The 72,089-nt window shown below is 42.7% G+C and overlaps 2 protein-coding genes and 1 pseudogene across 20 annotated transcripts in view; all 3 read right to left on the minus strand.

Moving 5' to 3' along the window:
• C8H4orf51 (chromosome 8 C4orf51 homolog) overlaps nucleotides 1-28,739 on the minus strand; it is a 71,896-nt gene extending 43,157 nt beyond the window's left edge. For 8 of the 17 annotated variants that reach the window (XM_089302428.1, XM_089302421.1, XM_089302422.1 and 5 more), the window contains exons 1-2: nucleotides 17,779-26,495; nucleotides 1,555-1,631 (exon numbers count right to left, since the gene is read on the minus strand). In XM_089302428.1, the coding sequence (XP_089158554.1) occupies nucleotides 1,555-1,631; nucleotides 17,779-18,011 (310 nt within the window). In that variant the 5' untranslated portion in view covers nucleotides 18,012-26,495. Of the gene's footprint in view, nucleotides 1-1,554; nucleotides 1,632-17,778; nucleotides 26,496-27,633; nucleotides 27,706-28,414 lie in introns of those variants that run through there. The other 9 variants (XM_089302420.1, XM_089302412.1, XM_089302414.1 and 6 more) reach the window with 3 other exon arrangements.
• A 2,109-nt stretch (nucleotides 28,740-30,848) lies between these two features.
• MMAA (metabolism of cobalamin associated A) lies at nucleotides 30,849-58,606 on the minus strand. Of its 2 annotated transcripts, none has more exons than XM_051820040.3 (7): nucleotides 58,465-58,606; nucleotides 48,463-48,965; nucleotides 45,044-45,166; nucleotides 40,787-40,957; nucleotides 36,069-36,154; nucleotides 34,000-34,149; nucleotides 30,849-32,653 (listed from the first exon to the last, which is right to left on the minus strand). In XM_051820040.3, the coding sequence occupies exons 2-7, from the start codon at nucleotides 48,905-48,907 to the stop codon at nucleotides 32,366-32,368; spliced, it is 1,263 nt and encodes a 420-aa protein (XP_051676000.3). In that variant the 5' UTR covers nucleotides 48,908-48,965; nucleotides 58,465-58,606; the 3' UTR covers nucleotides 30,849-32,365. The 2 variants fall into 2 exon arrangements, with proteins under 2 accessions (XP_051676000.3, XP_069903580.2); XM_070047479.2 differs by having other exon boundaries at nucleotides 58,327-58,466.
• LOC127483268 (adenosine 5'-monophosphoramidase HINT1 pseudogene) lies at nucleotides 43,263-44,999 on the minus strand (annotated as a pseudogene). Its single transcript, XR_016211904.1, has one exon. The product of XR_016211904.1 is annotated as an adenosine 5'-monophosphoramidase HINT1 pseudogene (transcript).
• Nucleotides 58,607-72,089: the final 13,483 nt, after the last annotated feature.

A 72,089-nucleotide genomic window follows, 5' to 3' on the forward strand; every position in this document is an offset into this window, starting at 1 on the left:
GGCACTTTTTTTTTTTTTTTTTTGACAGGCAGAGTTAGACAGGGGGGGAGAGAGAGAGAGAGACAGAGAAAGGTCTTCCTTTTTCCATTGGTTCACCCCCCAAGTGGCCGCTATGGCTGGTGCGTTGCAGCCAGCGCACTGGGCCAATCCGAAGCCAGGAGCCAGGTGCTTCCTCCTGGTCTCCCATGCGGGCGCAGGGCCCAAGCACTTGGGCCATGCTCCAGTGCCTTCCTGGGCCACAGCAGAGAGCTGGACTGGAAGAGGAGCAACCGGGACAGAATCTGGCGCCCCAACCAGGACTAGAACCTGGGGTGCCGGTGCCACAGGCGAAGGATTAGCCTAGTGATCCACAGCGCCGGCCCCCCGACCCCGGCACATTTCTAACTCTACCATTTGGGGGCAAGCCTGAAGATCTCTCTTATGTGAACTCTTAATAAAGTCAAACTTATGGGGTGGGTGTTGGGGCGCAGGTGAAGCTGCCATCTGCATCGCCAGCATCCCATGTGGGTGCTGGTTCGAGTCCCAGCTGCCCCACTTCTGATCCAGCTCCCTGGTAATGCACCTGGGAAAGCAGCAGAAGATGGTCTAAGTGCCTGGGCTCTTGCATCCATGTGGGAGTCCCAGACTCAGGCTCCTGGTTTCAGCCTGGCCAGCCTCAGCTGTTTTAGCCACTTGGGGAGTGAACCAGCAGATGGAAGATCCCCACCCCCTGCCATCTCTCCTCCACTTTCTGTAACTCTGCCTTTAAAATAAATAAATAAATCTTCTTTTAAGTCAAACTTATTGGGGCTGGCACTGTAGCGTAGTGGGTTAAAGCCCTGGCCTGTAGTGCTGGCATCCCATATGGGTGCTAGTTCGAGTCCCAGCAGCTCCACTTCCGATCTAGCTCTCTGCTATGGCCTGGGAAAGCAGTGGAAGATGGCCCAAGTCCTTGGGCCCCTATACCCATGTGGGAGACCAGGAAAAAGCTCCTGGCTCCTGGCTCCTGGCTTCAGATCAGCTCAGCTCTGGCCATTGCAGCAATTTGGGGAGTGAGTCAGTGAAGATCTCTCTCTCTCTGAACTCCATCTTTCAAATAAGTAAATCTTTAAAAAAAAAAAAAAAGATAGAGTCAAATTTATGCAGAGGGTAGAATGGTGGGGATCAGGGACACTGGAGTGAGGTAAATAGGAAATGTTGGTCAGGGTATGTAAGCTTCCAGTTATGAGATGAGTAAGTTCTAGAGACCTATTGTAGGACCTGGTAACTAGTGATAACTAGGGATAATGAAAATCTATTGTAGACCTGAAAGCAGACCTCAAGTGTTCTCACTTCTCACACACACACATACACACACACACCCCAGAAGGTAAGTATGAGATGACTGATGTGTTAACTAGCTTGATCATCCTAATCATTTTATATTGCATACTCATATCAAATATCATGTTGTACCCACTTAAATATATATAGGTTTTATTTGTCAGTCATACTGCAGTAATGCTGGGATGAAAAAGAACCTAAAAGCAACATACACAGAACCTGGGCAAAAGGGCAATGTCCAGAAAAGCTTACCTTTAACATTGGTAGCCTCCTGGGTGCCAGGGAGGCCGAGTGCAGGACTGCTGGTAGAACTTCTTGGTGATGACAAGCTAAAGAAAACAAGTAGAAGAAATTAGTTCATGGCTTTTAAATTCCATGCAACCTATGAAATTAAAGGAGGTTTTTTTTTTTTTTTTTTTTTTTTTGCTTATCTTCTCATTTTGCTTCTTAAATTTTGCTTCTTCTCTTTCCCTCTTTCCACACTCTCAACCATATCCCCACCATCCCACTAAAACAACTCAAGTTGGATTCTTTCATTGTCTTCAGTAATTTGTTTGTTCTCTAATTTGTCATAAAAGGGTAACATTTCAACTTCTGTGCATGAAAAGCTCAAACATTAAGTTTATAATTATTTCAACAAGCTTTATGAGTGTTTCTCCAGGGAGTTGTTTTCAAAATAAGTGTTATGAATGAAATAAGAAAGATTACAGTAATTATGCTGGTTTCCAAATAAAACTTAATAGCAGTGGAGGAACTTGGGGACTCACAGATGTGGTGTCTATCCTTTGAAACACATTTCTATCTCAGTTTCCCTTTTGTGTGACTCCAGATATAACACTCCGAGAAAGCACAAGTTTGTTGGGAAGCACAGATTATTTTGTGTGGAATGGACAAAGGCATCAACGCCTTGAGAATGACAGATGGTGGCAATTGTTTTAGAGCCTGGAACTATGTATGTGAGATAGGGGCAGAGTAAAATTAATGTCAGCCTAGAGAGTCCTAAAATGCCTTCATTAAACATGCAGCCAGACCGCAAACCAGCCCTAACCGTCTCTGAGACAGGCTCTGGGAGGCAATCATACATCGTTGTTCTCCTAATCTATAATAACAATAGAATCATCTGAGAGTATTAATTTTTAAAATGCAGACTTCTGTGCCCAACCCCAATGATTATGTTTTAGTAGGTTTGGGCATATGGTTCTGATTCAGGTAGTCAGCAAGCCAGGTTCCTGACTAACATGGGAAACTCTTTGTTTTCTTTATATTTTTAAAATCAGCCTTTCTGTGTACATTTTGATCATCAGACACTGTGGTTGGGACTTGTGTGTGAATGGAATTACACAATACATATTTTGGTCTGGCTAAAAATGCTTAACAATGTGTGTGCAGATGTTACACGTGTAACCACAGCTTGGTTCATATTGATTGCTATATAGTATCCCAATTGTATGAACACACCAGTGTCTATCCACTTTGCTGCAGACAAATAGAATCATCCCCCTCCAATTCCAGGAGTTCCACATTTATGGCTTCAATCAACTACAGGCCAAGGAATAGTTAGAAAAAAAGGGCATCTGTACTGAACATGTACAGATACTTTTTCTTATCATTATTCCCTAAAAATACAATTATTCATATAAAATTCACAGTGTTAATTATTACAAGTAATTTAGAAACTATTTAAAATACAAAAAGGATATGCACAGGTTATATACAAATGCTATACCATTTTGTATAAGAAGTGGTCCTGGAACCAACCCCCTTGGACACCAAGACATGACTGCAGGATTTCATTTTCATCTTATTTTCAGTTTGTGGTTCAAGTCCCTGCTGCTCCACTTCCTATCCAGCTCCCTATTAATGTGCCTGGGGAAGCAGCAGAGGTGGCCCAAGTACTTGGGAGATCTGGAAGAAGCTCCTGGCTCTTGGCTTTGGATTGGCTCAGCTCCAGCCATTGCAGCTATTTGGGGAGTAAACCAGCAGATGGAACACCAGTCTCTCTTTCTTTTGTCTCTGCTTCTGCCTCTTAAATAAATAAATCTTAAAAAAAAAAAAGAAGTAGAATTTCTAAGTCTAAGTGTATCTGTAACATCAACCTCTTTTCCCTAAGGAATTATGTCAGTGTACATTCCCACCAGCTGTATAAGAGAAATCTCATTGTTCTACATCCTCACAAACTCTTTGTATTGATGACGTTTTTAACCTTTCTGGAGTGTTTGCAGAGCAAGCTTATGGTGTTTTTAATTTGTATTTTATTTATAGATATAAGCCCTTTGTCAACCTCTGAGTTGAAATATCTCTTTTATTGTGGCTTGCCTTTTCATACTTTTAATGGTGTATCTTGTTGAACAGAACACTTAATTTTAAGGTAGTCCAATTCATATAACTATTTCTTTGTGGTTAGTGCTTTTTGGATTCTATTTAAGAAATCTTTGCAAACTTCAAGATTATCAGGATGTTTCCTCTATTGTCATCTAATAGTATTATTGTTTTGACTGTCACAACTAGGTCTTCAATTTATTTGAATCAATCTACCTTGAGTTAAAAGTATAGCTTTTTTCTTCTTCTGCTCTTTCATAAATCAAGTATCCATAACTACATGGGGCTGTTTCTGGGCTCTTTGTTCTATTGGGCTATTTGTCTATCTTTGCCATACCACAAACCTGCCTTAATTACTGAGGCTTCATAGTAAGCTTGTAATCTGTAGAACAAGCCTACCTTCTTGTTCATTTTTTTTAAATGATTTATTCATTTATTTGAGACACAGAGCTACTGAGAGAGAGAGAAGAGAGAAGAGAGAGAGAGATGGAGAGGGGGAGGGGGGGAGGGGAGAGAGAGAGAGAGAGAGAGAGAAAGAGAGGATTTCCATCTGCTAGTTCACTCCCCAAATGGCTGCAATGGCTAGAACTGGGCCAGGAGTCAGGAGCCTCCTCCTGGTCTCCCACATGAGTGGCCCAAGCACTTGGGCCATCTTCCATTGCCTTCTCAGGCTACCAGCAGAGAGTTGGATCAGAAGAGGAACAGCCAGGACATGAACTGGTGCCTATATGGGATGCCAGCGCTGCAAGTGGAGGCTTAGCCCACTATGCCACAGTGTAGAACAACCTTCTTGTTCTTTTATAAGAGCGTCTTGTCTATATCATATTATTTCCATATATATGTTAGAATAATACTATCAACTTCCACAAAACACCTATGATAATAGTATTGAAGGAATAAATTGATTTGGAGGAAACTGGCATTTTTACAATATTCAGACTCCCAATTCATGAACATAGTTTATCTACTAGATTGTTTTTTTCTCATATCACTGTTTTATGGTTTTCTATGTGAAAAATATTTGATAACATTACTAGATATTTGAGTTATTAAATTTATTTATGTTTAAAGATTTATTTGTTTGAAAAGCAGAGTGACAGAGAGGGAGAGGCAGAGAGATCTGTCTTCTGCTTGTTCATTCCCCAGATACATGGAACATCTGGGACAAGGCCAGGCCAAAGCCAGGAGCCTGGAACTCCATGTCTCCCATATGAGTGGCAGGGATGCAAGCAATTTCGCCATCATTCATGGCATACCAGCCACACTGTAGGAAGCTGGATCAGAAGCAGAGTAGCTGTGACTTGAACTGGCACTCCAATAATGGATGCAGGCATCCCAAGTGTTGGCCCAGTTCACCATGCCACAAGGCCCTCCCTGACTTGACCTATTTTAGCTACATTGTCTGTAGTACCTTTAAAATTTAATTTTTAAATTGCTTTTGGCAAGCACTAACTTTCTTTTTGTGTCCTGTTTCGACTTAAACATTTATGAAAGCTTTGTATCATGCTATACTTTCCTACATTTAAAAAAATGTTTCCTTTATTATTAAAAATGTCTTCCTTGATTCTACCTGTGTTACTTTTCTATTGCTGCTATAACCAGCTAATGCACCAAATTTGTCCTGAAGCTTTTAGAAAGCCCTGAAACAGTGTCATTTCATGTGAGAAGCAGAACCCAACTTGCTGTTGCTCTTTCACTTAGGGATTTGCCTCCATAAATAAAAATTCAGAAAGGAAAACCACTACTCTTCAATTTTGGACTATACTGTATGGCCCAGGTATAGTCATCATAGCTTTTCAGATTTTTTTTTCATGGTATGTATCCCTCCTAAATGACAATGAAGCCAATCAGAGGAGTCCAAGGTTAAGATGGGGAATATGCTCATAACATCCAGTATCTCTTAAGAGAGTAACTACTCAGAAGTCCCTGAAGTGACATCAAGTATAGTATCAGGTGGCCATGTGGCTACAACTTTCTACCCTCTTCCAAAGCAGTACTTCCCATTGTTTTCTGATTCTAACAATTATGTGGAGCACTTGTTAGACATACAGATTCACCAGTGCCTCCTAGTCATAATTTCCACTGTGATTGGCTTGAGAACCTTTGTTTTAATAAGAACTGACAATTTACAACATCGAGCAAATGCAGGAAACATTAACTCTCAAGGACAATGAAGGTGAGGAGAGTTTTTGAGTTATAATGCGCCAACCCCACTAATCTTACCAAGGTTATTCAGTTTTCTTTGAATATTCACGTCTTATATTGTTGCATGCCTTTGGTTAATTTCTAGACATTTGAAAAACTGATTTTGATAATTTTTAAGGGGTGAGTATGTGAGATATAACAGGGACAGATACACAGAGTTCCTGTCTGTGCATTCTAATATCCTTCCTCTTCACAAGTTCTTTTTATTGGAGTAAAATGTATATTACCCAAAACTATCATAAGCAGGCAATTTGGTCACATTAACTATATTCACAATATTACACAACCATCACTACTATACCCAGAACATTCCATCATCCAAAAGAGAAACTCTGTATCCACTGATACACCCACCTTTCCAACAGCACTCTCTGTGTCCCACAACACCAAAACTTGGCTACAGTCATCACAAACCCTAATGTGACTGACACCCAGCTCTTTGGGGGATTAAAGACATAGCTATTTGGAAGCTCACATCCACTCTCAAAGTCATACTACTATCTCTAAAAATTGCTACAGACTAGACAACTGTGGCACTCGTAGGCACTGTAGACACCAATTACCACTGATGAAATCACTGAAGCTACATTTCTGGGATCACCAAGAACAAAAGCCAGATCAACAATCCAAGTGACACTCCACACATTCCATCTAAACAAAAAAGTCTTTTTCAACAAAACCTATTACACAAAAAAAGGACCATTATGCTAGATGTACATGTAGGGAAACATGAAGAAGCAAAAGAACACAACAGTTCTCCAGAAATAGATCCTGATCAGAAGGAAATCTGTGAAATGCCTGACAGAAGAAGTCAAAATAATTACCCTAAGGAAATGAAATGAGAAGCAAGAGAATACAGATAGACAGTGTAAAGAAATGAGGAAAACAATAAATGACATGTATGAGAAATTCAATAAAGATAAATTATTAAAAAGAACTAAATAGAAATTTTAGAGCTGAAAACTTAAATCAATGAAATTTAAAAAATACAGCTCAGAGCCTCAACAGAAAATTGACCATGCGAAAGAAAAAATTTCTCATCTGCAAGACAAGACTTTGGAAATAACTCAGACAAAAATAAGGAGAAAAGAATTAAAAGCAATGAAGAAAGACAGTGGGACATATGGGATACCATTAAAACAAACAAATATTTGTGTATAGGGATACCTGAAGAACAGAAGGGGAAAGGCGTTGAGAGCCCACTGGATGAAATAATAGCTCAAAACTTTCCAAGCTTTGAAAAAGATACGGATATCCAGATAAACAAAGCTCAAATAATGCCAACCAGACTCATACAAAAAAGACCTTCTCCAAGGCACAGTCACACTGTCAAAAGTTAAGGACAGGAGGCTGGCGCCGTGGCTCAATAGGCTAATCCTCCACCTTGCGGCGCCAGCACACCAGGTTCTAGTCCTGGTTGGGGCGCCGGATTCTGTCCCGGTTGCCCTCTTCCAGGCCAGCTCTCTGCTGTGGCCATGGAGTGCAGTGGAGGATGGCCCAAGTGCTTGGGCCCTGCACCCCATGGGAGACCAGGATAAGCACCTGGCTCCTGGCTTTGGATCAGCGCGGTGCGCCGGCCGCAGCACGCCGGCCCTGGCGGCCATTGGAGGGTGAACCAACGGCAAAGGAAGACCTTTCTCTCTGTCTCTCTCTCTCACTGTCCACTCTGCCTGTCAAAAAAGAAAAAAAAAAGAAAGAAAAAAAAAGTTAAGGACAGGAGAAAATCCTAAAGAAATTATGAGAAAAATGTCAAGCTACATGAGAAGGAAAACCAATTGCAGACTTCTTATCAGAAATCGTACAGGCCAGAAAAGAGTAGGATAAAATAGTCAAGGTCTTGAAAGGAAAAAACTTCTAACCAAAATTGCTATATCCAGTGAAACTATCATTTAGGAATGAAGAAGACATTAAGTATTTCCCAGACAAGCAAAAACCGACAGTATTCATCACCACCAGGCCAGCCTTCCAAAAAATCCTGAAAGGAGTCCTAAATTAACATTAAGTGTCAAGAAAACACATGCACTATTAAATTCATCAATAGAGCAGACAAAACCATCAAAATAAAAGGATTTAGTTCTTATCTATCAATATTAACTTTGAAGGTTAATGGATTAAATTCTCCAGTCACAAGATATAGGTTGGCTGAACAGATAAAAAAACAAGATCCACTGTATGCTATCTACAAGAAATTCACTTCACAGGTAAAGATGGATATTTTAAATGGAAAGGGCTGGATAGGGAAGGGTTAGAAAAAACTATGCAATGCAAATGGAAACCAAAAATGAACAGAGCAGCTATATTCATATCAGATAAAACAGACTTTAAATCATAAACTATGAAAAGAGACAAAGGAGGATATTATATATTGAAAAAATGATCAATTCAGCAAGAAGATATAGCTATCATATATGTGTATGCACCCAACACAAGACCACCCAGCTAGATATAGTAAATATCATTAGAGCTAAAGGGAGAGATAGACTTCAGCACAATAATAGTGGGGGACTTGAACATTCCATTGTCATCAATGGAGACATCATCCAGACAGAAAACCCACAAAGACATATCTGAATTGAAGTGGACCTAACAAACATTTACAGACCATTTCACGCAACAGCTACAGAATACACGTCTTTTTAATCACTACATGGAACATTTTGAAGGATAGACCATATAATAGGCCACAAGTCAAGTCTAAGTAAATTTTTAAAGACTGAATTAATTCCTTCTATCTTCTCAGATCACAAAGGCATAAAACTAGAAATCAACAATAGAAAGAATAATAGAAAATTAATAAATGCATGAAAATTAAACAATATGCTACTTAATGATTAATAGATCACTGAGGAAATCAAAAAGAATTATTTTAAAAAATTGAAACAAATGAAAACACAATGTATCCAAACCTGTGATATACAGCAAAAGCAGTAGTAAGAGGGAAGTTTCTAGTGTTGCTTACATTAAAGAAATAGAAAGACATAAAATAAATGATCTAATTATGCAGCTCAAGGACTTAGAAAAAGAATAAACTAAACCCTAAGTTAGCAAGAGGCAGAATATGCTAAGAATCAAAACAGAATAAATTAAATTGAAACTAAAAAAATTTTAAAAATTAACAAAATGAAAAGCTGTTTTTTGAGATGATAAACAAAACAGACGAATCTTTAGACAAACAAAGGAGAAAAAAAAAAAACCTCAAATGAAATTAGAAAGAAAAAGGAGCATTAAAACTGATACCACAGAAATACAAAGGATCATAAGAACTACTATGCTAACAAATAGGGAAACCCTGAAGAAATGGATGAATTCCTGGCTACAAATAACCTGTCAAAATTGAATAAAGAAGACATAGAAAATCTAAACAGACCCACAATAAGTAACAAGATTGAAGCAGTAACTGAAAGTTTCCCATCAAAGAAAAATCCAGAACCTGATGGCTTTATTATTGAATTCTAAAAAATATTTAAAGATGAACTAACTCCAAAACTTTTCAAGCTATTCCAAAATATTGAATAGGACATAACTCTGCCAAACTCGCTTTATGGAGTCAGCAACACTATGATACCAAAACCAAAGACACAACACAAAAAGAAAACTACAGACCAATATTCTTGATGAACATAGATGCAAAAATTCTCTAAACATAGCAAGCTGAATCCAATACTTCATCAAAAAGATCATACATCACAATCAAGTGGAATTTATCTCAGAGATGCAGGAGTGGTTCACATTCAAAAATCAATAAACATCATAAATCACATCAGCAGAAACAAAATCCATATGAGAATTTCAATATATGCAGAGAAAGCATTGGATAAGAATCAACATCCCTTCACAAAATGGGAACAGGAATAACATGCCTCAAAATTATAAAGGCTATATATAAAAAAATCAACAGCTGGGGCCGGCGCTGTGGCACAGTGGGTTAATGCCCTGGCCTAAGGTGCCAGCATCCCATATGGGTGCTGGTTCTGGTCCTGGCTGCTCCTCTTCCAACCCAGCTCTCTGCTGTGGCCTGGGAAGGCAGTGGAGGATGGCCCAAGTGCTTGGGCCCTGCACCCGCATGGGAGACCAGGAGGAAGCACCTGGCTCCTGGCTTCGGATCAGCGCAGCACACTGGCTCTAGTGGCCATTTGTGGGGTGAACCAACAGAAGGAAGACCTTTCTCTCTCTCTCTCTCACTGACTAAATCTGCCTGTCAAAAAACAAACAAACAAACAAACAAACAAACAAAAAACAGCATGGTAATGGCATAAAAGCTGACACAGATCAGCGGAACAGAATGTAGAGTTTAGAAATTAACACATGTACATACAGCCAACTGGCTTTTGACAAGGGCATCAAGAAGAAAAGTTGGAGAAAAAATAGCCTTTTGAATAAATGGTGCTGGCAAAACTGTCTATGTATAGAAGAATGAAATTAGATCCTTACTGTCACCATATACAAAAGTCAACTCGAGATGGAGCAAATCCCTAAATGCAAGACCTGAAACTACGAAGCTGCTAGAAGAAAACACAGCAGTATAGTGATGACTTCTTGGTTAGGACCCCAGAAGCACAAGCAACAACAACAACAAAAAACTAGAGGAATAGGAATATGTCAAACTCAGAATTTTTGGCACAGCAAAGGAAACAGCCAATAGAATGAAGAGACATCTGACAGAATGGGAGAACACATTTGAAAGCCACTTATCTGACAAAGGATTTATAGCCAGAATATATCATCTACTGAAAAAACTCAACAATAACAAAAAAACCAATTCAGTTAAGAAATGGGCAAAGGACAGAATACAGTTGTCAAAAGAAGAAATACAAATGAACAACAGGTACAAGAAAAAATGCTCAATGTCACTAGTCATCAGAGAAATGCAAACCAAACCCACAATAAGATGTCACCTCACCCTAGTCAGAATGGCTATTGTCAAACACAGGGTAACAAATGCCAGCAAGGATGTGGAGAAGGGGAACTCTAATACACTGTTGGTGGTGATGTGAACTAATGCAGCCACTGTGGGAAACAGTATGGAGATTTCTTTAAAAACTAGAAATAGAACTGCCATAGAATCCAGCAATCCCACTACTGGGCATTTACCCCAAAGACATGAACTCATTGTAACAAAGACATCCCTGGTCCACCATGATTAAAGCAGCACTGTTCACAATAGCCAAAATATAGAATCTATCGAGGTATCCACCATAGATGAAAGGATAAAGAAAATGATACACAAACAATGAAATACTATTCAGCTATAACAACAACAATGAAATCTTATCATTCGTAGCAAAATGGATGGAACTGGAAGGCATCGTGCTGAGTGAGATAAGTCAGACACAGAAAAATACTGCATATTCTCCCTTATATTTTGGAGCTAAAATAAACAACGGCAAAGAAAAACTGAATCGGAACATAGAATGTTGATTACTGGAGGACGGAGGGCTAAGAGGAGTTGGATTGAAAAAAAAAAATAGGGGAAGCTGGGTGTGGTTCATCAGTTGTAAAAAATACACTGATATAAAATGTTAATAGGGAAATGAGGTGAGGGGCATAAGGGAATTTGTATTACTACCAGAAAATTTTTGTACATTTAAAATGGATAAGAAAAAGAATACTTTCTAAACATTTGGATAATGTATTGTTTAATTTTTATCATTGGTTTCTAGCTTGATAATATTTGTCAGATAACATATATGAAGCAACTACATAATTTTCTGGAATTCTTCATGGAGTTTTGTCCTCTTATATTAATGTATGAACTTTTTTCATGCCAGTATGAACTCCTGAATATTTTACATGTTGGATTATAGTACAATGCCATGAGTTTTGTTTTGCTGAAATTTCTGTTGTGGCAACTGGGAACTCATTAAAGTGGATCTATCTTTGTGTTGCTTTGCTTTGTTTTAGCAATTTTTAGGTTTTTAAAAAGATTTATTTATTTATTTGAAAGGCAGAGTTAGAGAGAGAGGCAGAGACAGAGATAGCAAAAGGTCTTCCATCTGCTGGTTCACTCTTCAAATGGCTACAACGGCCAGGCCTCAGCCAGGCCAAAGCCTAGAGCCAGGAACTTCTGGGTCTCCCATATGGGTGCAAGAGCCCAAGGAATTGGGCCATCCTCTGCTACTTTTCCAGATGCATTAACAGAGAGCTGAATCAGAAATAGAGCAGCCAGGACTCAGACTGGTGCCCATATGGAATCCTGGTGCCACAGATGGTGGCTTTATCCATTACACCACAGTGCTGGTCTGTTTTAGCAATTTTTTATTTCTTGGTACTGTAAAATATTCCAGGTTCTTCTGGTATATTTCCTGCCCCAGTCTTAGGATTGGCCATAACTCCAAGGAACCCATGGGAAACAACTTTCTCAGCCACTGTGCAGTGCCTAAGAACAATTCCCTAACCCCTTTAAGTCTTGCAAAATCAACTCATTTCCTAAGTTCCTCAGATCAGCACTTATTTCTGCACCCCTTCAGTGAGGTTTCATATTTGTAGTATATTTAGATTTCCTTGTCTTACAATTCTATCCTGGGATCTCCACGATTCCTAAATAATTATTTTAAAATTGCATATATTAAGGTGTCTTCTTTGTGCTGTAAAGTAGTGTGGGTTTTATTTTTTAAAGATTTATTTATTTATTTGAAAGGCAGAGTTACAGAGACAGATGGAGAGAAAGAGACCTTCCATCTGCTGGTTCACTCCCCAAGTGGCCAGAACGGCCACGGCTGGGCCAGGCTGAAACCAGGAGCCCAGAACGCCATCAAGTTCTCACACATGGGTGGCAGGGGCTCAAGTACTTGGAGCATCTTCTGCTGCCCTCCCAGGTGCAGTCAGAGGGAGCTGGATCAGAAGTGGAACAGCCAAGACTCAAACTGAATTTCATATGGGATGCTGGCATTTCAGGCAGTGGCTTAACTCACTTTGCCACAACATGGGCTCCTAATATGGCTTTTGACAACTACTTAATGTCCTATATTCACATATATAATGTCTAATTTTATTACAGTATAATACAAAATAATCTCTTGTCCTAAAGCAATCACTGTGCTTCTCCTGCTCAATTCTCCCTTATACCTTGGAAACCACTGATCTATTTCCTTGCTTAGTTTTGCTTTTCTGGAATGTCCTATAAGTGGAATCATGGAGTTTCTTTCACTTCGGAATAAAGACCTAACCCTTATCCGTGTCTTCTCATGGCTTGAGATCTCTTTCCTTTTTATCACTGAATTAATATTCCATTGTGTGGTTTACCACGGTTTATTTATTCATTTCCCTGTTGAGAAACACATCTTGGTTTCCTCCAATTTATGGCAATCATGAACAAAGCTGAGAAAAATATTCAAATGTAGGTTTTTATGTGGATATGAATTTTCCAGACAGTCAGGTAAATACCTAGGAGCATGATTTCTGGAGCATAAGGTCAGACTGTGTTGAGTTTTGCGGGACATTACCACCTTTTGTTTTCTTTTTTTTAAGTTGTTTTTTTTTTTTTTGACAGGTAGAGTTGTAGACAGTGAGAGAGACAGACAGAGAGAAAGGTCTTCCTTCCGTTCGTTCACTCCCCAAATGGCCGCCACAGCCAGCGCTGCCAGGAGCCAGGTGCTTCCTCCTAGTCTTCCACTCGGATGCAGGAGCCCAAGCACTTGGACCATCCTACACTGCACTCCCGGGCCACAGCAGAGAGCTGGACTGGAAGAGGAGCAACCTGGACTAGAACCCGGTGCCCATATGGGATAATGGCACCGCAGGCGGAAGATTAGTCAAGTGAGCCAGGGCGCTGGCGCTGGCGCTGGCCCCCAACCCTTCGTTTTCACAAAGCCCTTTTTCTTGCCTTCACAGGCAAGTGGTTTATGTTTTCCTGGTTATTGTTCCCTCGCCAGGCTATAAGCTCCCTGAAAACAGCAATCATACAGGTTTTGATTCCTGATGTGGCGCCTGCATTTTGGCTAAGACCTCATACGTAGTAAAACTTAACAAATATTTAGTGAATAAATGAATAAATAAAACATCAAGCTTTAAAAATTCATACTTGAATCATATGCTCACCTTAAGACTTCCAGAATGCAAGTCTTCCATTATCTTAACCTTGGCAGAAAACTTAGATTGATACTGATATTTCATAATTTTTTTTTTTAAAGATTTACTTATTTGAAATGTAGAGCTACACAGAGGCAGAGAGAGAGAGAGAGGGAGAGAGAGAGAGAGAGAGGGAGAGAGAGTGTCTTCTATCCACTGGCTCAATCCCAATGGCCACAATGGCTGGAGCTGGGACAATCCAAAGCCAGGCTCCTGGAGCTTCCTCCAGGTCCCCCACATAGGTGCAGGGGCCTACAGACCTGTGTCACCTTCTATGGCTTTCCCAGGCCATAGCAGAGAGCTGGATCGGAAGTGGAGTAGCCAGGACTCCAATCAGCACCCATATGGGATGCTGACACTGCAGGCAGGGGCTTCACCCACTACGCCACAGCACCAGCCCCTTATAACTGTTTAAACTTTGATCCATACAAGTCTCCAATCTCTTAAGGAGCGTTCTTTTTGCACATTGAGTTTTATATATTTGCTACTAAAACTGACTCATAACCAAGTGATCGAGACTTCTATCAATTTCTTCTATCTCAAACAATATGGGTTTCACTCAATGTGGTAAAAAAAAAAGGTGAATAAGAAGTATTATTTTCTATTCTTTAACAATTTCATGGCTTAGCACATTTTAAATACCACTCATTTAGTGTTTTATTCCAATAATGTGTCTCAGATTATTCTGATTTCTCAGCAATTTAAAAATGGTTCTCCATGGTCTTAGAAGTTCTAATCAAACAGCCTTTGCTCAGAACTTAAAAAGACATTTTTTCTGGGGCTAAAATTAACCCAGAAAAAAAGACTGAAAACAAGAGCAAACATAGAACAGAATCAGTATTTTCGAACTGAGCTCAGTTTGCCTTTTATCATCATTTATAACCCTTGCTTCTTAGTGAGGAACAGAGGAGCTGAGGGGGTTCCAGCACTCTCTGTAGGTGGCCCTGTATCCCTGACTCCATCCCCCTCCTTACTAAGTCAGCACGCCCAGTGTCAGGCCTCCCCCACTGTGCAGAAGGCACCATAATGAACGTACGTACACTGAGCTCCACGTGGAGATGCCATCAAAATGTTCCCAGAAAACACCACGTGCACTAAACCCCATCCAAACTCCACCCTGTTTGCATATTTGATCAGGGGCCACCCACCCAATAAAGGGGACAGCTAAACTGAGGTCCCTCTGTTCACCTCTGAATGTGACTCTACCGCTTTAAATAAATCCTGCTCCTATTCTTGCACTTTATCTATGTCTCTACTTTGAATTCTTTTTTAAAGAGAATTTAAAATATGCATGTTTATCTGTAATTGACACATACAATTACATTTCTGGGGTACAGTGTGACATTTCAGTGCATGTATACAATGTGTAATGATCAGATTAATTAGTATATCCATCACCTTAAACATTTATCGTTTGTTGAGAACATTCAGAATCCTATTAGCTATTTTGAGACACACAATTAACTGTCTTCAATCAGTGACCTCACAGTGCTGCAGAACACTAGAAATTACTCCACCCCTGCAATGCAAGCCTGTGCCCATCAACCATCTTCCCTCCATTCCCCCCTCCCTCCTCCCACTTCCAGCCTCTGGTAATCACTATTCTACTCCCTACTTCCATGAGACCAAGTTTCCAAGCTTTCACACCTAAGAGGGAACATGCAGTCATTTTCTTTCTGTGCCTGCCTTGTTTTACTTAATTCAACGTCTTCCAGGCCCATCTGTGTTGCTGCAAACAACAGGACTGTATTCTTTTTTATGGCTGAGTATTATTCCATCGTGCGTATGTAACCACACGCTCTTTACCTATTGATCTACCAAAGGAGCACGTATGTTGACTCCATGCTCTGGCTGTTGAGAAGAGTGCTGCAATAAATACAGGAGTACAGGTCTCTCTCTGACATGCTGCTTCCTCTTCCTTCAGATATTTGCCCATAGTGGGATTGCTAGATCGTATGGCAGTTCTGTTTCTAGTTTTTTGAGCAAACTCCGTCTGGTTTTCCAAAAGGACTACAGTAATTTACATTCCCATCAACAGTGTGTGAAAGTTCCCCTTCCCCTGAGTCCTCCCCATTTGTTTCTTTTTTTTTTCTTTTTTTTTTCTTTTTTTTTTTTTTTTTTTTGACAGGCAGAGTTACAGAGAGAGAGAGACAGAGAGAAAGGTCTTCCTTTTCCATTGGTTCAGCCCCCAAATGGCCGCTATGGCCGGCGCGCTGCACCAATCCGAAGCCAGGAGCCAGGTGCTTCCTCCTGGTCTCCTATGCAGGTGTAGGGCCCAAGCACTTGGGCCATCCTCCACTGCCCTCCTGGGCCACAGCAGAGAGCTGGACTGGAAGAGGAGCAACCTGGATAATCTGGAGCCCCAACCGGGACTAGAACCTGGGGTGCTGGCACTGCAGGTGGAGGATTAGCCTAGTGAGCTGCGGCGCTGGCCACCATTTGTTTTTTTCTACTTTGAATTCTTAAGCGGAGGCAGAACCTGAAATAAACACAGCTGGGGAACCTATACCCCATAGCAACAGGGCACCCTGGTTGAAATAATTCATGTAATTGAATTATTTAAAAAAACTGTGAATAGGAAACAAATTCTAAATTCTGTACATTTTACCAGAGGTAATATTTCCGCATTTTTTAGGGTTATTAAGTATCTTTCTTGTTCTACTCTGGTGAATAGGTCTGTTTGGATTCCAGCTTTCAAACACTGTCTTTATTCAAACAGGCCCCCAGTAGGGCTGGAAGACCCCCTATCTAGTCCAGAGTTGCCTTGAATATCACAGAATTAGCAAAGGGACTGCCAAAGCTAATTGAAGCGTCAACGTACTTGAAAGCTATTAAAAATGCAGAGGCTATAGTTTGCGAGAATAAACCAGACAAGGTGCCCGACTGGAGAGTACTTCTGAGATACATCAGCTTTAATTAAGCACTTTGCCGATCTGGAAAGAATGGCAAGGCAATACCGTATTTATTGGAGTAGTACATGCGTTAGTCCTCACATCTGAAGTTAGAGCCAGTAATCCAACTGATTTTCAAATAGGTTTCTAGAATTCAAATTAATTATTAATTTATATGGAGGACAGGTTTCAACACATCCACATATTTCTTCATATTCCCACTTACAATTCTGTCTCAGACCCAAGGAGCCACTTGCGCTGTCCTGATGGTGTGTGGGGTTAATGCTTCCTGGCCACTGTGTACACTTTCCTCCCCACATCGCACTCTACTAGTCCCCACTTCACCTGCTTCCCAAGCCAGCCCAGAGGAAACCTGTTCTGAGATCCCCCCAGAATGACAGTATTCCGCCTCTGCCAGACACTGGTACCATCTCCCTCCTTGATTTCTACAGTCACAGTGACTGCATCACCCTGAAATTATTATTATTTTTTTTTTACTGTGAACTCAGGAGAGGGTCTGGCTTCCAGTAAGCACTCAGTAAATATCTGTTGGGCCCTCAACACTTGCAAGCACCGCCAATCACAGGTGGGGAAGAGTTTCACTGATTTTCTCCCTGCTCAAAGGGAGCTTTTTGTCAGCTCCTGAAAGTGAGAAAACTGTACAAGAACCCAAATGCAATTCTCAAGAACCCCTCTTTGCTGGGAAGACCTTTGTACTGAAGAGAAAGTACAAGCTATCCGCCATTTAGTCAAACAGTCATGTCTACAGCCTTGCCGAGGAGGGGAGTTACATGTATGAGTAGCAGTCCCAAGTAGAGAAGAGAATCATAATTTCAGCTGCTGACATTAAAATCTTCTTCCCACGGACATTTATACATGAAAATAGTGCGAAGATCTATGGTTTCTCTCAAGGTCGACAATACCCTCGTCCTTCTAACTGCACTCTTTCCGTTTGTAGTGACATATCCAGGTGCAAAACACAAAGAAATCTTACTGTTTGCACTCAGGCCCATTCTGTAGTGCTCTGAAAGAAAACCGGCTGCACGTGGACTTTTCCAGATGTTTCTCCCGGTAGCTGCCTGTGTACGTTGTCACAGAGGAGTCTGACCATCGAGTCTCATCCTGCCAAGATGCCCCGGCCCCGTGTCGGATCATATTGAACTCCTGAGAGGAAAGAGGGCTAAAGGGCAGAAGAATTTGTGGAGTCAAGTAGAAGAAATGTGACATGGCTATGGATAGCCTGCTCTGACTGACAACTTTTCAAGGCCTCTGCATAATGAGGAATTAATTTCCTGCTAGCAGCAGGAAGTAATTGACTGGGCTCACCCAACTTCCTAACTCCCACAGTTCAGAGTGCAGAAGCTTAACTGTCTTAGATATGGTTGCCAAGCAACGGAACACTAAATTCCAAATGCTGCTGTCATCCCCCCAACGCCCACCCAACTTTTAGCTCACAAATATGTACCGTGTTTAACTATCTGACCTTTGCTCTGAGAATTATCCTGCTTTGTAATTTTGGTGAGCAGGTGGCAAAATCATTTATGTATCACTGTTATCACAAATGAAGCAGTGAATCCTAAAGACGGTGTTTGAAAAAGTGGGAATAAGAAGAGGAGAGTTGCCACCAATGTCCTAGGTTCCAAGAGTCTAGAAGAGAACGTGACCTACTTGTGATGTCAACAATAGCAGGTGACTCAATAGCTTCTCACATGTTATGGGGCAATGGTGCGCTCGGGCTGGCTGACACTCAGTCACCCTGCTGGCTGTTAAACATAAGCAGATCCAGGGCCCAACCTCATAGATTCTGATTTAATCGGTCTGGAGGAGGGCCCAGGCTTTGGTATTTTTTTAAAACCTTAATCTTGGAGGATTCTAAAGAGCAGCCAGGGTTCAGATCAATGTCATGGAAATGCTATGTGGAGCCTTTTTTTATGCCAGGAAGTCATGGCATTCAAACTTCTATTCACATGATTCCCCCATTCTTCACTAATAATTACTCCAAATCTGGTTAATGTGTTTGCCCAATCTTACTTCTCCAGATGGACAAACAATTCACAGACAAATCAAAATGAAATCATTCTTTCAATGCTCATTGCTTCTTTCGACACCTCTCAGAGCAGGAGTTCTCAACCTTCAGTGCCCTCTCAAGTAACCTGTGAATTCTTTGTAAACACAGATGTTCCCCCCGCAAACCCCGCCCCAGCCCTCAGAAGGCTGGATCACAACTCCGCACATGGATTCATTCTCAGTATGGAGAAAAAGACTCTCCCTAGGTGATTTAATCAGGCCTGATGGATCCACATTAAACATACAGATCCCTCAGCCCCAACTAGAGACTGTGGGTCCCAGGCAAAGCTTGGGAATCTGCATTTTTATGTGATTAGGTGGTTCTGATGCAACTGATCTTTGATTACAAGGGGGTACTGCTCCAGGGGTTAAAGTCTTATAAAGTGAGGTTGACACACGACATGCTGTGTTTGAGACTAATGCTATTTGCAATTACTTATCTGTGTTTCTACATTAGGGGTTTCTGTCCTGCAAATGGTGGGATCTGAAACACAAGCACCTTTGCCTCAGGAAAAGGATCAGGCTGATGTTTGCAGACTCAGTTGCTTTTCCTTGTGGAGCTGAAGGTTTCCTGGAAAAATCCAGATGAGTTTTTTTTTTTTTTTAATATGGAAAAAAAGAATGAAGGAGGCCCGTGCCGCGGCTCAGTAGGCTAATCCTCTGCCTTGCGGCGCCGGCACACTGGGTTCTAGTCCCAGTCAGGGTGCCGGATTCTGTCCCGGTTGCCCCCCTTCCAGGCCAGCTCTCTGCTGTGGCCAGGGAGTGCAGTGGAGGATGGCCCAAGTGCTTGGGCCCTGCACCCCATGGGAGACCAGGAGAAGTACCTGGCTCCTGCCATCGGATCAGCGCGGTGCGCTGGCCGAAGCGCGCTGGCCGCTGTGGCCATTGGAGGGTGAACCAACGGCAAAGGAAGACCTTTCTCTCTGTCTCTCTCTCTCACTGTCCACTCTGCCTGTCAAAAAAAAAAAACAAAAAAAAAAGAATGAAGGAGGAGAAAGAAAGGTAGCTTGCCTAACTCCTCAGTCCACCCCACGTCAGGCACTAGTTGCTGATACTCGCATGCTCTCACCTTTATCCATTCTCGCAAAAATGGTGGTTTTACTTAACGAAAACTCAGCTGTTGTATTACTTAGCTTTTCATTCCTACAACAAAATGCCAGGGAAAACTGACTCTACAAAGGGAAAATGTTTAGGTCAGTTTTGCAGGTTCCAGTCCAAAACTGAGTGGCTGCACTGGCTTGGCCTCTCTGATGAGGGCAGTGGTCATGGCAGAGTGAGTGGGAAAGAGGGCCATGTGGTGTGACAGGAAGCAGAGAGCGCCTTCCTCAGCGAGTCTCTCCTAAACTCACAAGGGCAAAAAGGGCAAGTGAAGGCTACTTTGTGAGGACACTCTGCTAGCGACCTAAGGCCCTCCCACTAGGCTCCACCTCCTATAGGTTCCACCACCTCCCTACAGTGCTGTCCTGGGAGGTGGTGGGACTTTGGGGAGACATTCAAACTAATATCCCAACTATAGCAGAGTTTGTATTGTTTTGAGAAAAGAAAATAAATAGAATTATGAAAGATTATTTTTAGATAATATTTTAAAATTTTCTTCGCAAACTACGTGACAGTGGATAAACAAATAACGTATAAAATAAGGTCTTTCAAAAGAAATCACGGGTTGCCTGGCATTGTGGTGCAGGGAGCTAAGCAGCCTCCTATGATGCTGGCATCCAACATCAGCGCTGCAGTCCTGGCTGCTCTGCTTCCCACCCAGCTTCCCGCGAATGCACATCCTGAGAGGTAGTCCAGCTCACTGAGCCCCTGCCCCCAGAGAGTTCATGGCTGTGGCTTCAGCCTGGTCCAGTCCCGGCTGTTGTGGTCATTTGGGGAGTGAACCAGTGGATGGAAGACCTATTTCTGTCTATCTCTTTCCTCTCTGTCACTCTGCCTTTCAAACAAAAGATCTTTTAAAAATGAATTATGGGTGCTAGTGCTGTGGCACAGTGGGTAAAGCCGCCACCTGCAGTGCCGGCATCCCACATGGGGGCCAGTTCCAGTCCTGGTGCTCTTCTTCTGATCCAGCTCTCTGCTATGGCCTGGGAAAACGGGAGAAGATGGCCCAAGTCCCTGGGCTCCTATACCCAGGTGGTAGACCTGGAAGAAGCTCCTGGCTCCTGGCTTCGGATCAGCGCAGCTCCAGCCTTTGTGGCCATTTGGGGAGTAAACCAGAGGATAAAAGACCTCTCTCTTTCCCTCTCCCCCTCTCTCTGCCTATGCCTCTCTATAACTCTACTTGTCAAATAAATAAATAAGTCCTTAAAAAATAAATAATCAAGTCTGCCTCTTATAGAAAAAAAAAGAATTATGCTATAAGCATACTATATTAATACTTTCCTATAATTTATAACATTTTTACTTTTTTCTCTCAGAATCAATAATTATATCATTTTAACAACTATAACCTTAAGAACCGACATAGTAAAACTTAATTTAAGTGACAGTATCTACCATTGGGTTCAAATGGAATTATGGCTTAGTTCAGCAGTCTAACTGAAGTTGAACAAATTTCTTAAAAATAAGTTATACTTCAAATTAGAGAATGGGAGTAACTAACTGAATTTATTAAGTGTTTTAGAATTCTAAAAACCCTCATACTCACTCTTTGTCATTACATTTTATCAGATACCTCACTTCTCATGAACACTGAAACTCAGTACTGACTTGTATGGTCTTGTTCCAGCTTGCACAGTCTGTCATAAAACATCATTTTGTAAATGAAATCATAGCAGGCTGTGTTGTTCCAATATTTTAAATATTTAAAAGAAAAAAAAAAAAAAACAAGCGCACCATGAGAGTGAACCTGAATTGTGAGAATTGTGAGAGGGACAGAGTGAAAATACCTTACTAAGTGACCTCATCCCCAATAAACCCAGCAGGGAGTATGATACGAAGGGCCTCTGGTGGACCAGGCCTTAACCAAGCTTCTCTCTCAAAGAAAACTGATTATTCTAAACAGGCGCTAATAAGTATTCATTAAAAGGGTTTCATAGTAGTTAGTTTAGAACATGTTGCGATAAACATGTTTCTTTGCTGCAGGGCTTCTCAGAGCCTTTATTATTTCAATATGTATTGTGCATCTTTCAAAGGGGCCTACATTGTATAGTATTTCCTAAATGTATTTGACCGTAAACCTTCTTTCATGGAGAACGTATCTGGGGATTAGTATTTTACAGAACAGTCCAGGAACTGGGCAGATTAGAGGATTCCTGAGATAGTGGCTAGCCTGAAGTCTGTTAAACTTAATAGACCCCAACTCAGTCTCCAGCTTAAAGCACTGACAGTCTACAAGGAGGGTGGATCAAGTACTGTTGTGCTTAAAAGTTGAGAGAGAACATTAAACAGTCAAGTTCACATATATGCTTTTCATACGTGCTAAACCCATGTAACTATGGCCCACATCCTGCGTTTCAGAAGCCTCTTCTGTCACTTTCCAGTCAAAACAGCACACATGCATCCACACGCATGTGCACACACACATTCATGTGTGCAGACATTTGCCCATGTGTCCCCATGCATACACATCAGTAAGTACTGTTTCAATGTTTGTCACCATAGGTATCATCACAGACAAGACCTGTCAGGCTATATTCCATGGAGGTGGATGAAACCCAAGGAGAAAACAGGTAATATAAAGACCAGAGAAGGCAGAATTCCCTTGAGAAAAAAAGACTCTGTAAGAAGCTGAAGCCTCCATCTCAGCCTGAATCCGTCTCCTCCGCCTAAGGCGCCAAATTTGGATATTTGAGCATGTGTGGCTAACATCTGAATGAGTACACACAATATGTTATAACTCCAAGTTGTTTGAATCTGTCACTACTATTATGATAATATTAATTATTAGTCCCAGATGGAATAATTTCTTCATGTTTATCAGCTGTGTGATTTAGAAATGTTTAGTAGCCTATCAAAAACTGCATGGTTTAGGTGGTCTGAAAGTCCCAAAAGCAAGGAACTGGTTGCAACAGGGTTAAATGGAACTAAAACAAGGGTAAAGCACAAAAGAACAGGAAAAGGAAATTGATAAAATCTTTGATTTCCTGACACTTATTTTTGGTTATGTTTACTATTTGAAAGTTGAAACTGACTGCAAACTGTGTATATATTAGTGATCCCAATATATACTGCATATCTATATTTAGGGGAAGAAAGATTGGAAGGTTATATACAAAATGTTAGAGCTAAGTTGGAAGATACATGTGATTTTTATATTCTAGATCCCTTTTATTCACTTATTTTTATAGTAAGAACATGTAAATTTTTTACAGTAAGAATTTATAAGCTGTCAAAATGTTATTTTACAAAAACTAACATAAACTGAAGACATCCACATATCATCAATCACTCAAAGCTCACAAAGAATATCTAAAGAGCTTAGGCAAGAAGAAACAAACAAAAAGCCCTCTAAGGCAGAGTATGGAACCAATTTGAACTAATACAATACTTATATGAATTTCTCTCTCTTTAGTTCTGAAATAAGAGGAAGGGAAAAAAAAACCCCTTTTGAGTATGTGTGGTAAATGGGGAAGGGGCAATACAGATATGAGACGAAGAGCTACGAATCTGCCAAGGAAACGTTCAAAGTATACACGAGGTCTTCAAAAAGTTCATGGACAAGGTATATTACCAAAACAAAACCATGCGTGGAATCTAAGATTTTTTGCACGAAAGTAAATTTTAATTCTATCTTCTGTGAACTTTATTAAGCACTCTCCTCTGTGTGGATCTCAAAGTAAGGAAACTTGAATCCACAGGTGTTCTTTTATAAGGAAACCCCTTCTCTATTCATAGATATCTACAATGAGATACTCCACAAATTGCATCCCATACCCTCAAACAAATAAACAAAAGGCTCATAACAACCAAGACTAAAACACAGTGCATGTTAACAGTCTGTCATACCTCCATAACCAGGCATAGCCAGGGTTTAGTTACAGCTGATTTCTTCACCCCAGGAGAGGCTGGAGCAGAGTTGGCCACCTTACCTATCCTATGAAAGTTAGTCCTTGCTGTACAATTCTGCCTGGACAATGATATCCATTTTACGTGACATGTTACTGGTATGATCAAAAGTCATTTAAAAGGAACCATACATTATTACCAACACAATATTAACATGCAAAACCTTCACAGCCCCAGAAATTATCTAAGTTCAGAGGAGAGACTCTAGGGAGCTGTCACCATGGCATACTTCTTAACTGGGGCCCTAGAACAACAGTTGTTAGAAAGAAACTCATCAGAGCCAACGCTGTGGCTCAGCAGGCTAAGTTGCTACCTGCAACTCTGTTCAAGTCCTGGCTCCTTCACATCTAATCCAGCTCCCTGTTAATGCATCTGGGAAAGCAGCAGAAGACGGTCCAGCTACCTGGGACCCTGCACCATGTGAGAGACCTGAATGGAGTGCTGGGCTCTTGGCTTCTGCTTGGCCCAAGCCCAGCCATTGCAGCCAATTGGGGAGTGAACCAGCAGATAGAAGACCTCTTTCTCTCTGCCTCTGCCTCTCTGTAACTCTGCCTTTCAAATAAGTAACATATTTTTATATAATAATATATATTTATATAATATTTATATATGTGTGTATATATACACATAAATATATAATATATATTATATATAATACATATATAATATATAATACACATATAATATTATATATGATATATATCATATATCATATATATACACACATATATATACACACACGCACATATATGTGTGTGTGTGTGTGTTTATATATATATATATATACACACACATATAAAGAACTTCCAGGGCATGCTGCCAGTGATTTAGGGGCCTCCCACCATGCCCACCTCCTATATACCATGATTGGATTAAGCTCCCACCCTTTCAATGCTATGAACTTACAACCTTGGGGTTTAAACATTTGCAAGCATTTGGGAGCTGCCTGGGACATGTTCAAACCCTGGCAATAGTGAAGCATCTTCTGTTCCTATTTTAAGACACACTATACACACCTAGCAAATTATTAAGGCTGAACTTAAAACTTCTTGTTTTGAGCTAAAAATTCAAATTGTCAGATACCATATGATAGGGTTTGATGCTGGGGAAGCCTAACACATGATCAAGAAGTTGACTCTAACTGGAGTGAATTCTTACCTTTCCCTACTTTTTAGTGGGTATTAGGCATTATCTCTGCAAGACAGAATAGCCTGGAGTGGCCTTATACTTCATAATGGCTTTTGTTTGCGGCTTATTGTTTTAGAATGCTTCTATAATTTCCTGAATCCCTCCTATAGGAACCTAAGCTCCAGGACCTGTAAAATTCAGGTCCTTTAGGATATTCAAAGCCCAATACTGATCAGTACCAAGGTATGGTATAAAATGTGGAGTATCAAAAGCAGCAAGGGGGCAGGTGTTTGGCTAGCAGTTAAGCCACTGCTTAGGATGCCTGACTCTCACATCTGACTGCCTTGCTTCAAGTTTGGCCTCCATTTCGAATTCCAGCTTCCTGCTAATGTGCACCCTGGGAGGAAGCAGGTGACAGCTCAAGTACTTGGGTCCCTGTCATCCACCTGAAAGACCCAGATTGACTTCCAGGCTCCTGGCTTTGGCCTGGCCTATCCCTGACTATTGCAGGCATTTGGGAAGTATACTAGAAGATGAAAGATAGCTCAGTCTTTCTCCCCTCAAATGAAAACAAATATTCACAAAAAGAAAAGAAAATCCTATCAAGTGCTACACCATGTTATGATAAGCCTCCGGCAACTCTTCAGAACAACCACTTTAGATGTTACAACTGGTTCACAGCTCCAGTGGCTTCTGCTCCAGGTGAACAGATTTTTGGCTCTCTGAACACACCTGTCTCTACATTCCGAGGCAGTTGCCTCTACATGGATCCAAGAAGTCACTGATTTTATTGGATTTTTCACTGATTCTTCTTGTTGAAAGGATGGGAGTGGTGATTTCATGTTCTCTACAGGTCATGGGTTAAAAGGGAAGTCTTTTTTTTAAAGAAATTATTTATTTATTTGAAAGGCAGAGTTAGAGAGAGAGAGAGGGAGGGAGGGAGAGAGAATGAATCATCCATCCACTTATTTACTCCCCAAATAGCCACAGTGACCAGAGCTGTGCCAGGCAGAAGCCAATAGCTTCTTCCAGGTCTTCCACATAGGTGTAGGGGTCCAGGCAATTGGGCCATCTTCTGCTGCATTAGCAGGGAGCTGGATGGGAAGTGGAGCAGCCAGGACCTGAACCAGTGCCCATATGGGCCGCCAGCAATGCAGGCCATGGCTTTAATCGCTGTTTCACAGCACCAGCCCCAAAAGGGAAGTCTTTATTGCCTCCATTCTTGAAGGCTGAACTTTGATTCCTGTCTTGATTTCCATGAGATTCTCCAAACTTAAAATAAATCTATTTACTCTTGAGGTGTCTTGAGCAGGTCAACTATACAATCCAAAGACCACATCTAAAATGTATTGCCTAGAGTGTCAATTGTTTTTTGTTGTTGTTGTTTTTAATTTAAAATTTTAATATTTAATTAATACTGATTTTAATCTTTTCTAAAAGTAACTTCTATTTTTTTTAACTTTTATTTAATGAATATAAATTTCCAAAGTACAGCTTATGGAGTACAATGGCTTCCCCCTCACCATAACTTCCCTCCCACCCGCAACCCTCCCCTTTCCCTCTCCCTCCCCCCTTCCATTCACATCAAGATTCATTTTCAATTCTCTTTATATACAGAAGATCAGTTTAGCATATATTAAGTAAAGATTTCAACAGTTTGCACCCACATAGAAACACAAAGTGAAAAATACTGTTTGAGTACTAGTTATAGCATTAAATCACATTGTACAGCACATTAAGGACCGAGACCCTACATGAGGAGTAAGTGCACAGTGACTCCTGTTGTTGACTTAACAAATTGACACTCTTGTTTATGGCATCAGTAATCACCCTAGGCTCTTGTCATGAGTTGCCAAGGCTATGGAAGCCTTTTGAGTTCACCAACTCTGATCATATTTAGACAGGGTCGTATTCAAAGTGGAAGTTCTCTCCTCCCTTCAGAGAAAGGTACCTCCTTCTTTGATGACCTGTTCTTTTCACTGGGATCTCACTCACGGAGATCTTTCATTTATTTTTATTTATTTATTTATTTATTTTTGCCAGAGTGTTTTGGCTTTCCATGCCTGTAATACTCTCATGGGCTTTTCAGCCAGATCTGCCTACCTTAAGGGCTGATTCTGAGGCTAGAGTGCTGTTTAGGACATCTGCCATTTTATGGGTCTGCTGTGTATCATTGTTAAATCAACAACAGGAGTCACTGTGCACCTGCTCCCTATGTAGGACCTCTGTCCTTAATGAGTTGTACTATGAGAATTAATGGAAAAACTAGTCTTCAAAAAGTACTTTATACTTTATATGTCTATGTGGGTGCAAAATGTTGAAATCTTTATTTAGTATAGAGTTGATCTTTTGTATATAAAGATAATTAAAAATCAATCTTAATGAAGAAGGGGATGGGAGAAGTAGGAAGTGGGATGGGAGTGGGGGTGGGAGAGTGGGTACAGGGGGAAGAACCACTGTACTCCAAAAACTGTACCTATGGAATTTATATTTATTAAATAAAAGTCTTCAAAAAAATCTTTAAAAAATAAAATAAAATTTATTGCCTGCCAAGAGTCACATCTTCAACTGCATAAACAGAGTCAGAGTAGTTAGGCTAAAAGAACTCTAGAATCTTCTATTAATCAGTTACACATAGAGAAAAGAATACCTTACAATACCATGCTGTTTATCCATTCCTCCTTAGGGTACTGATTCTCTCTTGTTTCCAGATGCATCTTCACTATAAGGAAGGGCAAATGTAATTTAGTAGAGGAAACAAAGAACAATAGTCTACTTGTAAAATTTGATCAGAGGACATTTCCAATAAAATAAGTGACATTGTCACATAAGTTCAAATATGACAATTGACTATATGAACTTCATTTGTATTTCAGTGGTATACTGCCAGTAACTAAACCCCTTCATGAAGATCACATCTTGTTTATTTATATTAGAGAGAGAGAGAGAAAGAGAGAGAGACAGACAGACACAGCCCTTATCTGCTAGGTCACTTCCCAAATCCTTGCAACAGCCAGGATTGGGTTGAGTTGAAGCTAGGAGCTTAGGAACTCAATTCGGGTCTCCTGTATGTGTGGCAAACAAACCTAACTGCTTGATATCACCGTTGTTTCCCAGGATTTACATAGGCAGGAAGCTGGAACTGGGAGCCAGAGATGGGACTCAAATCCAGGCCTTCTGATACAGAATGTGGGTAATTAACCAGAATCTTTACCACTGGGCCAAATGCCTACCTCAGTCACAACTTTTAATATATCAGTAACACTTACCTATATCACCTTACCCAAAAACAGATAAAGCACTGTTCTAGATATATAGTCTACCTGGCATCTTTCTTTATTCTGTGATTATCAGCCCATTATTTTGGGGACCTGGTCTTCCAGGTGTTTCCAATCACAGGACCCCACACCCCGGCCACAGAAATTTATAACCTCTGAGGCAGGCCAGTCCGAGTGGTTCCTCAAGACTTCCAGGTTTGAGTCTATGGTACAGGGGGTGTCGTCCCTCTGGACTTTAGAGCTGCTGGCTGTCACATTTCCAGCCACATGGAGAAAACTGGAGAATGAAATCAATACACAGAGAACAGGCAAGAGGACAAGGAGAATTCTATTATCACTCTTCTATGGAGCTTGCTACACCCTTACCTTTCTCCCTGGAGGATTACATGAGTCACTGCATTCTTTTTTGGCCAACAGATTTCTGTCATTTCTAGCTAAGAATCTTGGGTAAAACAGAGGTTGGTATTAGAGTTTTTTGGTTTGTTTTCAACATCTAAAGTATTATCTGTAAACACAGGCAGAAAAGTCCACTGGAAGAAATACCTTGAGGCACCATTTTCCAAAAGAGCAAAGTCTAGGACATCAGGTTAAAGAAGAAAGGCCTTAAGGTTAAACACTGAGGGAGATCTTACCATATGAATTATGTACAAAAGCCTCATCCACTCTATACCGCAAAGGTAACTACAAACTAAGTATCTCTCACTGAACTATATTATAGAAAGAATGACATAAAGATCATTGAGTGCTCTGAGCAATTTGGATTCTTTGAATCTAGCGTGTATGATACATGACACTTAAGGACCGTGAGTTCCATCTTTCATATCCTTGATGCTCCATTTCTTTTTCTATAAAATGGGGGTGGTAATACCTTTGTGAGAGGATACTGGCAGAATTGGAAATCACGTAGACCTGTAAAACTGGGAGATCAGGATTCAACACAAGGTGATTTTATCAAAAAAGAAAGGATTGCTCACTACCCAGGCATCACTGGCAGGAGTTGAAGGGCTTACATTTTGAAAAGTGGGGTTGTGTGGGGAAGGTTTTCTGCAGAGGTCCTGTAAGTCCGTCCTGAGGGAAGAGATAGCAGAGCTAAGGCCAGTGAGAGATGGTATGGTAGTTGGTCCCTGCTGCAACACAATGGACTAGCTCCTATGGGAAAAGCAGCAAGGATTTTGAGTGTCGGCAACAAAGCGCTATTGCAGCAACCAGTCCCACAGTTTGAGGACTTCTAAACAGGGGAGCGTTCTCCTGTAGAACAGCAACGGCACAAACTGTGCAGGCTCAACTGAGGCCTGGCAGCAGCTGAGCTCAGGAGTGTGGACTTGTTTGTGAATCCCTGAGACTTCCCAAAATACTTTGGGATAGGACAGAGATTTTTGTATGATGTGACAGAGTTCTCAGTCAGCAAAATGTGGGTGTAAATACTGTGACTTTATTCATAAGAGAAATCAAATTTCTTAAATCTTTTTACTTATTTGAAAGACAAAAAGGGTGAAGGGAATGGAGAGGCAGCTTCCATCCGTTGGTTCACCTGCAAATGCCTGAAGCAGCTAGGGCTGGGCCAGGATGAAAGCAGGAGCCTGGAACTCAATCCAGATTCCCACATGGGTAGCAGGGACCCAAGTATTAGAGCCATCACCACTGCCTCCTAAGAAGGTAGAATCAGAGACAGCTGGGGCACTGGCATTTGGTGTAGCAGATTAATCTGCTGCCTGTGAGGCTAGCATCCCATGAGCGCCAGTTTGAGTCCTGACTGCTCCCCTTCCCACCTAGCTAATGTACCTGGGAAGGGAGAAGATGGCCCAAGTGCTTCACCCCCTGCAACCAATGTGGGATACCCAGATGGGGGTTCCAGGCTCCTGGCTTCAGCCTGGCCCAGTGCCAGCCACTGAGGCCACATCAGGAGTGAACCAGCATATGGAAGCTCTCTCTGTGTCTCTGTAACTCTGCTTTCAAATAAACAAATCTTTTTTTTTTTTTTTTTTTTTTAAAGCAGCAATACAGCTGGAACACAAACCTGGGTATTCTGAAATGTGATACAGGTGTCTGACGTGGTATCATAAATGAATGTTGATTCTTGACTTGATTATTTAACCATATTTGGTGTATGAGCCCAACACATGGCTTTACTCTTATCCTGAGATACTGCACTATAGAATTCTAGCCACACCGTTCAGACAGACCAGGTAGATGTTACAGAGATTTGAGGATGAGGTTACATGATTTCCTCTGTTTTGGTTAAAAGTAACATTAATTTAGAGTAATTGAACTTGCTAAGAGTTAAACAGCTCACTGACTTAGAAATGCCCTCCCCTTATTCCATCAAGAAGCTAAAACAGTTAAGCACTATAAACTGTCCCAAGGCTACCTTTAAACATCAAATTTTCAGGTAAATATTAATCTGTATTGACTGACCTCACCTACATTTTATATTTTCTGAGAAAAACAAAAGTATTCAGTATGTTTTAACTGCTTTTGTGCTGCGCAGGTCTAATAGTTTTGCTATCAAACGTATAATGAATGACCAAAAAATCCAATGTATATAAACTTCATTGGACAGGAACTATTACTAAATATTCATTCCAAGTGGGATTTAAAAAGTTCATAAATTTATTAACCAACTAATCAAAATATTATAGTGAAGAAAACCAAATAGGTTAGCAAGTCTGATTTTTTTCCAACAAAAAAAATTTTAAAAAGATTTTTATTTGAAATACAAAGTTGGGAGGCATAGGAAAAAGCGGGAGAGAGGGAGATAGGGAGGGGGGAGGAAGAGAGGCAGGAGAGAGACAGAGGGTGGGGGAGAGAGAGAATGAATAAATGAATGAATGAATCTTCCATTTTCTGGTTCCCTCACCAAATGCCTATAACTGAAGCTGAGAGCCAGGAACTCTATCGGGTTCTCCAATGTGGGTGGCAGGGGCCCAAGTACTTGGGCCAATTTCTGCTGCCCTCCCAGGCACACCAGCAGGGAACTGGGTGAGAACGGAGCAGATGGGACTCAAACTGGTGCTCATATGGGATGCCAGTGTTGTTAAGCAGTGGCTTTAGCTACTATGCCACTACACGAGTCCCTTCAAGGAAAATTTCGACTTATTCATCAATTCTTTATTTTTGCCTTGTATACTATCACCTACATTTAATCTTTGTGCCCGTCACCACTCTGAAGTTCTACCTGAATTACAGTGTCACCGGGAGATTCCCACTTGGGTGCTAAGAATCCACCCTTCTATGGGGTTTCCTAACATCTGGCTTAGGAGCCCTGTGTTTAGGAAGCCCCACCTGGATGTCCGAGGCCTCAGGAGCACTGAAGCCCCACCAGCCGCACAGGTAGATTGGTCACAGAAGTTCCTTCCCTCTTGGACTCCTTGAAGTTTACCAGTTTTTAGCAAGAGCTAAAGAGATTTCTATTATGGCAACCTATCAGGTGAGTGCCGTGTTTGAATGGTTTTCATTGATTTTTCATTTTTCTTTTTCTTTTACTCATTAAAGGTTGGATACATGAGAGTGTACATTGTTCATTAGCTGCTGTTTTCAGTGCAGCTTGAGTAATAACCATAAAAGCTGAGCAAAAGCAGGTAATTGCATTACAGGGCAATTATGAAGAGTCAAGGCCATTTTAGAAATTCATAAAATAGTCTGGTACACTAAGTGTTAACCATGACTTTCAATTCTTTTGAAATCCACTTTGTATTGTGCTGGCCTCTAGTAAGACTTCCAAATGTGACCAGTCTTAGATTTTCTCTAGAAACGAGGATACAGCATTAGAATTAAAGCAAGCATTTTAAGGTACATGATCTCTTCTCTCTTCCTCAGCTTTCCATGCTCCTGACTGATGAGAGCCACCATCCCAGGGCCACCATAGCAGGGCTTAGGGAGAGGAAGACATGGAAATCAGTAACATGAAACAGGTAGCACAGAAACACTGCCCAACTGCCTAATCTTGTCATACATACCTAACCTCCTTTGCATTTTCAAGTATGACTGACAAAGCACCATAAAGGAATTGTGGAAAGTATAAACACAAAAATGATTTTTTTAAATATTAAAATGCTATCAACTTTTTATATATATATATAAAATTATTGTACAGGAAAAATTTTATTAGTCTCTGCTTTTAAAAGCCTTCAACAACAAATCTGCTGCTAGCCCTGGGGCCAGGGCCCCACGGAGGACCTTTTGTTCCAGAACAGGAATCTGCTCCCGGACTGTGGGGTGACTCCTGAAATGCTCTAACACGTTTTCCTGAATGAGGTTCCACATCCAGACTTTCTGTTGCTTTTGTCGTCTGGCAATCAGCTCCCCGCTGGCAAGTGTTAGGTCCCAGAATTCTTTCATCTTATCCCACATTTCAGTGATCCCCTCTCCACTTCTGGCAGAAATACGAACCACCTATGGAGAAGGGAAGAACCACGACTGTTTTACTTCAAATGACAAAACATTCTCATGGAAAGCTGATATTTACCACTAAGTTTTATAGTCTATAAAAATAGGCATGTGGCAAAACCAAGATTTTTATCTCTGTGTCAAAGTGAACATATCGACATATATACTGAGGTAATGTACCTAGAATTGTCTAGCACACAGAAGAAACAAGATTGATTCAAGGTCAAATTGTTTAGCTCAGAAACTGAACTATTTTTAATGAAATCATGATTTATTTATTTGAGAGACAGAGAGGACAAGCAGACCAGGATCTCTCATCTGCTGGTTCATTCCCCAAACGCTCATAATGGCTGGGACAGGATCAGGCTAAAGCCAGGAGCCCCAGAACTCAATCCAAGTCTCCCATGTCGGTGGCAAAGACCCAACTACTTCAGCCCTCACCTGCTGTTTCCTAGGGTGAACAGCAGCAGGAAGCTGGAATCGGGAACAGAAGGAGAAATCAAACACAGGTACTCCAAATGGGATGTGGGCATCTCAAGTGGCATCGCAATTGCTGTGCCAAATGCTCAGCCCCCAAAGATTGATTGAATTTAGGATTGTGCAGCTGGTCAGTGGCATCGTGGAGCACGAGAGGGCAATGTTGGGGAAAGGCCAGAGGCCGGAGTGCCAGAAAGTGAAGCTGACATGGGAACTTAGTCCTATTCCTTCTGTTAGACTTGCTTGAATGAGCGAGTGCTGTAAGCTAAACGTCTGGCCCCTACACGGGGAAGATAGCTCCAGACCCTACACAAACATGATGGAGGACAACAGGTGAGTGCCCATAAGATAAATCAGCATCATTCCCACGGCAATGCCCACAGCTCACTCTTTAATAATGCGATGTCCTCCCACAGATCAAGCTGCCTGCAGCCACATTATCTATCACTTACACAAGAGTTCTCCTTTTCAAGTTTTTTCCTAACTGAAAAAAGCACTCGGCAAGCATATTGGAAGTATCGTACCACAAGCCTTTACTCCTTTACTCCAGTTCCACTGCAGATAATGAGATCATTAATTGCTCCATAATTTTAAGGATGGTTCTTTTCAGAATGGATTTGCAATCACTTCCAAAAGGTTCATATCAAGCATTAAGCAATCTAATCTGTCATCTCACATTTTAGTTTTGACATCCAGTGGTTGCAGGGTTATATTTAAAATCATGACTACATACGGTGGCTTGTCATCATTTTTAAAAATGCAACCTCCACACACAAACAGAGATTGATTATGTGTCTAGCTTGGGACTTACATCCTCTCTCCTAACGCACACGGTCCGTCCAGGGTGAAAAATGGAGCATGGGATGCACACTCACCTTTGGTCTCCAGACTGCCGAGCGCCTGCGGAGTAACTTCAGTGCGCTCACATACTCTGCCTGTATCCTTCGAGCTGGCGCAATCAAGTCTCCATCAGACTTAGTTATTGCTACCATGTCTGCCATCTCAATTATACCTCTTTTGATACCCTGCAGACAACAAGAGAGACATGGATTTATCAGAAACATCTAATTGAGAACTGAGTCACAACCAACATAAAAATGGGACAGCCAGTTAAGGCTCAGATCTTGAAAGCCATAACCTTCATTAGTTAACTTTTGTTCTGCATCTTTCTAAGTCCTGGGTGCCAGCAATCACAATTATTTGACAGAAATGACAGGAAAGCACTGGCTGTTGAGATTCTGGAAGGCATCCATAATCTGTCTCCCAAAGTTAAGAGACAAACGTGTTGATATCCATTCAGAATTGGAGTAAATATATCACCAAGACACAGCATGACTGAGTGGCAGGAGGCCGTTCACATCATCTCAGGATGGATCCTGCTTCTCACGGGCTAACACTGCAGGATACAAAACCATCCATCATTTGGGTGCTTAAGAAGAAAATACACATATCAGTAACATCTGCATTTCTAGAAATGAAGTCCTCAAAATTTCTCTTAAATTTGGAGCATTTTTTTCAACATGAATTGAGAAAAAATAACATGATGGCTAAAAAATGCGCCACGCCTTGATTTAAATTACATTGCATTAAAATGTTAAAAATAAAAGATGAAATCCAAATGCTAAAGCTTATTTGGGAAATGTATTTTTCATCTAGGATTAAATTTCTTTTCTAATATTCTTAGATGTTACTTTAATTACTAAATTCTTACAGTTAATGTTTCCATATCACAGCATCCACAGCAGACTATGGTCTGCTGGCACTATTTTCTAGAATTATAAAATTGAAAGTGTTACATAAAAAGAATTTGGTCCTGTTCTTGGAAGGTAATTGCTAATTCCTAGGAACTTCCTGAATGATAAGCATGTATTTATTACTCATTGGTGGTTGCCTGGGATCATACCCAAATTCATGTAAGGAGATCACTCCGGATAGGCCCCAAATCCACCACACCAGAAAGATCCCCATATGTGATGCAGGTTGGGGACCTGCGGTACCTACATCAGTGCAACCTTTGGGGGAGATGTGTGTGGGAGCTAGAGATCCAGCATGATTACTTGGCCAATGATTGCAGCTGGAATTTTAAGTAAAGAGTGGCTCAAGACAGACTATGCCCTCAACCTATAAAATCTGCACCAACTCCCAGGGGCACTGCCACAACTGTATTATAGGATGAGAGGTAAAAATCCTTCCCCACAACATGAAAGCTATGAGGGTGGATCCCAGTTAAAAACAAAGAGGCACATTATAAAGAACTTTTGAGTCAGGTGTACTACAAACACCGAGCAGCAGTGGCTTCCCGGCTAAAGCTATCACATACTCCAGTCATTTCCACTCTACAAGTGGAAAAATGTAAGTTGTATCATTAGCTCAAGGTCACATATTCTATTACTCTTAAACTGGGGGAAAAAAGACATGTAGAGAATCTGCCTTTGACTAAGGCATTTTAGCTAATGTGAATGATGCTTCTTCATCAATACCATTATCAACCCAATTTTCAAAAACACATCAGAAGTTTGTACTTTTAGAAATATATACTGGCAGGCACCGTGGCTCACTAGGCTAATCCTCCACCTTGCAGTGCCGGCACACCGGGTTCTAGTCGCGGTTGGGGCGCTGGATTCTGTCCCGGTTGCCCCTCTTCCAGGCCAGCTCTCTGCTGTGGCCACGGAGTGCAGTGGAGGATGGCCCAAGTGCTTGGGCCCTGCACCCCATGGGAGACCAGGATAAGTACCTGGCTCCTGCCATCGGATCAGCACAGTGTGCCGGCCGCAGCACGCCAGCCACGGTGGCCATTGGAGGGTGAACCAACGGCAAAGGAAGACCTTTCTCTCTCTCTCACTGTCCACTCTGCCTGTCAAAAAAAAAAAAAAAAAAAAAAAAAAAAAAAAAGAAAAAGAAATATATACTTTGTATTTGGGGGAGAGAGGATGAATATAATTACCTGCAATTCATCTCCTCCAGCTGGTGGCAGTAGTAAAACAAACATGTCCACCATGTCAGCAACAGCAAACTCTGACTGACCCACACCTGAAAATTTAAATCACAACTCAAGTATCCTCAGGTATTCAGTTATTAGACTTCCTTAATGACCATCATTTCTATCCCACTTCATTCACTCATATTCATGGCCACAGACTCAACTTGGCATCCCTTTAGACACTCCATATCTTAGCCAATTTTCTGCTGCCTCAACAAAGTACTTGAGAGAGCAGGTAATTATAAAGAACAGAAATGCTTTTGGCTCAAAGTTTCAGAGGTCAGGAGGAGGACGGTACCAGCATCTGCTTCGGATCCAGTGTTGGCCTGCTTGCTGCATCACAACCATCAGAACACGGCAGAAGGCATCGCAGGACAACAAAGCGAGTGCGCTAGCTCAGGTCTCCTTCTTCTTCCCCTCACAGGGGCCCCGTCCTCACGACTTCACCTAACCCCAACTACCTCCCAAGGCTGAACGTCCAAATACCATTAACATGTGACTCTGGGGGTCAAGTTTCTAACATGTACCACCCCTCTGGGGCGGGGATGTATCACAGGTCACTATCTTTTCCTCCCAGAAAACTGGTTTTCCTTCCAGCTCTCTCCCTCCACATTCCCATTAGAAATGTTCTCTAACTGAGGGATCTCCACTCTCTCCTAGCTCTCTCTTGGCTTCCTTTCAGTGAGTACCATGGACACGTGACTTATCTTAACCCATGTCTGACAATACTTTCATCTCTTATGCTTTCTCATCCTTATGCCGACCCTGCAAACCCCCCAATCTGGACCAATCCAACTCTGTGTGTTATCTCCTCTCTGAGCATGCAGGACACATCACTCTACTGTGTGGATGGGAGCCACTACAGGTCATGGTGGTCCAGCTTCTGCTACATCTTCCTCACTGCCTAGTACAGACAAGGCCCTCAATCAGCTTTATGTCCTGCTCCCCACAGCAGCTATCACATTCACTCTTGGGGTTGGTGCTGTGGTGCAGCAGGTAAAGCTGTTGCCTGCAGTGCCAGAATCTCATATGGGTGCTGGTTCAAGTCCCAGGTGCTCCACTTCCGATCTAGCTCTTTGCTGTGGCTTGGGAAAGCAGTAGAAGATGGCTCAAGTCCTTGGGTCCCTGCATCCACACAGGAGACGCTGAGGGAGCTCTTGGCTCCTGGCTTCAGACCGGCACAGCTCCAGCCATTGTGGCCATTTGGGGAGTGAGCCAGCAAATGGAAGACACCCCTCCCCGCTGCCACCTCTCTGTAACTCTACCTTTCCAATAAATAAATAAATAAATAAATCTTAAAAAAAAAATTCACTCTTCCATATTCCCCCCCGACATGATGGCGACCAGCAACTACTCATGAAGAGGTAAAGGCAGGAGTTTCCTGAGCTTCTCCCTCGCTCCTTCCATGGACCCAGCCTCAGTGCTCCCTGCAGTCTCAGGGCAGGAAGCATGGGCAAGGATGACGCTCTCATCCTTTTCCACTTCCTTTGGCCTTCGCTCCTCTGTATCTTTAACCCTCCTCTGTCCACAGGCCCTCGACCCTCAGCACACCATATACACTGTGCTCAAGTCTTTCTCATCTTACAACGAAGGAAAAAAAAAATGACCAAAACTCACAACCTCCTCTTACTATTACCAAATTTCTCACTTTCTCTTTATCGTCAAGTGTGTGGAAAAAGTCATCCATGTTCACTGCCTCCCACTTCCCTGCTCCACATTAATCTCAAGCCACTTACAACTGGCTTCCACATCCCCTGCTCCAGGCAAACTCTCTCCTTCAGTGGTGGTATAGACTTCTAGTTGACAATTCAAAATCTATTCTTCCCATTTCCTTACCCCAGTGCTATCAGTGTATCAGGAGAAAGAGCACATTCACAAGGCCCCCCTGTAGCTAGAGATGAGCACTGAGTGAAAGCAGTCATCACAGAGAGCGTCCAGAACATTCCCATGAACAGGCTGATGTCTGCCTGCTCCTCCTGGCTTCCTTACTCTCTTCTACCTGCCTTCTACTTGCAACACAGATGTGTCAGAGAAACATCAGCTATCTTTTTTTTTTATATTTATTTATTTGAAAGAGAAAGTTAAAGAGGAGGAGGAGGAGGAGGAGGGGAGAGAAAGAGAGAGAAATCATCCGTCTACTGGCTCACCCCCAAAATGGCCACAATGCCCAGGGCTGGGCCAGGCTGAAACAAGGAGCCAGGAGCTTCATCCAGGTCTCCCACGTGGGTGGCAGGGGCCCAAGGACTTGGGCCTCCTTTCACTGCTTTTCCCAGGCCATTAGCAGGGAGTTGGATCAGAAGTGCAGCAGCTGGAACGTGAACTGCTACCATATGGGATGCAGGTGTTGCAGGAGGCAGCTTAACTCACTACACCATAGTGCGGGCCCCATCAGCCATATTTTAACAATGCACAACCTTGATGGGCGGAAACTAAGCACTAAGAATGGAGAGCAGCCTGGGAAAAAAGGGCACTGTAGAACCACCACACTGGGGCCGGCGCTGTGACATAGCAGGTACAGCCACCACCTGCAGTGCCAGCATCCCATATGGGTGCCAGTTTGAGTCCTGGTTGCTCCACTTCCGATCCAGCTCTCTGCTATGGCCTGGGAAAGCAGTAGAAGATGGCCCAAGTGCCTGGGCCCCTGCACCCACATAGGAGACCTGGAAGAAGCTCCTGGTTTCAGATCAGCACAGCTTCAGCCATTGTAGCCAACTGGGGAGTGAACCAGCGGATGGAAGAGCTCTCCCCCTCTCTGCGCCTCTCCTTCTCTCTCTGTGTAACTCTGTCTTTCAAATAAATGAAATAAATGTTTAAAAAAAAAAAAAAGAACCAACTGCCTGCATCTGGGCTTCTTTTATTTATAATAACCTCTTTTTTGTTCGAGTCTCTGGTGTAAGTAGCTAAATACATCCTTCAGGTAATACACTTGGTTTTCATGGCACTTCCATCCTCTGAGGCTCCTACTTCCACTCAGGCAGCTGTCCCGCCATCCACTCTCAGTGCTGGGGTTCCTAAAGCCCAGTGTTGGCTACTGTACTACACTATAGTGTTGGCTAACTATACTATAGTCAGACTGAACTATACCCACAAAGTCCTGTGCTGAAGCCCAACCCTCACTGTGACTTCATTTACAGACAGGGCCTTTCACAAAGTGATTAAGGGTAACTGCGGTCATAGGAGTGAAGCCTGAATCCAAGAGGACTGCATCTTTAGAGGAGAATGAGGAAGAGCATGCGGGGGGGGGGGGGGGTACAAGCCCAGAGGAGGCCACGGGAAGACAGGGTGAGGAGATGACCACCAGCAATTCAAGGGGAGAGGTCTTACAAGAATTCCTGCCTGTGCCATGACCTTAGACCTCCAGATCTTTGGGGAGACAAAGTTCTACTGTTTAAGCCACCCAGCCTTGATGCTAGGGTAGAGCAGCGCTAGCAAATGAATGCAGCTGTCTCCTATTTTTGCCCTGTGTTTTCCTAAAAGTATGAAACTACGAACGGTGGGGGTAACTGCCAAATCTCCACTTCTTACTCAGTCCTCTCCTGGAACACAGTCACTCGGACACCTAATAAGCACCTTACGCCTTGTAGATTCAGAACTGAACTCTTTATTTCCCCCCGTGCATAACCACCTTTTCCATGGAATTCTCTATCACCTCCTCCTCCTCTTCCTTTCTTACCTCTTCTATCTAAGCATGGATCAACTCTCACCAATTTACCCTCAGTGTTTTCTTAATCCATTTCCACTTCCTGTGCAGTCCAGGTCCCACCATCTCCTGGGGTTGGTAGCAGTCTCAGCTGCCTCCCTGACTCTAGCTCTGCTTTGCTGCGGGGGCCTTTCCTAACAGTCTACCTGGCTTCCTCACTCTCCTGCTCCTCCTGCAGCGGCTTCAGCTCCTTTCAGGAAAAACTCCAAACTCCTTATCCTGGTGTACCATACGGGTCCTTGACAACCTGATGCTGCCTGTTGCTTTGGGTCGTCTCTCTTCATTTCCTGCCTTCACACTGTGCTCTAAGCACGCTAAGAAAACTGCACCTCCCTCACTGGATCACACCTTCTTGCTGCTGTGTGTCTTTGCAAATGCCCTTCACCCTGTTTTTGCTTCTTCCTTCAAAACTGAGTTCAGCTATCCCCTTTTCTAGGAAGTCTTCACTGATTGCCCCAAATTTGAGTGAGATTGTGTCACAAACACTTAGCACACAGGAATATAATAAATTACTGCTCTACAAGGAGGTCAATTTCTTATGGTTTTCATTTTAGTATCTTCACAGCTATGTGCCAAGGATATAAGAATGAAAAAACAAAGCCCTGTATTCAAAAAATTCAACTATATTAACCCTTTTAGCAAATACTGTAGACCTAAGAAACATACTTCAGATATGTTAACAGGTGTGTTAAAGTACTGCTTACCTGAGTAAAACTAATGGTTACAGCTCTCCTCTGGCACATACAACACAATACTCTATTTAACACTAGAGTGGATACATGGCTTATTTTCAGCCTTGAATTCGTAAGTTCTTTGAGGATAGGATAATAGCCTACAAATACTATTATATCCCACGGAGTCTGGGGTAGTATCTTGCATTAATTAACACCTGATGAACGAGCAAACTGAAATTAGTTGTCACTCATCTTTGTATATAGCATTCATATAATATTAATTTTATGAAACAGAGGATCACACTCACCTACAGTTTCAACAAGAATGATGTCATAGCCTCCTCCTTCACACAACAGAATAGCTTCATTTGTAGTCCTTGTCACACCTCCTAAAGTGCCTCTAGTAGGAGACGGCCTGATGTATGCATTCATATCTCTTGATAACTCAGTCATTCGCGTTTTATCACCTAAGAGTGATCCTGTAACACAAGGGCACAGTTTATAATCATGGAACAGTTGTAAGGGCCAATTACCCATCAGCCAGTCCCTAGGGGAAATGCTTTTTTCCCTCACATCTCATTTTTCTCACAATCTTAAACTGTCTTTCCTATTGCTGAGCTTTCCTCCAATTCACTGTACATAATGATGCTGTTAATATATGAACACCAGGAGCCCCTTAAAATCTTTTATAGAGGCTTCATGCTGACCAATGGCTTCACACTTAGCTCCACTAGCCTAGCACTGCACGCCCTCAGAACCCAGCCCTGACTTACTGTCCGATTCTGCCTCTCAGCATTGCAGCCATCTCGGCCCCAGCCAGCATGGCCTCACGGCCGCCACACTGCAACCATCTCGGCCCCGGCCAGCATGGCCTCGTGGCCGCCACACTGCAGCCATCTCGGCCCCGGCCAGCATGGCCTCGTGGCCGCCACACTGCAGCCATCTCGGCCCCGGCCAGCATGGCCTCGCGGCCGCCACGTCAACACTACCATGTTTATTCCTCCTTCCTGTGCTTGTGCTTTCATGCCCGAGGCCCTCTCCTGCCTTCCCACTGCTGCTTTATCCACACCAGCCCCAGGGTCTGCACCCTGGTTACACCATTCTTTGCTACCCAGTTTTGGAAAGTCACCTGACCTTCCTGAACCCCTATCCTCAGCTACATAACAAGCATAAGAAGCCACTGGGAGAAATCAGATGTAATTATAAATAGTGCTTCCAAAACAGAAACATGGAACTTAACCGACTGCCTTACAAACACCAGTCAAAGTCCTTGCTCCTTCGTCCATCTTCCTCCCAAGCTTACCTGTGTGAGCTTCCCCAGTACTACCTCTCTGCAGTCTGCGCCAGCATCTGGAGGGCACAGAGGCCTTCAGTGCCCCTCCCCTTTCCATGATCTCCATGAGCAGTGCCTCCCCCACCCAAGCTTTCGTTGGTACAAATGGCAGAATGGAACTTTTACTACACTATTTCAGTAAACATCAATACTTGCAAATTCTGGATGAACAAAAGACCTAGCTACTTGTGGGGAGCAACTCGGACTAGACTAAGTTACTGGAATTAAGACTTATTCTATGCATCTGCTCTCCCACAATATGGCGCTGGGAGAGGAGTAAACAACTTCTACACAGCTGCCTCTCGCCAATTTGACTGATGAGCTGCAGGAGCTGATCTTGCTCCTGATTGGAGGAGAGCAGCGTGCTCGGTGTGTGGGTAGCCGAGTTGGGATCAGTGGAAGAGGACTATAAAGGAGGAGAGAGACAACATGCACCAGGAACATTCGGATAACACCTGAGCAGCCCCCGAGAGAGCTGGCCGGCGGTGGCAGGGGGAACCGCCCAGCCAACCCGGGAGGGACCAGCAGCAAACCCGGGAAGGGCCGAGCAGACAAAAGAACAGCGCAGGGTCCTGTGTCGTTCCTCCACAAATGGGGGAGCGACAGCTAATGTTACCTTTTTTTCCTTTTCTTTACCCATATAGCACTATCTGAAGGTACTGTACTGTTCTAACCTGAATATTTATCATCATTCTGCCTAAGGGCCAGTTTTTCCACATCAAATTAATGCTAAAGATTGAGAAGTTCCTTAAAGATATGCTCCTTTCTCTAATGACCTCAGCTTCTCATTCTCATTAGTTCTAATTCTAGAGCATACACCCACCACATATCTTAACCACCTAACTTCACATAACGCCTCTTTCTCATGTCATTTTCTGCATGAAGTCATCTCAGTGTTAGTCAACAACCTGCCAAAGCTAGACTTTAAATGATTATCCTATGGATCCTCTCACCATGAACTAAACATTATGAAATTACTCTCCCATGTAATTGTGCCAGCAAAGCCAAAAAGGTGAGTTGCAGACCCTGCAGGAGGTCTCAAACCACGCATGGGTTCTGTGAAGTCAAAGCACACAGACTGACTACAGACCCAAAAGGGAATCTTCTCCAACTTTAACAGCATGCTGTTTTTCAGATATAGGTAGCACTGCAGTAAGGTACACATTTATATATGCACAGTGTCTTGTTTATCCTCATGTACTTTTTCTTCCAAATATTTTTCACCTGAGAAAAAGATCCTCATTACTTGTTTAAGTTAGGAACCACGTAGCTTATGCAACTTTAATCACAGACTATTTTATGACATCATTTCTGCTATCATTATCTCAAGCTATTTTTCCTTTTTCTATTGCAAGTATTCTGTAATATTATGAAGACAGAGGAGAAAAGGCCTTCTCAACTATATGAAACTGTAGGCCACTCATCAAAAATTCCCTCATTAAAGTACTTACTTTTTTTTTTCTTTTATTATGTACGTTTTTATTTTTCTCCAGTATTTCCTCAATCTGCATACATAGGCAAAAGTATGCTGTTTGACATTGGACTGCAAACTTTATCACTGCCTGGAAAAGGAACAATTGGCCCTAACACATGCTTAACCAGGGGGCCAGTTCATCTGCCGACCCCCAAGAACGTGGAGATGAACATGATACATGGACTGTCCACCATCGGAGCCCTTGTTTACCACCATTCGGTAACCCTTCTTTAGGCCCAGGTCAGCAGCACATTTCTTGCCAACAATCATTAAATGTCCAAGAAGACTTTCATCAGCATCCTCTGCTGCAGAAATCTGGGATATATGTTTCTTAGGTATCACCAGAAAATGTGTTGGTGCTTGAGGGGAAATGTAATAGAAAGCAAGACACTGGTCATCCTCGAAAATGATTTTGGCTGGGATTTCCTTGCGGATGATCTTCCCGAAGATCGTGTCGCCACCAGGCCGGGCGACCTGAGCCTTGGCGATCTCATCTGCCATCTGGGGCTGCCTCCCGCGCACCGGCCACGGGAGAAGCGCAGAGTAAAGTACTTACTTTTAACAAAGTTCGTAGACTGTAATAGACAATGCACTGACATAGATTTAATCATAAACCTTGTGAGTATAAATTTTATTTATGGTCAGCCTTTTGGTTACAGTGAATCAAAAACCCTGAATGCTCTGAGTAGGTTTCTCTGTGGGTGGTTACGAGAATTGTTCTCCACTTCTCCTTGAAATAGGATTACAACCTCATTTTTTACTTTTTTGGTAGTAAATCAACAGAATATCACAATACTCAAATCCAACACTTCCACAAAGAACACTGTATCAACCTTTTCACAACACAATACCCTAATGGCTTGTGTTGACTGGTCTGGTTCCTGCATAAGACATAAAGCTCCACAAGGTCAAGAGGACTGGGTCTTACCCACTGTGACACAGCACAGTACTTTCTGTGCAGAGGGCCTCGCTTACAGTAGGCCCTCAAATACCCAGTCACTGAGTAACTGTAATAGGAGAAGTTTAAATCATAAAGAATAGAAAGAAAAATCATTCCTGAGTATCGATAGGGTATGCTTTATGTCTTCTTAAATAATCCTTTGGGGAATGAAGTTAATATTCATTTTATCTCTGATGAGCTGCAAATTAAACTCTGAATGATTGCATGACCTCAAATCAGTAAGGAACTGCTGAGCATTGTGCAATGGATGGTATACTATGCTAAGTGCTCTGGGGGCACGGCAGCACATGGCATAGTTTAAGAGCTTCCTGTTTAACTGACCATAGAATATAAACAGGTAACAAGTCGTAGACAGCAGTAACCTTTTTTTTTTTTTTAAGCTAAAGGGAAGAGATGTTACTAAAACAATATGAGGAAAATAATGAATGAATAAGGACTCATTTTCTGAATCACGTAGCTGGTGATGCAGCCAGGAGAAACAAGAGGGAAGGGGGCGTGATCTTAGGCATGGCCACCAAAGGGCTGAAATCTGCTTTTTGGCAACTTCAGCTTCTGGCACTTGGGATGCTAGGTTTCTTAAGCAGCCACTGAGACACTCACAAGCTGACCTTCTCTGTAGAGTCCAGTGCTCCCAAACTAACTGCATCAGTCTCCACCTCCTGCTGTCCAACTCCCTTCCTTCAGGGACAGCAAACTCAATGAGCAGTTAGAAGCCACCAAACTATGCAAATTCCCTCTAAATGCTAACAGGGAGCCCCAACAAGCTCGGCAATTTAAGAAGAATGAGTTATACTCACCTCCACTGGTGCAAGACGAAGGATCCACAGCTAGCACAGATAATTTGTGCCCTCTCTCAGTAAGCATTTTTCCAAAGTATTCTATAAATGTTGATTTCCCAGCACCAGGAGGCCCAGACAATCCTACAGCGGAAAGAGAGCTTCTAATTTAATGAAACAAATGAAATCAGCATTATGATCACTTTTGAGTAAAATATTAGACTACCTTCTCTTTCCCCTCATTTATCAAAACCATCAGTTATATATATATGTATATATATATATTTGACAGGCAGAGTTAGACAGTGAGAGAGAGAGAGAGAGAGAGAGAGAGAAAGGTCTTCCTTTTTCCGTTGGTTCACCCCCCAAGTGGCCGCCACGGCCAGTGCGCTGCGGCCGGTGCGCTGCACCGATTCGAAGCCAGGAGCCAGGTGCTTCTTCCTGGTCTCCCATGGGGTGCAGGGCCCAAGCACTTGGGCCATCCTCCACTGCACTCCCAGGCCACAGCAGAGAGCTGGACTGGAAGAGGGACAACCGGGACAGAATCCAGCACCCCAACTGGGACTAGAACCTGGGGTGCCAGTGCCGCAGGTGGAGGATTAGCCAAGTGAGCTGCGGCACTGGCCTCACTAATATATTTTAATGTGTCCTAAAGCAGCAAATGGAAACCCATTTCTTCATCTAATTGCTGAGGAATGCAGATATAGGAAGAAAATAATTCGATTTTCATATGTTTACAAAATTCACTTTCAAAATTACAAAACATGCTTTGCCTTTCTACTGTAATGTGGATCTTTCTGAACAAACTCCATTGCTGGTGTTGTTAATGTGCTGAATTTCTGACATCTGCCAGCCTCTCATGATGATCAGTAATTATTCCACCTGCCCCAGTTCTGTCCACTTTATCTTCCTATTGGAAAAACGATTTAATTGCTCTGGAAATCCCCAATGATTGAGAAAGTAATTTTCTATTTATAAAGGATCATTTTTTCCTTCATCGCATTCATAACTCAAAGAATATCAGACCATCATCCAAACTGAATCCTGAAAACAATAATTTTGTGTTTAAAAATAGGCAGTAAAGTCCCCTACTTGGACAGTCAGTAGTACATGGACGCTAAGAGCGCAAACCCTGAAGCCAGTTAGCAGGTTCTCATGTGACCTCTGCCTCTCACAGGCTGGGTGACCTGGAGAAAGCTGTTTAACCTCTTTCTGTGCCTCAGCACCTTCTGCAACAGAACAGATGAGGCAATAGCACCTATATCTTCAAGGTGTTTTAAGAATGAGATGAATTAATAGCTGCAGTGTGTTTAGGACGGTGTGTGTTACACACTAGGGGGTCTTCAAAAAAGTTCATGGAAAACTCATACCATGAAAAATATTTTACATAGATTTCAAAGTTATTTTGTACTGAAATAAACTTACCTCTTAATTACAGTTTTCCACAAACCTTTGTAAATACCTTCCTGTAAGTGTAGGTTTAACAAAGTCTACAAAACATAGGCATCTAATTGCAAGTACCTTCAAAAGTCTGTATAGTATATGGTATGTCTGGCTTCTGACCATGATTCTCATTGCAGGTCTCTATCTTAAACACCTTTTTAGTGCTGACTAAACATTTGTAGCTCTTAATAGAGTGATAAAAATAGCTGCAGTAAAGACACTGCTCTGTCTGGCATCATACAATCGGGACAGAACAACAAGAATGGCACTGCAAAGTGATGTGTGAATTGCTAGTTTAACTCCAGACATTTCTAGAACATTTTCTCTTCACGGAAATTTTAACCCTGGTCAGTGGACCCTTCGTGGTAATCAGAACTCTTCTTTGGGTGTTTTCTGTTCCCTCTGTCTACAATGCACCACTGTAGTCCTCCCAAAGTGAGAGCCCCTCAGTAAGGACAGAATAAAAAGGGAGAAAAAAATATGGCTTGGTACAACTTCTACTTGTGACTTATTTTTGAAATCATCTTTAAAGCCTTTATATCTATTACCCTAAAAATTAAAAGTCCCTATATTACAATAAACTATCTAACATAACATCAGTCAATTTATAAATACATTTACTCACTCCCCCACAAAATGTCCACACTTGGACCACCAGTTCACATTGTCTTTAGCAGACGGGCTGTTTCAAATAACTCATGGGACACACTCATTCCATACAAGTGGCTCTGCTTAATCCCTGCTGGTCCAACATGTTTAAATCATTTCAAAATACACAATTTCAAAAGTATAACAGGCTGGTTTAAAATCACAGAACCAAGTCAAATTGTCTAAGATACTGAATGAATATCTAAGTACAAATAGCAAGTGAACAGGATCTCTCCTTTAAAATGTATTTTGGTTTTGAGAATGCCAGGTTAAGAGCTCCTCCCAGAAACTTGGTGTCTGAAAGAGGTGAGAACAAAGAATGAAACACAGGGGCTGGCGCTGTGGCATAGCGGGTTAAAGCCCTGGTCTGCAGTGGCCACATCCCATATGGGTACTCGCTCCAGTCTCTGCTGCTCCACTTCCAATCCAGCTCCATTAATGCACCTGGGAAGCAGTGGAGAATGGTCCGGGTCCTTGGACCCCTGCACCCGTGTGGGAGACCTAGAAGAAGCTCCTGGCTCCTGGCTTCAGATCAGCTCAGTTCCAGCTGCTGTGGCCATTTGAGGAGTGAACCAGTGGATGAAAAACCTTTCTCTCTGTCTTTACCTCTCTCTGTAACTCTGTCTTCCAAATAAATAAATCTTTAAAGAAAGAATGAAACACAGGGCCGGCGCTGTGGCACAGCGGGTTAACGCCTTAGCCTGAAGCGCCAGCATACCACATGGGCGCTAGTTCAAGACCTGGCCACTCCACTTCTGATCCAGCTCTCTGCTATGGCCTGGGAGAGCAGAGGAAGATAGCCCAAGTCCTTGGGCCCCTGGAGACCCAGAAGAAGCTCCTGGCTTTGGATCAGTGCTGCTCCAGCTGTTGTAGCCAATTGGAGAGTGAACCATCAGATGGAAGACCTCTCTCTCTCTCTGTAACTCTGACTTTCAAATAAATAAATCTTTAAAAAAAAAAAAAAAGAATGAAACACAAAGGAAGTAGAATTTGGAAACATGATAAGCATTAATTACAGTTGATATAACCAGAAAACAAGGAATTCACTTTACAGTATTAGACAGAAGGACTACTGAAGGAAAGGATTAAACTGGTCCATAGTTCTTCCTATACATATTTCTATTCTGGGAGCCATAGCAAGATCCTTGCAAAAATAGAAGCCTTGTATTTTCTCTTAAAATACAGAGCCTTGGTTCCAATAAATAGTCATAATTTTTCAGCATGACAAAAGTAGTATTTGCAAAAAACAAAGCATTTAAAATCCTTCCCAGATTCTGAAAAAAAGAGATGACAAATTAATTTTAAAAGACAGAATTTACAAAAATATTTACTGAACAAGAAAGACTGACCCACTCGAAATGCTAGTGGTTTTCCTTTATTTAACTGTTCTTGTTCTCTGTGATAGATTAACACTTTCTGAAGAAGCACCTGAGCCAGCTCCTTTTTCCTGCTGTGAGTTGATTCTATGAGAGTTATGGACTCTGCTAAGCAGGCCCTCTGCCCTTGGATTAAACCGGTATAAAGTTTATCCACCAATCTTTGTTCTTTATCAGAAAGTCCTTCTGTGGGGTCCTTCAAAGTTGTTTGTACAGATAATTTTCTCTGGAAGCCCTTTGACAGCAGCATCCACTTTGCACAATGGAGTCTAAGAGAATTAAGGGGTTGAGCACATGGGATTCCTGATCCGAGGTGAGTACTTGCGTGAAAGATGAAGCGGCAACGCTGAAAAGGTGTTCGGGAAAGGCCTCTTAGGAAATGCTGGTAAGGACGGGGTGGCAGCACGCAGATATTCATCTTGGTTGTCACTGAAAAAGACTGGGTGCTTTTTCACTCAGTGTGACTCGCACCCTCCCTTGAAGAAAGAAAAACATGTTTTTGTCAGTTAAAAATACAACTAAGGAAAGCAAAATGCAGTATTTTCCACATATTCTAAAAGACATATAATCAGAGTTCTTGGCAGCACAAATGAGTAAAAGGTTTCTTACAAAACATAAAGAGAAAATATTCTCTTTGACCACACTTAATATTCAGTGTAACCCAAATCATGGAACTATTACTCAGCTGTAAAGTGGAATTTACATTAGAAATTTCTTATAAACAAAAACTAAATATACAAAACCCCATGTCAGTAGACATTTTACATCATGCTTTCATCTTCTTCATTTCCTCAGATCAATACACCTGAGTCTGAAGCTCACAGAAAAGACTGTTTGTAGGGGCTGAGGTTGGAGCACAGTGGGTTAAGCCACTGTCCATATGGCAGTGTCAACTGTTTTACGCCAAAGTAAACTTGTAATTCCATTTTCCTTGAGCTCTTTGAAGCATCTTCTATGTATACAATAGGCTCACCTTGAATGGCCCAGCCTAAGCACACAAACAAGAAGCCTCATAGGGAACTTGAGGGTCGCGCTGAACCAGATCAGTGTATCTCACCACCTGTGTGCTCACTAAAAATGCATATCCCCAGTCCCACTGACCAGAGTTCTGAGGCACCTCAGGCTTAGATGTAGATCCTACACTTGGATTTGCTGATATTCTCCACTTCAAACTCATCCCATAAGGAAAGCTGCCATTGTATGCTGGCTCCAGATAGGGCAGAGGTTGTGACCCACAGCTACTCTGAGTCGTCCCTAGTGAACTATTAGGACTTTGCTCAAGTTCCTTAGCCACTTTGTGCAACTTCCTCTACTGTGCTGAATATGTAGGAGAGCAGAGTGGAAACAAAATGACAAAACTTCTCTCCATTTAACCATCTCACTTCCCTTTCCCCAGTCTGGGTGACTGGGTGTTCTCTTGTGTGCAGAATTCTGTCACATCCTTCTTACAGATGCCCTACCCTCAATAAAACCTTTCTACTTTGCTTCCTACTTCTAGAAAACAAACCAACCAACCATGCCTGGAACAGTACCTAGCACTCAGTAAGAGCTCAATTAACATTAGCTTTTGCTATCATAGCAACTGGGAAAAAATTGGCAATAATTAGGTCAAGACCCAACTTCCAGTGGCAAGCTAAGGTTTACAGACAAACACTCTGCCTACTGTGGGTTTATGATTATTTATAAATGTTTGGTTTTCAAGTACCTCACATCAAAATGAAACAAGTGATTTAATGCTCCAACATGCTCTCCAAACAATACTTCAAAGCCAATGAACATGAAATTAACTTTATCTTAGTAACATATTAAGGGAAAAGAAGAAATGGTTTACTTTTTTAAAAAACTGGTAGAACTGTAACTGTATATCAGTGTTCCAAAGACAGTAACTCTTTTTCCATTTTGAGGGAAGCTTGGAACTTCCATTTGTTCAAAATTAGCCTTATTCTAAAAGGGCAATTTATTAAAAAGTGTAAATTTTTTCCTAAAAGACAACTTTAAAAACACCCTCAAGTATCCTTCACAAACACACACAAAAACATATTTAAAGAAAAAAAAATCTAAGAAGGGATCTACTTAGGAAGTCCTCTTTCAATACCATTGGTAGGCATGACTTTTATCAACCCCACAACCACTGTAACTGGAACAGAAGCTAAGCAAGAACTGTATTTTTATTCAACTACTATTCTAGCACATACTACTCTCTCCAGGTCCCAGACAGGTGACAAGAGTAACAGTGATATAATACTGGTATTGATAGTGGTAACAAAGGCATTTGGTTATGTCCCAGGCACTGTAGCATACTTTATGAGGAGTCCCCAGGGCTACTGTAACAGACTGCCATCACTACTGTATGGAATTAGCCACTTAATTACACTGAAAAGACTCTTTCCTACAGGGTCATTTTCATAGTTCCAGGGATTAGGATGCAGACATGTATTTTGGCAGGCCTATGACTGAACCCAATATAGCTGCTTCAGTGGAGGTCATTATCTTATCTTACATTATATAATCCCATAACTTCAAGAACTCACAGAATATGCCATGAACAAAGAAAGAACAAAGTGTGCTAAGAACAGACAGAATTACAGAGACTAACTCTACTGGGTGAAGGGGGATTAAAATCATGGAGGAGTCAATGCAAGGGCTGAGAATGAAAGAATAAAACAGTTGAAGAATGAGGCAACTTTTCATGAGGACTTGAAAGGCAAAATCAGAATTGGGAGTTGATCTCTTCCCTGCCGACTGAGAAATTCAGTGAGGCAGAAGCCTAGACAGAATGGAACCAGTGAAAGGACATGAGGTTGGACCAGCATGTAAACAGAACAAGGAACTGGATGTTCTTTGTTGGCTGTGGACAAACCAGAGACCTTTATGGAAGTGACGCAACCAACTCTGCTTTTTCTGTGATGACTCTAGTAGTAGTGACAAGTCAAGAGTGAGGAGACTCTGGTAACAAAGAGCCAGTTCAGGAAACCCTAGCAAGGACCCAAAGGAGATGATGAGGACCTGTGCACTGGCAAGGGGTTAAGGGATGGAAAAGAGAAGACAGATTCAAAACCCTTTTCTCCATATCAGGCTCCTCAAAGCTTGACAGGGATCTGGCATACTACAATTACTTCAAAAAAAAATTTTGTTTTATTAGGAAGCTGCTGATGTAAACTTATTTCATTCTTCACCTGTCTGACACTTCAGCATTTGTAAACTGTTTTTTTTTTAAAGTTTTTTTTCTTTTTTTAATATTTATTTATTTGAAATTCAGTAGAAGATGGCCCAAGTCCTTGGGCCCCTGCACCTGCGTGGGAGACCCAGAGGAAGCTCTTGGCTCCTGGCTTCGGATCCACACAGCTCTGGCCGTTGTGGCCATTTGGGGAGTGAACCAGAGGATAGAAGATCTCTCTCTTCCTCTCTATGCCTGTCTTCCAAATAAGTAATCTTAAAAAAAAAATCTTTATAGATGGGATGACATGGCTTCCTAAACTCGTTCGGACATTTAAATCCCAATGTCATGTTTTAACAGTTAATAGACAAAACACGAATGGTTGATAGATTAAGGTGACGTCTTGGTTGAAACAATGACCTAAAGGTCTTAAGTCACTGAGGGCTTACCCGCTGCAGGTAGTTCCTGACAGAGGGTTGGTTATGAGGGGCAATACAGCCTTGCTTCCTGACTCACCATGTTGTGACTGTTCCTCCACATGTGCTCCACCACGGTCAGCCTCCAGCAGGTGCCAGTTCAGTGGGGCCCCTGGATCCTGACTGTGAACCTCCAAACTGTAAACCAAAGTAAACCTTTTCCTTCCTGAGACACTGCTCTCGGCTATTTGTTACAGTAATGGAAACCTAATACACCATCTATTTGCTCTAATTAAAAGTGCGGTATCTGAGTATCTACCATCCACCTTCTAGCCTGACAAATGCCTACTCAGTTCCAATAACACCTACGTGGAGATGCACGTGCCCTTGGCTTTTCCAGCCGGTTAATATCCTATTCAGAGCTTCGCCGTCTTCTGTTGACATTTCAGGTATCTGTCTTGTGTTCTAACTTATCTATTAGCTGCCCTCTCTTCAATATTCAGCCTCAGCTGAGATGACGATCCTCCCACAGAAAGGGTAATCTTATTCGTTATTTCTGCAGAATCCAGCAGTGTCTGGTACATGGTAACCTCTCAACAATTGTATGTTCATGAGTGGTTAGTCCATCTACGTATGCTGATCTAATACACCATAACAAAAATCTGAATAACATCCTTCACCTGAGTGATCTCAGAATCTTCACTAAAAACATTCTGCTGTTGGGATTCAGCAGGTTAAGCCGCTGCCTGCAATGCTAGCATCCTATGAGTGCTCACTTCCAACCCGGCTGCCTGATAATGCCCCTGGGAAGGCAGTGGAATATGGCACAAGTAACCAACTCTGCTTTTTCTGTGATGACTCTAGTAGTAGTGACAAGCCAAGAGTGAGGAGACTCTGGTAACAAAGAGCCAGTTCAGGAAACCCTAGCAAGGACCCAAAGGAGATGATGAGGACCTGTGCACTGGCAAGGGGTTAAGGGATGGAAAAGAGAAGACAGATTCAAAACCCTTTTCCCCATATCAAGCTCCTCAAAGCTTGACAGGGATCTGGCACACTACAATTGCTTCAAAAATTTTTTTATGGGTCCCTGTATCCACGTGGGAGACCTGGAAGAAACTCCTGGCTCCGGCCTGGCCTGGCCCAGCCCCAGCCCCAGCCATTGCAGTCACTGGGGTGTGAACCAGCAGATGGAAAACCTCTCTCAATCTCTTTCAAATAAATAAAATCTTAAAAAAAAAATAATAATGAAAGTGGTATAGACGACCTCAACATTCAAAATAGTGGTTTCTTAGAACTTAATTGCCATCTTCGTCAGAAAATCCGTGTCAACTATTTGGCAAACTTATGGTTTACACTGCAGGCTTTATCTCAATTTAGGATTTGTGAGATTCTTGGCCTTCTGATGCTAACACAAATCTAAACCTTAAAAGGTCTTTACAAAAATAAAAAGATAAAGGATGGTACCATTTTATCCCCTTCCCTCCATGCTGAGGCTAAAACACTCTTCAGATGTATGTAATTCTAGGTTTCCACACCTTCAAACCTCTCCCTGAAGGCTGACTTCCTGGGTGCCGCCCACCCCCACCCCCCCCAGCAGGTGAATGGTACTGCAGCAGCTGCTCTCTTTTGCTGAGTGTTCATTGTAGTTGAGGTAAATAAAGTGCATGTGCTTCCTCAGCCAGTGCTCACAACAGTTCCATGGTGCAGGCTACCCTTCCTGACAGACCAGGGGGCTCAGCGAGGTCAGGTTTATTGACCACTGCCTCACAACACATGGGAGAACTTGTGGGAAAACTATGGATTTCATAAATCTATACCTATACTCTAGAGAAAACAGAATCCTTTACAATTGAACATTGGCACGATACGGCTTGTTCATCCATTTTTAATTTTTTTTTTTTGCTTAGGTCTAAATGAAAAATCAGTTTCTAGTTCCTCTGCAAACTTTATCAGTAGGATATCCCAATATCGTTTTAGGTGATAGAACAGACCAAATACTAAAACATTTTCAAATGTGCTTCACTCCACAAAAGAATTCAGTCTGATATATAAGTTCCTAACATACTTAAATCTCATTAATTTGTCCAACTGAGCAAACCTTATTTGAGAGACAGAGAGAGAGAGAGAGCGCTCCCACCCACTGTTTCACTTCCCAAATGTTGGGAGCCAAGAATGCAACCTGGGTCTCCCATATGGGTTATAGGAACCTAATTACTTGAGCCATCATTGCTATCTTCCAGGGTTTGCAATGCAGGAAGCTGGAGCCAGGAGCTGCAGCTAGAAAAGAAAACCAAGCAGTCTGATATGGGACACAGGTGTCTTAATCAGTGAGCTAAATACTCCTTTTAAAGAAGCTCATACCCTTCCTAAAAAACAATACAACTCAGCCTTATGAGCAACTTTCTATCTTAGACTCATGTCACAGGCAGAACAGAGTAAGTATATTAGGAGGGCAAAGTCATGTAGGAAAGGAGAGAGATGTCCCACCTGCTCATGTAACTAAGCATCCTTTCCTGTTTTTTTTTTTTTTTTTTTTTTACAGAAAGAAATCGAAGAACTTGGTCAATAATCAAATCAAACTGTTTCAACTAATGGTCATAACTGCTAAAAGGATACATTTTATCCTATAATTTGTAAGCTAAGCACTATCACATCCCAAGAGAAATGCATTTATAGCATTCAGAAAAATGACTCAAAGCACTTCCATGCCTACTAGACTATAAAGTGAAAAATACCAAGTAGAAGTAACACCAAAACAGGTTGGTGAGTGCATTCCCTCCCCTCGAAGAAGGCTCACAATAGGCAGTGGCATTTTAAGATTCACATTTGTTCTCCTCAAAAACAGCTTTCATCTCCATTCTTTCTCTCCACCCTCACTTCCATGTTTTTCTACCACAATGAGTTTCTATCTTTGACTGCATCCTACATAAAGCAATATACTTTCATCAGTGAACACACACATGTAACTGAAACAAAAGGTTCATAAAACAGGACTCAGCCCTAGATGCTGTAATAGTTTTCTAATTCTGCCCCCTCTACGTCCAGCCCTCTTCTGTGAGAAATACTGTTTTTCATGTCAATTGCAATTCACCAACGGGCACACTCCCAATCTACTACTGTCACCCCTGGGCTCCACGTTAATCTATCTTCCACACTACCGGTACTACTTCACTGCTGAAAACACTGAAAAGCTTCCTTGTGCCTTTTCTGTGTGAAGTCTTCTCTGGGATTCGGCCATTCACTCATCATGCTTACTGAGAAGCTCCTACACCACATGCTAGGCCTTAGAACACTCTGTTACGCATCAGGCATGAACTCTGGATACCACGAAGGTTTCAATCCAAGACAGTTATTACAGAGTACTGAAGGCTCGTCATGACTGCATTCCTCTCCTCTGACCACACTGCCTGTGACCATTCTGACCTGCACATGTGTCCTGGGAAAAGCTATCCCCTTTTACACATGCCGGCCATGGTCCATGACGTTCCTTGGGATTAGAATGTCCTTCTCTCCTTTAATCGCCTCGCAAATGCCTGCTCAGCCTTCAAGAACCACCTCAAGAGTCCCCTCTCTGCAGACTTCCTGGGCCTTCTTCCCTCAGCCCGTTTGTCGTCACGATCTCTCACCCTTAGTGTCACGTGTGGCCACATCCCTCGTGCTCACCACTCTGCTGTGGTGGCTTTGTAAGAGAATGGTCTTCCCTAGACTGTGAGTTACCTTTGTGTCTATGGATAGCACAGCTTACTGCTCATGGAATAAATGAGTAAATGCTGTAAGTCTGCGCAGGTCAATACTTCCATTACACTGATAACTCAGTTACTCGATGTTTTGAAAACACGTATTTTTCTAGATTTTACAGTAAATACACATTTATTTCAAGAACTTTCTCTTTAAAGTCTGATTTCAATGTATGAATGTTTTCGTTCATTAAAAATTTGCTCAGCAGCAGCCAGTCTGACTTGGGGTATTTGTCTTGAAATCGATCCAATGAATATTCTCAATTTCAATAACTACTCTGGCAAGAAAAAGCACACAGGATTTCCAAGATCAATACATTAGGTCAGGGTCTGCTGCGCAGCACAATTCATACAGGCGAGGCAGTGTTACACCATGTGGTTCCACTTCCCAATGCTAATCACTTTTGATTGGAAGATAAGCTGTCAGAGGCCATTAATCTGTTTACCATCGCCCACCATCCCCACAGAAGGCTTTACTCTCTCCTTTTCAAATAATTTCAGGAAATTTTTACAGTGTAGAATGACTTTTAAATAAGCAACTTCTAAATAGGTTTTCAAGAGGTCATTGTTATGTAAGAGTAATACAGAACACATACTGAATTCATGCAGGGGAGTCTAAAGTTCTCTGTCCACATGACCTTTCATCATTATCCCAGCAAGACTCAGATTTCCAAATTTCAACTTTTAGGTTTCATTTTGCTTGGGAAGTCTCTATTTTTCTAAATTCCATCACCACTAAATGTTTTCATTCATTTCCACTGCTTCCACCCGGGTTAAAATCAGCTTAGTCTTAGGGGACTCTGAGACCAGCTATGATACTTGGGCAATCTTTCATACTCTCCCAGTGTTTTCATCTGCAAAATGAAAACACTCAGACTTACATCTCAGGGTAACTGTGAGTATAAAGTGATGGTGTGCATGAAAGATCTCAGCAGAAGCGCTGGCTTTAGATGGTACTAAGTAACTCTAAGGAGACTTCCTTTTTTCTGTCTCCCTTCCCATCCTCCCTCTGAGACTTCACAGCAAGACTCTTCTTGAAATGGGGTCTCCTTACCCTCCCCAAATTCCTCCCAGAGTTCCCCAAACTGTAGGAGAGTAGCTCTCCAAGTGTGAGCCACAGACCAGCAGCACCTGAGAACTGAAGAGGCAGGGAAACCATTTAAGCCCCACCCCCACCCCCTGAATCAGAAAGTCTGCAAGTCGGGCCCAGCAGTTTTCAGAAGTACTCTGCCTAAATCTGACATATGCTAAAGTGTGAGAGGCACTGCCTTGGGAATAAAGTCCAGTTTTCTTTATCGGGCATTATTGTTTTCCCCCAATGTTCTCCCACTTCTTTCTTATACTCAGCTTTCCATACTTCCTCTCTGGGATTTCAGTAGATTATCTTCCAACCTGCCGCTTACCCTCCTAACTCAAGAGAACATCCTCACTTATCATTCCCTTTCCTTCCCATAACACTCCAATCCTACCCAGTGTAAACTCCATCCTTTTCTTAAATTCTTTCCTGATGATCCCAGGCTCCAGGACTGCTTTTCCCATGGAATTCCAATTATTTCTAAATTCTGACTTGGGTGGAAATCTGCAGAGGCTGCAAACTAGTTGTAGCTGGCTCACAGGAGGTGTGTGTTAACTGAACCGATTGCCAATAGCATTAAACAATCCAGAAAAATCACACAACATAGATTTTTAGCCTGTGTTGAAGACAGTCAGAAATCTTTGGATGAGGGACCCACATTCCCACTTGGCAACAATGAGCTGAGTGGCAAGACTCAAGCACCAGTTCTTTCACGCCAAACATGCAGGTTTTCTTTGGACACCTTCAAATTCGCCAGACTTTATTTACATTTCCTAGGGTTATGTCAGTTTTCAGTTCTGTCTCTCCTGTTAGAACAAAGCCTTTAAAAGAGGCTGTCTTTATTTTCTCTAATTCTTATCATCTTGAACACAAAATATAGTTCACTGTGTTAACAGAAAAATCTGGACACTGTCGATGACCCCAAAATGTTTAACAATTTGCACAATTCTTCTAGAAACTTTGGATTTCTACCGATTTGGAACGTTCACTAGTCTGCTTTTCAAGATATATGAGGACACAACTCTTAAGAAAGGTAATTAAATTTTTATCCTGTTATTTTGGCTTAGCATTTATCATTTTTTAATGAAAGACACAGCAGAGACCTAGCCCCTGCCAGGGCACCGTTTGCGACTTCCAGTTTGAACTCTACTTTAACATTCTGGATTTATTCTCCCCGCAAAATGCGTTTTGGCTTCACCCTTTGGAAGCATCCACACCGGAATACCGGGCCTTTCTCCCCGCCACCCGGATTTAGCTTAACCATTCTCCAGGCTTGGCCGCGACGACGGAGCCGACCTTGCCAAAGCAGCACAGAGGCAAGCTCACAAGCCGGCCTAAAACGCTGACAATTTAAAAACATTGCTTTTTCTAAGGTAACAACCCTTCCCTGCCCTTCCATCTGCTGACGCCAGCCAACCCCTAACACACGCCCCACTCCCAATACCATCCAACCTAGTAATCTTCTTTCCTTCCCCCACCCTGGGTCCTCCAGGGGGCGCCCCCGACGCCACGGACGGCCCCCAGGCAATCAGACTCGGGCGGGAGCCGGGTCCAGACTCCCGGCGCCGCGCGCATCCACCCCATACTCACCCGCCCGAACCGCGGAAGTGCCGCCTAGCCCCTCCCCTTCCGCCCGGCCCGTCCCGCCCCGCGCTCGCGGCGACGCGCAGGCGCAGCGCCGACGGCCGGCGCGTGGGGCCCAGCGAGCGGCCGGGGGCCGGGCGTCGGCGTGGGGCGTGGCCAAGGTCCCCGCGGACGTGGCCGCGGAACTCCGGAACGTGCCGCTGGGGGCGTGACCAGGAAGGCTCCGGGAAGTTCTAGGCGAAGCCCACGGGGCGCGGGGGGCGGGGCGGGGCGCGGAGAGGCGCTGCTGAGGCAGGACGAGATCGAATCTTAGCGATAGACGCTCTTGGGGCTGGCTGCGGCTCCTCGCGATCTCGGCGAGCCGGTTCCCCGTCTTCCGCTCCCGGAACCCTAGCACGCGAGGCGGTGGGCGAGCCGCATCATTGATTGACAAACTGGTGAGATGACAGAGGCTGCGCCTCCGCAAGTCGGTGGGCCGCCTGTGCGAATAAATGCTCAACGTGCAGCCGACGCACAGTTGTAACTTTCAACAGCGCGGCGTGGTTTGGAACGGCTGCGGGACCCCTGGGGTATTTTTTTTCCCTTACGAGCCGTCCGTTGCTGTCGGCTCATTCCTTAGCGTGCACGGAAAGCACGCCGGCCGGCTGCCCTCGCTGAAGTGGGGACGGAAGCGAACACGCCGAGCGCCTGCCACCTCACGGCGGGGCGGAGAGTGACCGAGGTCCGAAGATCCCGTGGGACGACGTCGGCAGGGAGCCCTTGGGTGCTGTTCCGGCATTTTCAGGGCCAGCTTGGGCTCCCGGGGTGTGCTGGCACGTGCTGAAGACAACTTCCACAGGCGAAAACGGGGGTCGAATTCGAAATAGCGGAATCGGCCCTAAGCGGGGGCTGTCGCATAACTGGGGTCTGAGACGGAGACCTCCGTCGTCCTCAGATGAGATTTTGCATAATTGCATGCGTCCGAGAGGGTGTGGGCCTTCTCATCTGTCTGTTACAGGATGATTCTTACTGGATGTGGGATGGTACAAAATGAAGGATTTATTTGCCTTAGCATCCTTGTCATTGGATTACAGGACTATCACTTTGGTCCCCACACAGGCCCACGTAGACCAAAGACTGTGGCCAGTTAGAGGAAATTAAAACAGATGTCTCAATGAAGCAGAGTGATCTAAAAATCTCAATCTGTATTACTGCAGGAAATGAAGAAGTTCATTCAATTTTTAATCTTTACCTGTTTTTATGCTACAAACCCTAAAGCACTTTAGAACTGTAATAAGTTGAGAAGTGACCTTGTTTTTTAAAAATGTGAATGTCAGACAGAGACGGATCCCCCATTCTCTGATTCACTCCCCAAATGCCCACAACAGCCAGGGCTGGCCCAGGCTAGAGCCTGGAAGTGGGAACTCAATCCTGGTCTCCCATTTGGGTGGCAGGGACCCTAGTACTTGAACCATCACCTGCTGCCTCTGGAGGTATGGCTTAGGAGGAAACGTGGGATTGGGAGCAGAGCCAGGCCTCTAACCCAGGTGTGAATCAGTGTGCCAACCGCCTGCTGCAGAAATGGCCATGTTCTTAAAGACATGATAATGAGTTAGCACACGGAGGCCCATTTTTCCAAAGTGATGTTAATATATATGTGTGTGAACAACATTAGGGAATTCTTGGGCTTGGCGTTTTAGCTTAGCCGGTAAAGCCGCCACCTGCGATGGATGCAGGCATCCCTTGTGCACCCCAGTTCATGTTCTGGCTGCTCCACTTCTCACCCAGCTCCCTGCTGGTAGCCTAGGAAAAGCAGCAGCAGATGGCCCAAGAGTTTGGGCCCCTGCCACCCACATGGGAGACCCAGATGACGCTCCTGGTTCCTGTGGCCATCTGAGAAGTGAACTAGCAGATACAAGATTCTCTCTAACACTGACTTTCAATAAATGCATCTTTTTTTTTAAAAAAAAAATTTGTACTCTGTCAATAAGTTTAAGTTTTTTCAATGTTCATTTATTTCAACAAACATGTTTTGAGCTGCTACTGTGTGTCAGGCATGATACAGGTTCCAGGACCCACTGCCAGTACCATAATCCACAGGTGCTTAAGTCCCTTATAGAAAATGAAATACTATTTGCATATAACCTATGCACAGCATCCTTTAAATCACCACTAAATTACTTCTAATATCTAATCTAGTGTCAGTACTATGTAAATAGTAGCTATACTATATTGTTTTGGGACAAATAATAGGAGGAAAAACTCAGTACATGTTCAGTACAGGCAACATTTAAAAAATATTTTTGACCCACAGTTGGTTGAATATACAAATGCAGAACCTGCAGATACAGAGGGCCAACCTGTATTAGATTCTGGCACTACAGCTGTCATCACTACAGGTACAAAGTCCCTGCCCACACAGAGCTTACAACTGGGGAGCAGGACAGGCAGAGACAGCAAACATGCAAATACACATCGATTGATAATAAAATAAGTGCTGCGTAGCACAATAAACTAGAAATTAAGGGTTAGGCCATCCCAGCTAAGGGTGAGCATGTTCTGTTTTATAAAATGTAAACAAAGAAGTCCTTGCTGGGGATGTGACATTTGAGCAGAGACCTAAAGAAAGTGAGGGAGTAAATTGTGACTAAGGAAAGCACAGACCAGAAGGAGGGCCCGCTCCGAGGCTTGGAGGGGAGAGCATGGTTAGCATTGCAAGGAGACCACAGCGGATGCTAGGGAGCTGCAGGGGGAGTCATAGGAGATCAGAGAGGTAGCCCAGGGCGAGATGATGTTTTCTGCTTTTAAGTGTGTTTAGCTTCCTCTCTCCAGAGAGTTATCAGTCAGAGGCACTTGCTGTGATGCTAGCAAGGAATAACTGATGTTATTTTTATATTTGTTTTCTATTGCCACAGACTTAGTTGTTTAAAAGAGCTCAGATGCGGATCACTGGGCTAACACCACGAGTTCATTTATTTCATGCTAGAGAGGAGGAGAATTTTCTAGCTTTTGAAGGCTACTGACATTCCTTGGTTTGTAGCCCCCATCCTGCATCTGCAAAGATAGTAGCATCAGCGCAAGTTGTCAATTTTCTTTTTTTTTAATATTTATTTTATTTATTTGAGAAGCAGAGTTACAGAGAGAAGGAGAAACAGAGACAGAGATTGTTCCATGTGTTGATTCATTTCCCAAATGGCTGCAACAGCTGAGGCTGGGCCAGGCCGAAGCCAAGAGCCTGGAACACCATCTGGGTCTCCCATGTGGGTGCAGGGGGCCCAAGTACTTGGGCCAACCTCTGCTGCTTTTCCAGGTGCATAAACAGGGAGCTGCATTAGGAATGAATATGAGAGGCCAGCATTGCAGGCAGCAGCTTAACCCACTGTGCCATGACGTTGACCCCAATAATTCTCTACTTTTTTTTTTTTTTTAAGATTCATTAATTTACTTGAAAGAGCTACACAGAGAGAGAAGGAGAGGCAAAGAGAGAGACAAGTCTTCCACCCGCTGGTTTGCTTCTCAAATGACCTCAACTGCTGGAACTGGGCTGATCCAAAGCCAGGAGCTTTTTCCAGATCTTCCACGTGGATGCAGGGCCCCAAAGACTTGGGTCATCTTCCATTGCTTCCCCAGGTCACAGCAGAGAGCTGGATTGGAAGCGGAGCAGCTGGGCCTTGAACCAGCACCCGTATGGGATGCCAGTACTGCAGGTGGTAGCTTTACCTGCTATGCCACAGCACCAGCCCTGAAAGCTCTCCGCTTTTAAGGATTAAGTTGGATCCACTCAAATTATTCAGGACAATCTCCCCTCAATGTTCTTATCCTTAAACACATCTGCAAAGTTCTTTTTTCCCTGGTAAGGTAACACAATCACAGGTTCTGGTGGTTAGGGCTTGAGGGGAGGGGTGAGGATTATTCTGATGACCACAGTTCACCCTCTGGCCCCCAGAGACTCAGGTCTGTTCACTTGCAAAATCCAGTCACCTCATCCCAAGGACCCTATACTTCATCCCAAGGATCTCATCCAAATCTTGAACATCCCAAAGGAAATCATCTAGATTAGGTGTGGGTGAGGTGCCGAGCATGATCCAGGCTGGGGCACAGTTCCTGTCCATCTGTGGCTCTGCGAATGTGGGAGAGAAGTTCTCTGCTCCCCAACCACAGTGGCAGAGCAGGCCCCTCGCACGGAAAAAGGGAGAACATGGAAGGACAAAAGGAATCCCCAGTCCCAAAACATTCTGCAGTCCCCTTTTAATTTCAGGGCCCAGGAGTGATCCTCTCTGCTTCTTGGTTGTGCTCTCTGGGCTCACTGCACCACGATCTGCGGGCTGGGAATTACAGCATGGATGTCTAAGAAGGAACGCTACCTTGTCATTATCACTTTCATTAGGCTCACTCTTATTTCCTACTTCGTGCGCTAGGGGCTCTTTAGAGTCTCCCCCCAGTCAAGTGGTTCATTACCTTTGCTTATCTTTAAGTCCACCATCTTCAGGAACTTTCTTATTAATGTGCCATCTGGTTTCTACTGGATGGGAAAGAAGGCATTCTTCCTTGACAGATACACATCAGATTTTTTCTTTTTGCAGTTCCTTTATTTTAAAATGCTTGATTTCTTGCAGGCCCAAAGATCCCTGTGTGATTGTGTGGGGTAGGGCAAACTTCTAGAACTTCTCATTTGCTAATTCTTCACCCTGAAGGACACTGGAAACCCATGTCTGCCTCCCAGCAGGTGGCAGCAAATCAATACTGCACAAGGAACGGCAAACCTCACAATGTTTTTGTCTGGGAAAATGTTGCAGACATTGCAGATGGGCTTTTCTTCGTTAAAAGAATAATAACAACAAAAAATACTTCTTGCCAGATTGTGGGATTTGTGTCAGTTTATCAACTAGAAGGTACAGTGTAATTTACCAACTAAATGCCATTGTGTATTTTGCAGATCTCTCACACACAGAAGCCGAGGTCGATTCATGAGCCATTATTCTAGAGTGACACTCAGGAATGCTCACCTGTATCTCCAGAAGCACGCTCTCCATAGCCATTCATTGATCATTTTTTAAAATCAGCACAACATTTAAAATTTTACGGAAGGGCCCAAAAATGTCATGACACAGCTGGCTAAACTGCTCAATGTTAGATTCCCAATCCTGGTGCCAATTCAAGTCCTGGCTACTCTACCTCCGATCCAGCTCCGTGCTAATATACCTGGGAAAGCAGCAGAAGACGGCCCAGCGAAGACCCCGCCACCCATTGGGAGACCAGGATGAAGCTCCTGGTTCCTGGCTCCTGCTTGGTTAGGCCTAGCTTTTGCATCCCTTTGGGCAGTGAACCAGCAAATGGAAGACATATCTCTCTCACTCGCTCACTCTTGCTCTCTCTCATTCTCTCTCTTTCTTTCGCTCTCATTCTGTGACTGTCTCTCCTTCTCTGTTGCTTTGTCTTTCAGATAAATAAATATTTTTAAAAAAACTTTGCAGAATATAGCTAAAATATTCTTATAGAGAAATTTATAGTTTTTCATGCATTTATTAGGAGAAAAAAAATCAATGACTTAATTAAAGGTCAGGAAACTGTGGTCCATGGGCCAAGTCCAGTGCATATTCTTTTTTGTATAGTCTGCAAAAATGCTGGTAAAGCTAATAAGAAATTGAGATAAATTATCCACCACTAGAATGAAAGAAAATGAATGATTCTTCAAATATTACAACATGGGGTTCTTAAACAGAGGTGTCATGCCCCAGGGAACATCTGGCAAAGTCTGGAGACATTTTTGGGTATCAGGATTAGGCTGGTATCAGCATGTAGTGGGGAGGGGGCAGGGAAATGCCTACATATTCTGCAATACCCAGCCTAGCCCTTGATAGCTGTTTTCTGGCCTCAAATACCAACTAATCATGCTGAGGTTGAAAAATCCTAATTAAAACCATAAAAGGAGAATGTCACAAATGTAGCCCAACAAAATCTGATGACTTAGAATAAATGAACAAATTCTTTCAAAACAAAACATCAAAACGGAAGAAGTAGAAAACCCGAGTACTGCATGTCTTTTAAAGAACTCGAAGTCATAATTTAAAGATACAAAGAACACCCTAGGTGTAGTTGGTTTCACTGGTGAATCCCATCAAACGTGGGAAGAATGCATAATGTCAATCTTACAAAGACTCGTTCAGAAAATAGAGGAGGATAATGACAGCATAACCCTTGTAGAAAACCTGACAAAGACTTCAAGATCAAAGCCAATGCCACTCCTGAATCACTCATGAATATAGATGCAAAATTCCTCTTAAAATGCAAACACACTGAACCCACAATACAAAAAAGATGACATACAATGGCCAGTTGGGGTTCATCCTAAAATGTAAGGTTCTTGTAACATTAATAAGTCAAACACTGTAATTTACTACATTAATAAGATAAAGAAAAATCATAATCATTGCAATAAGTACAGAAAAAGCATTTCACACAAGTTATTGCCAACCCATAATGAAAACAATCACAAACCTAGAACTAAAAGAGAAATTCACTTTATAAGGGCATCTATGAAAGACCAACATCTACTGTCATCCCTATTATTGAAATTGCCCTAATATTGAGAAGAAGTGAGACTTCTGCTCTCACCACTTCTACTGAACTTTGTATAAGAGAGTCTGGTCAGTGCAATAAGTAATTAAAATAATAGTAAATGCTGGGGTAGGTATTTGGCACAGCAGTTAAGAGGCCTACATACCAAGTCCAGGTGCCTGGCTTAAGTCCAGGCTCCTCTGATTCCCACCCAGCTTCTTGCTAATGCATACCTTGGAAGAAGCAGGTGATGGTTCAAGCACTTGGGTTCCAGGGCTGCTGCTGTGGCGTCGTGGGTGAAGCTGCCGCATGCAGTGCCGGCATCTGATATGGGCACCAGTTTGTGTCCTGGCTGCTCCACTTCCGATCCAGCTCTCTGCTATAGAGATGTAAAAGATGGCCCAAGTGCTTGGGCCCCTGTGAGAAGACCCGGAGGCCTCTCCTGGCTCCTGGCTTTGGATTGTCACAGCTCCCACCATTGTGGCCAATTGGGGAGTGAACCAGCAGATGGGAGACTTTTCTCTCTGCCTATCCTTCTCTCTCTGTGTAACTCTGACTTTCAAATAAATAAATAAATATCAAAAAAAATAAAAGTACTTGGGTTCCCTATGTGAGAGATCTGGATTGAGAACCTGGCTCCTGGCTTCAGCCTGCCCTAGCCCTGGCTGTTACTGGCATATAAGGAGTAAACTAGTAGATGGAAGATCTCTGTCTGTCTGTCTCTGTCTCTCTGCCTTTCAAATATAATGAAAATAATTAAAAATTTTTAAATAATAAAAAGCATGAAGATTAGAAAGGAAGAACAGAATCTATCTTTATTCACAGTGGTCTATGTAGAAAGCCTCCTTTTTGAAAACGACATGAATTGTCTTTGTAGACAGTCCATATAGAAAATCTTCATAATTGAAATTTATGTTATAGGATAAGCTATATAATAAAAATTCACCCTATAAAAATATTTCTGTATACCAGCAAGCATCAATTAGAATCTACAATTTTAAAACATTTAAACTATTATTATTATTATTATTATTTTGACAGGCAGAGTGGACAGTGAGAGAGAGAGACAGAGAGAAAGGTCTTCCTTTGCCATTGGTTCACCCTCCAATGGCCGCTGCAGCCGGCGCACCACGCTGATCCGAAGGCAGGAGCCAGGTGCTTCTCCTGGTCTCCCATGGGGTGCAGGGCCCAAGCACTTGAGCCATCCTCCACTGCACTCCTGGGCCACAGCAGAGAGCTGGCCTGGAAGAGGGGCAACTGGGACAGAATCCAGCGTCCGGACCGGGACTAGAACCCGGTGCGCCGGTGCTGCAAGGTGGAGGATTAGCCTAGTGAGCTGCAGCGCTGGCAATATAATATTATTATAATAGCTAGGGACACATTTAGTGAAAGATATGCAAAATATGCAGTCTAAAAATGCAAAGCAGTGCTGAAGTGCAAGAATGTTTCAATACATGGAGAGATTTGCCCTATCTGTGCACACAAACACAAACCAAGAAACATGGTATTCTGGGCTGTAAAACAAGCCTTAATTTATAAAGATTTAAATTGGACAAAATACGTCTTCTGACCACAATGGGATTAAATGAGAAGTCAATTACAGAGCCGTCGCTAGAAAATCCGCAAATCATAACAATCAGAGGCACAGATTTTCCGGAGTGCTGGCCTCAGAGGTTCAGCTGGACACCGGGAAAGTTTTTCTCTTCTGCACAGCCAGTTGACTGTCATGAGAAATGACTGTGGCGATATTAGTGCCACGTTCTAACAACTGCACCAGGCTGGCACTGCCCCTAGCTGGGCTTACACCAGGAGCAAGCGCAGATGGCGGCTCTGTGCTTGAAGACTGTACTGGAGCCGAGGTACAGCATGTTCAAAATTCATGAAATCATTCCCACTTCTTGCTTTCCTTCCCTCACACTCTGCAAACACTGATGAAAAGTCTGGGAACAAGACCGTGGGTGTAGTTGACAAAACAGAAAACCTGTTCCTGGACAGTTTCTGATGAATTTAATGAGGAGAAAGATAATGAACATTGACTGTATTTGCATAATAGCACAACAAAAATTCATGGAACAATGTAGGCTCCTTCTCCCAGGAAGCTACATTTTGGAAACTAGAAGATTCCGATTCTTGCAACATTACTTGTTACTTTTAAAGGGGAGGGAGGGACCTACCTCTCAAGCCTTTTTCTGCTTTCACTGACTTTAAATATCTCTTTCATCCTATTATTCTAACAAGATAATTAAAATTCATCTTCTAATAGAAAAATGTCCAACATAGATGTGTATCTCTTTGAGGATTTATACATTTTTCTAGGATAGACTTTTGAGAAGACTGGGGACTATAAATCCCTTTTAATATGAAAAAGTATTTTTGACCCTTGAAAAGGTTTTGTTCTGTTTGAAATTGTTATTTATTTATTTGAGAAGCAGGGGAGGGGAGAGACAGAGAGGTCTTATCTGGTGGTTCACTCCCCAGTGCCCACAATGGTCAGGACCAAGGCAGGAGTGGAGCGCTCCATCCAGATCTCCCCACCTGGGTGTCAGGAACCCAATAACCAGAGCCATCATGGCTGCCTCCCCAGGTGTGCATTAGCAGGGAGCTGGAGTCGGGAGAGGAGCCGGAAATGGAGCTCAGGGACTCTAACTGGGACAGGCACTTTTTCAGCGGCATCTTAACCCCCAGCACACATGCCCGCCCTGATCCCTGAAAAGATTTTAAATTTCTCCTCTCTGTAACTATGTATTTTGACCATCAATTATGCCTCATTCAACCATATTAATTTTCAAACTTCATTTTGTAGGTAGGGTTTAGAAGACCTTTTTTTTAAAGATTGATTTTATTTATTTGAAAGACAGAGTTACATAGAGAGGTAGAGACAGAGAGAGAGGTCTTCTATCCACTGGTTCACTCCCCAATTGGCCGCAATGGCTGGAGCTGCACCAATCCAAAGCCAGGAGCCAGGAGCTTCTTTCAGGTCTCCCACATGCGTGCAGGGGTCCAAGGACTTGGGCCATCTTCTGCTGCTTTCCCAGGCCATAGCAGAGAGCTGGATCAGAAGAGGGGCAGCCGGGACTAGAACCGGTGCCCACATGGGATGCCGATGCTTAAGGCCAGGGCTTTAACCCACTGCACCACAGCGCCGGCCCCAGAAGACTTTTCTTTCCAGAAATTTCCTTACTTACGAGAAACAGTTGTTATTGAAAATTTTTTCAGTCTAATTTTTATAATTTTTAAATTCATGCTACTTCTGATCATTCTGAAAATAATTATGCCAGAGTTTCAGAGGGAAGTCTTATTTTCTGATATTCTTTCTGTTCCTGGTTTGAACATAAAGGGAGAACCAGGTGTGATGGCTTAGCAAACTCCTCACAGCTGATACTAAGTGTTTGCTGGCCACTGTATATTATCATATCAACTGTTCCTCTCAACATCTCTGTGAGATAGATGCTACTGATAGCTTCATTTTACAAATGGGGAAACTGAGGCCAAGGGAGAGTAACCAAATGCCCAAGGTCATATATAATGATAGAGTTTGGCTTTGAGCACATGTGTTTGATACCAGAGTGCACATACTTAATCATCAGTGTTTACTGGCTTCCAGTTTGCTGTGCATGTACTAGAGTAACAGGGTTATTTCAGGTCTCCCAACTTATCACCCCCTCTTCAACTTCAGCGTTACATCTCTGTAAGATGGTGTACACAGTCATGGCACGGGGTTGGCAACTTTGCCCATGCAATACACAACTTCACCACATGATGGCACCAATGAGGCGAGAAGCTATGTGTATTTGAGGTGAGGCTCAGACCTAAATGAAAATATCAACAGAATGTAATTAAAGGTGTTAAAAAAATGAGAGATTTAAAAAAGTAGTCATAAAGAATTATAGTCTAGAGAATCTTTTAAAAGACCCCAGAAACGAGCAGATCACAACTATAAAAAAATAAGAGTAATTGACTCTCAAAAGTTAGAAATAAAGATGAGCCTGTATACATCTACAAAAGCTTGTGGGATAGATGTCAGAGACTTCCCACAGGAAGGAAAACTCCAGAGGAAATGAATTAAATGAGAACAGGTGACTTAAAAAAAAAGCGCCCAGCTGAGTAGTGCCTATCTCCAGGGTCAAAAGGGCAAGTGGTCCAGTAAGATTTCACAGTCAGCACGAATGCCAACGGCTATAAGATTTCAGAGAACATTGCATACACATCACTACTTCCTTTTTCAACTTGGATAAGAATTTTTTTTTTTCCTGCAATGCCAAAGATGCAACCTACTGTGGAAGGAAGAAGCATCGCTCTTCATTAATGATGGATGCAAATCGCTACACCTCCTGTTGTGACAGTGGTCCTCAAAGCTCTGTCCCCAGACTGCAGCACCACCATCCCCTGAAGTGAGAAATGCAGTCTTTGGTTCCACCCCTGACTTACTAAATTAGAAACTTAGGCATGGGGCTGGTGCTGTGGCTCAGCAGGTTACGCCTCCATCTGCGGTGCTGGCATCCCATATAGGCGCTGGTTCTAGTCCTGGCTGCTCCTCTTCCAATCCAGCTCTCTGCTGTGGCCTGGAAAAGCAGTAGAAGATGGCCCAGGTGCTTGGGCCCCTGCACCCGCATGAGAGACCAGGAAGAAGCTCCTGGTTCTTGGCTTCAGATCAGCGCAGCTCTGGCTGTTGCAGCCATTTGGGGAGTGAACCAGAGGATGGAAGATCTTTCTCTGTCTCTCCCTCTCATTGTCTGTAACTCTCTCTCAAATAAATAAATAAAATCTTTAAAAAAAAATAAAAACTTAGGCAATGAGACTCTCCAGGTTTTTCAGAGATCCACTGTACTACTTGAGAAAGAAAAAATGAAGTTCCTTAGAGAATAATTAATAATATAAATAAAAATGAATCTTTTTTTAAAAAATAAATTATTTGGAAACTTGGGAAGGGAATAATTATTCCAAAATAAGTCTTGGAACAGAAAGGAAACCAAAACTATAAATATTGATGCTTTAGAAAAGCAGGTCAGACAATAATAAAATTAAAGGGATGCATGCAAAGTTGAACTTAAAAATCAATCTTTTAAATATTTGCATTATTTAAAGAATGCCAAATTAAATTCAGTATTCAACTCAACAGAAAGAGAAGCCCTCCCCAAAAATCACAAGAAAGAAAATAAGAAAAAAGGCTATTATAGTTACAAGTAGACCTACAGTTGCATTTTTGGAAGAAAAGTTATATAAAAATGCCTTGGAGGGGCCAGCGCTGTGGCATAGTGGGTTCAGCCGCCACCTGTGATGCCGGCATCCCATGAGGGCGCCAATTCACTCCTGGCTGCTCCATTTCCGATCCTCCTCCCTGCTAATGTGCCAGCTGAAGGTAGGTAAGCAGAAATTCAGAATGAAAGACTCAAAGTGGTGGACAGTATGCAGAAGAGTTTTTCTTTTCTTTTTTTTTTTTTTTTTTTTTTTTTTTTTTTGACAGGCAGAGTGGACAGTGAGAGAGAGAGACAGAGAGAAAGGTCTTCCTTTGCTTTTGGTTCACCCTCCAATGGCCGCCGCGGCCGCTGCGCTGCGGCCAGTGCACCGCGCTGATCCGATGGCAGGAGCCAGGAGCCAGGTGCTTTTCCTGGTCTCCCATGGGGTGCAGGGCCCAAGCACCTGGGCCATCCTCCACTGCACTCCCTGGCCACAGCAGAGAGCCGGCCTGGAAGAGGGGCAACCGGGACAGAATCTGGCGCCCCGACCGGGACTAGAACCCGGTGTGCAGGCGCCGCTAGGCGGAGGATTAGCCTAGTGAGCCGCGGCGCCGGCCTGCAGAAGAGTTTTTCTAACATGAAGCTTAGCATAAAAACAGGCTATCAGGCAAAAAACAAGAGTTACAATTGAAAAGGAGACAGATACGGGAGGGAGACAATGGGTTGATACTGGAGCAAGACAGTGTTGATACTTTTTCAGAGAGAATGAAAAGCACACAAATCTACAGCTAGATGTATACCGTAACTACAGAAACCAAAGACTTATGGAGATCTTTCAAAAAGTCACAGGAGGGGAAAGATTATTTTAAGAGAGACTTAGACTGACTGCAAACAATGGAAGTCAGGGAATAGAAAAGTATTTTCAATATGTTGCAAGATAACAACTGTCGATCTCAACCTTATATCAAATAGGATTGCTTTTAAAGTATGCAACTAAAAAATAAATAAAAATGTAGAAATGTTAAAAAAAAGGATGGGAGTACAATAGACATTTTAAGACAAAAAAAAAATGGAGAGGGTTTCCCATCAGTACAAATTCCTAAAAGAAATGAAAGCTGTCATTGAACTGAAGAAAAGTGATTCGAAAGGGGAGTCTGTACACAAACAGAAATAAAGGGCAAAGGAGGGGGCGGTGTTTGCCTTAGTGTAAGATCCTGGTTGGGATGCCTGTGTCCCACACTGCAGTGACTGAGTTGGTGTCCTGGCTCTGCTCCAGATCTCGCTTCCTGCTAATGTGCACCCTGGGAAGCAGCTATGATGGCTCAAGTACTTGGGTTTCTGCCACCTGTAGAGGAGACCTGGATTGAGTTCCCAGCTGCTGGCTTCCACCTGGATTTTCTTTGGCTATTACAGGAATTTGAGGAGTGAACCAGTGGATGGTTCTCTGTCTCTGCCTCCCTCTGTCTCTATCTCTGTACTTTTCAAATAAAAAATGAAAATAAATTTTTAAAAATGTTAAAAGGCAAATGGATAGATGAGCAAACAATATTTAAAACAAAAATAATTATACATAAAAATAAAAATGGGTAAAAGACCTAAATGTAAGCCTAGCAACTTAGGGGAAAAATTCACGGACATTGGTGTGATAATGATTTTTTGATAATACACCAAAATCTCAGGACAAAAACAAAAAAGGAAGTGGACTGCATCAGACTTACAGTTTCTGCACAGCAAAGGAAATAATAAACAAAATGAAACAGTAGCCTACAAAATGAGGGGAAAAGTTGCAAATTGGTTCAAGTTCTAACGGTTCAACTTATGATTTTTCAACTTTAAAACAGGCCATCGGGTTATTAAATGCATTTTTGGCTTACAATACTTGTGGCTCCTGATGGGTTTAGCAGGGGTGTGTCTCTG

The sequence above is a fragment of the Oryctolagus cuniculus genome, chromosome 8, assembly GCF_051225735.1.
Source record: "Oryctolagus cuniculus isolate XC-2025 breed Fujian yellow rabbit chromosome 8, ASM5122573v1, whole genome shotgun sequence".
NCBI classification, from domain to species: domain Eukaryota; kingdom Metazoa; phylum Chordata; class Mammalia; order Lagomorpha; family Leporidae; genus Oryctolagus; species Oryctolagus cuniculus.

What these genes read in the sequence shown, in the direction of transcription:
- MMAA (XM_051820040.3), bottom strand. Translation starts at nt 48,907, where the DNA reads ATGAATATCTGCGTGCTGCCACCCCGTCCTTACCAGCATTTCCTAAGA. An exon ending in CATTCTTGTTGAAACTGTAG is followed by an intron (nt 36,155 to 40,786) that starts GTGAGTGTGATC and finishes TTAAATTTTCAG; the next exon opens with GTGTGGGTCAGTCAGAGTTT. An exon ending in CGGCAGTCTGGAGACCAAAG is followed by an intron (nt 32,654 to 33,999) that starts GTGAGTGTGCAT and finishes CCTTCTCCATAG; the next exon opens with GTGGTTCGTATTTCTGCCAG.